We start from the raw sequence: 72,089 nt of genomic DNA, 5'->3' as shown, positions 1-72,089 counted from the left end.
TTCCCAAAATATTTTATCATTTTTAGCTGTAAGTTTCGTTCAGCACTAAAAGCGGAGTTTGATAACAATTTGCTGGGCCGCGCCAGTGTCAATCATCGTCATTTTTATTGTGCTTTTATAAGCTATGATACACTGTATCCCTGTGTATGTCTTACGATTACCTTCAAGTGGCATACATAAGGTTAATGTCAAAATCATAACATTTATTTAGAGACTTTTCTTACCCAATTGACCACTTACTCTGATTTGAAAACAATGTGTTACGTTTGTAAAATGACAATTGTTGGCGTGGGATGAATACGCTGCTGTATTAATTTCTTTAATATCTGATATACGTATACTTTCATTAAATAATAGTTCTTGTTTTACTTTAAATTTATAGTAATTTTAAATGTCAAGATATTCTTAGGCTCGGGTGTTCTATTATTGTTTTCAGGCACTGTCCACGACTTTGTGGGACAACTCTTGTATGGAATTTATTGAAGTTCGATTGCAAATGAAGCTATTATCCTATAAACATTCTCTCGAACTCAGTCCTTGACAAGAATGAGTGTAAAGTTTTTAATCAAAGAAACAACTTACTATTCCTAAAACTTTCCCGTTGTTGCATTATTTTCTTTAATCAGTTATTGAATTCATCGTCTGCTTTTGTACACAACTTACTATTTTCTGACAACTGTATAACTGTATACATGTATGCTCGAAACATCCCAATAAACACTACATTTATTGTTTGCTCAAATGTATAATTAGGGTTTTTGAATTTGAATGGACAAACTTTTGAATTCAAATTCAAAACCAAAATTATTTTGTGATACATAAAATTTGTAATGTCTTAAGGATTGATTTGTTTTTACTTATTTTGTCAAAAATATAATTCATTTAAGCATGCTGCAAAAAAGGGTATTGTTTATATAATATATTGTATTTTGCAAACAAAACAGTAAACTTTTGTTATTTTAAAATTTGTATTTGTGTCAAGAATAACATGGAGTTAAATAATGTAAAGTTTAAGATGACTTTTTAAACATTTTCTTTTATACATTTAATACCTTTATCTCGGAAAAATTATTTCATGTCAAAAACTTTAATGGAGTCATTAAAAGGATGAACACAATAATATTGAAGTTCCTGTGATTCTCCCGGTCTTAATTGTTATTGCACGACAAATCAGACTGCATAGTATTAATCTACCATTGTTGCTAATTGTCATTGATTTTACATGCTGTTTAACGTTGCCTTTTACAATATTTGCCGGTTTCACTAATTTAATAGTGTGTAAAATATTGCATGGCTATCTTGTTTTAAGAGACGCGTTCGTTTAAAATTCATATTTCAAGTTAATTTTATTCGCCATTTCATGTACATGCATGTTACTCTTTTGACCAATGGTTCACATACAGGTTCTTGTTCAGGTGAAAGTTTTGTTACTTGTATTTCATTGGTTTAAGATGTAGGACAAAACATTTTTTTTAGATACAAAAACTGCCAAAAGTACGATTATTATTTTAAGAGGCTCTTGTCTAGGGAATTGTATTGACTTTTAATTCAGTTTTATTGAATTCCAAGTTCTATATTCACAAATGCATAGATAATACAGAAGAAAGGGTAATCAGTAATTACTTCAACTTTTAAAAGCTATTGAAAAGAAAGTTGATTCTTTAAAAGTTATGCATCTACTACATAATCTTAAGCAAAATTAAACAATATTTTAGCTAAAACATTTACACATGTAATAATTCGTGTAAATTTAGTAGTATTTACATATACTTAGGGTACATGTAAAACGAATTTATAAATCTTGTAAATAGAGAAATGGTCTAACCCATTTTTTGACTGTTGGTCTATGATCATTAATTTTAATGCAATGCTTTTTCAATGTACCAATTTTTTCATGTTCTTTTAATGAACTCGTTCAATCGACAAATATTCAATTAATATATTATGAAATTTCCGAGCCTCTAGTTGGAATATAAATATAAAAACGCAACATGTCATTTATATATTTCTTTTCTTTTTTCTTTTTCTCTTTATCACAACATTCACGATATTTCTTAAAATTCAAACGCTTTAGTCACTAGTATATTTATCTCTTTGTAAAAATCGTTGTTTCAGACTGGTTATATTATATTTCCAAGAAACTTTCATAACCTTGATTAATTGAAAAGTCGTTCCCATCCAGTACAAAAGTAAAAAGGATTGGTATACCAATTGTATAACCCATCTTCCCCTGCGTTCTTACTGTAATTTAATGAACTACCAAACAACAGGTAGCATGTATAAACAGTTCATAGCTAGGAAATATGGCAAATCTGACGAGAAAAACATCAAAGATCCGTTTTTAAACGATAAGCCTGTCAAGGATAAAGAATAGTAAAGATATTTTTTCTTTTCTTATAGCTCATTTACTAAGTAAACGAATAAATAATTCAAAGGCATACATATAACAAAGACTTTGAAAGAAATTATTTCCGAACTGTTAGTTTCAACCTTTATCAAGTTTGACAAAATTTAAGACAATGACGAACAATTTTAATGACCTTATAGAGTCTGCAGTGTATTTCTGATTAATATAAAGTTAATACCATTGTGTTCCCTTACTAGATAGACAAATGGTTAAAAGGTCGAACGAATGATAGGAACAAGTTTATGTTTAATATGTAATTGCATAATTTCTTCTTATAAATATCCTTGAGGCAAAGGTATCATGTTTTTAATTTGACCTCGTGTGTGTCAATAAGTTATAAATATCTTATCCTCGGTTATCCTTGCAGTCAACCGTTCCTTTCTCTAGCGTACAATGTGCATCCAAAATTATACTTTTGTGGATACTTAATAAGTAGGTAACATACGAATCCGTCATTGAAAGCCAGGACAATCATCGGAGGGAGAATTTTTTTTGTATACCATGCTTGTTTGAGTGTCTTGAACTTCATTCCAACTGATTGTGTCTCAGATGCTTTCTTATGTTACTCGTTATACAACGAGACCATGCATGGCTATTGTGAATCAGAATGGAGGTCAACAACGATTCTGAAAGGCAAACGAAAAACAAAGGTTAATAATTACCACCAATCGATTTGAAGATTCTGCACGTCTTGTGTAATGACTTTTCATACTGCTAATGAAAAAGTAAGTTTTCCACATAATTGACATACTTAAGTCTTTAATGTTCAAGCACTTTTATAAGTAAATGTCAAACCTAAAAGAAATTAGCTGTGTTGACTCGTGACATTAAAAGTTAAAGTGTATGTCATTGAACCTATACTTGTACTTATAACTTTGAATAGTCAAGATTTCCTGTCACATTCAATTATATTTATGTAATTTAAACCATGACTCTGTACCATTTTGTCTCAATCTTCTTAGTTTTCCATTTAGCCAAGTTAACTTTTAATCGTAGAATTATATTATCAATTTATGAGCTGTTAAAGGATGCATAGAAACTTAATGTATTGCATATCAATTTCGTTGACGGAATTGTTTAAGAGATTAGCATTAAACTGCACAAGCAAGAGATTCTGACGATGAAACAAAAACATCAAAGCAAAATAAAAACAACCACAACAGTAATTAATAAAAGTAATATACGGGGATCTAAGCTGATAATACGGGTGTTCATAAGAATGCAACTTACAGAGTTAAATTTTTATCTTGATATCTTACAGAGAATCTTTATTCACAATAAGGTACTCTAATTTTGCCTGTACACAAAATTTAAATTTTCAAATCCTTACGAGTCAAGTACCTTTTCATCGCCCTCAAATAAGTCTAAAGGCACTCCGACAGCGTTTCGAAAATTATAGACCATTTTATCACTGTAATAACTAACCTTCTGCTCAATATCTTTCAATCTGTAAAAAATAAGATAGGAAGCTTGGAAAGAAATCTGATAATATATGCAATACCATTGCATAAAATAGTGATTTTGTTTTTTCAACATTTTGCGCAGTTTGGCTTCAGCTATTATTTTCAAACCTACATTTATCTCTTTGCAGCTTTCGATATAATCTTTTGTATGTTTAAAACAGCAGTTATATAATGTAAAAATGGTATAAGCACATGAAACGGTACATGACATTTTAATAATGTAATACATCAGGAAGTTTGAGAACAAGTTTTGTGTATATTGTTTGTTGTTTGTTTCATTTTTTACGCCTTTTCCCAACAGTATTTGAGTCATATAGGCGGGTAGTTTCCTAACCATCGTTCGGTCCTGAAAAGTTACACCAGCACCAGACTACCTTCGTTCGTGCTAAACTACCAAAGCATCTCCCGGGTATCGAACCCACGCCAGAGAGGTAACTGGATTAGAAATCATCGGTTCTAACCCCTCGACCACAGAGGCAGTTTTGTGTATATTGTGTTGATCCTTATTATAATAATAAATGTACAATAAGCGAATAAGACCAAAAGAAAAGTTGTGGTTTTTTTTAGATAAAGTGTTATGCATGTACAATTGTCCATGAAGTATTGATGGCCATAATCAAAGATACCATGAAAAAAATAAAGTGTAGACTTTGGTTCAGGTTTAAATTCAGCATAATGCCACCTAAAATATCTTAATCTTATTTCAATAAACTGGACGGAAGAAAGCGATATGGGCCTTATAATACATAGCATATAGTGTCTCAGAGTATGTGTCATGCACAAGATGCGTGATATATGGAGTGCTAAATTCTGACAGAAGTGACCAAAAAGGAACATCTCAAAGTGCTAATTAAGTGTGAAAAATGTATAGTAAATTAAACAGTATAGACAAGAGTGTTAATAAACAAGGTATTCGTGTTGATCTTATTGAAAAGAAAATGTACATGAAATAAATCCGAAACTAAATAATTACGTTCATGAAAATCATAGCATGTGTGTAACAAAGTATCAACTATGGAAAACGCTCCAATAAATACGCTTATAATAATAATTTCTAAAAAAGTGAGTGGAAATAGACGGGCATTGATTGAAAAGCAGGAACGTATTGCACACAGAGCGACTATTCTAAGAACGATCAAGCAAAAAAGAGAAGAAGAAAATGAAAGTGTATATCTGGATGAAACTAGATTGATACTTAAGCATTATGCCTCTCATCAGTAAATACCATTAGAACCAGCAACATACAGAAAATCATCCACAAATAAAGGTCAAAGATTTGTCATTTATGTTTGGAGCAAGCAAAGAGGTTTTGCCTTGTCCAGTCGAGAAGTAACGATGGCCGAGATTACCATTCTGAAATGAACTCAAGAATATTTACCACATGGATCAAGGAACGTAAACCTGCTTTCAACGCAAATAAAACAGAAGTAATAAATAATGTTAACTTATAATGTACACTAGTAGTGGGCACCAAAGCATGAACATCAGTAACAAAAAAGATGACATGCCTAAATGGCTTAGACAAAAAAAATCTAGTTTTGATATAAAATGGACTATTTAAACTAAAATTGTATGTCGTTATTCAAAATTTTATCGAAAATTCGTTCTTCATTTCCCACTAACAAGTTGAAAATACGTTTTGTCTAGACTTGCAATCCGAAACATTGCCATTGAACGAGCAAAAGTGTCTTGAGTCTAGGTTATTTTTTACGGGATGGCCATTGTTTGGAAGTCGTTCGACCTGATGCCTACCAGAGTAAAAACAAGAAATGCATCTTATAACTGTGCTTTATAATATCAAATAATGTCTGAAAAATCACACTTTTCAAAGAACATTTAAATTCTTATTCCCTGAGTATCAGGAGTTTAAATATAATGGCAACTTTCAGTACTTCTATGATTCCGCATATCCGGTCAGGTTTGCACAAAGTGTATGATAAACAGCTATAACTCCATCGTCATATAATTTACTTCATGTATATGTAGATCAATTAAAAAATGTTATCTTTTGGGGCGTATACTACATTGTATTTTTTAGACTTTAATTTTATGCATTCATTTTGAAACATCCCTTGTTATTAAAATGAAATAAAAATACTTAGATACAAATAAAAAGCCGACATGGCCGATTAGTTTTAGTAGATTACCTTATTGGACTGGAAGACCTTATTCAAAGACTGCTGTAAGGGACCAGTCGTTACTTTACACTCATTGCTTAGTACTGGTTGGTCCCAGGAAATGAATTCGAGAGGATGTTTAAAAGCGTATAACTTTCTCCGCAATGGAAGTAAATTAAATGTAAAGTTGTAGAAACGAAAAAAAAAAAAAAAAAAAAAAAAAAAAAAAAAGAAAAAAAAAAAATACCAACAAACTTAAAAGTTGAAACGTTATGGCCTCATCCGTGTACATTCAATAATCCATAAGACGGTCAATAGATCTAACTAAGAGGCTTGTTTTGCATAGAGGAACAACTGAGGTATTTTTCTAGTGAATCAGTTAAGTCGCCAATATTTGTAAAGACATGGAACAGTGCAATGAATGAGATGCATCGTGGCGATAGTATTAAGTTGACAAAACAATAGTGTTTCCTGATATTTCTTTGATGCACGCATTTCATTTTGCGGGTGAATCGATATAACCAGAATTTACCAATGTGGTTATTGATAGGATGCGTATTAGTAAACTAGTTCTCGCTCGTAATTATTAGCCGATTCTGTGACAGTTGCCATTAATGCTTGTCAAGAAATACATTGCCTTTGGGGTTTAAGAAGTAAGATGAAAATAACATGCTCATTATGTTCAATTAGCAGGAAAATAATTGTGAATGAAGTCTTCTGTCAAAAAGCGCCCCATTAATTCATTTATTTGACATAATTGTTTTGTGTTGTGATACCGGAGTTTTAATTATGTATAGTTTTACATTTATATCAAGATATGAAAGTATAACTTTAGTTGGCAGGCTTTTGCGGTCAGAGAGAATATAATCATTCTTACAGAAAATTTGTTGAAAAAAAAAAAGGAATTTACGTTATTTACAAAAGAATCTTGTGATCATATAGTCATTATTAACATAAGTACTTTTAGATGATGCTTTGGTGGTAATTGTAAATTGGACAGTTTAACAAACTGACGTTGAATGACAAAATACCATAGTTTGCAAAACTCATTTCATTTTTAGTTCATTGTCATTTAACATTATTGGTTACATTGTCTGTCTAAGGTCTTGTACACGTGTCTATTCTTTATCATTTACCATAAAAATCACAAATACATTCACGAACATAGATTATATAAAGCGTAACTATAAATATTACAGCATTACGAAGAATTAAAAATACTTTCGCCCATAAGTATAACTAAGGTCTTAACATTTCACAAATGGTTAATTATGCTCAACACATTATCATTAACCTAACATAGCTATATCTCATCAGTTTTTATTAAATAATCTACCAAACTATGTCCGCTTTATAAATTCTATTTTAACCTTGTATTTGAAGGGGCGACCGTGTAAGAATGGTTCAAGGTCATTGATTTGCCTTTCCAAGTAGATGCAGATTGATCGAATCCAGCCAGGACATTGGATTCATATGAAAAAGATGTTTCTCCAACTTACGGATTGTCATTGGTTCTACTCATGTGACCTTCCTTGTCTGAAATAATGCACAGGGGACACCAGATGTTTTCTTCCAACGGTAGAGCTGAAAAACGGTCATACCACATTCACAGTTTTGGTACGACGTAAACCATCCTGTCTTTCCCCACCTTCACCCCACAAAAAAGAAGGGGGGGGGGGGGAAGAAAAAGGTAAAACATTAAAAACATAAAAGAACAAAACACCACCACAAACAACAAAAAATAAACTTTATTTGAAGGTCTTTTTCTCAAAGGTTAAGTAGTGGATTCTGCATCAGAATCAATCACGAAGTGTGATCAACTTTACTTAATATAAATGTTCTCAGCGAGAATAACAGCTGGTAAGAAAATACAATTAAACAAGTTTATTTATAACTACATTTTCTATAAAAAGACACTTTTTATACGTAAAATATGGAACACAGCTATAGCCTCAGGTGTTCCTTTTGTTTTAAATTGTTATATCCTTTTATCGTAATGAGTTTTCCATCGACTTAAAAATTACTCAAAACAATATTCCCAAATCAATCGGGAATGGTTAAGAAAAAGAGTTATTTATATTTTATTCAGTTTAAATTTTCATTGTAACTATTTTTATTAATCAGACATTGACAAAAATCACTCACATTTTCATTCTGTGAAGAACATACATAAAGTTGTTAAAAGTGCTTCATTTCTAATTTGTTGCTTGTAAAGAATATAATTTTATGAACTCTGTCGGACAGAGGTTTGCATAAAATGCTAGTTAGTCTGATTTTTTTCATGACAGAAATATCACAAATATAAAGAACATACGCCGATAACTAGTCGTAAAACATTATACAATGATATTTGCGGTAACGTTATGCAACGTTTTTGTATAAATATTACATAAAGTATGACGTTTATGAACTATTGCTTTATTATTTCAAACAATATAACTTATTCAACTAACACAAAAAGTAACAAAATTGCTATGATAACTAAGCACCAAAAGCTGTATATCAAAAATCCATTACATACGCATTATATAGAATCCTTTCATTAATTTGCATCAGCTGGAAATGAAAAATAGCTTTTGCAAATAATAAAGACGACGATCAAGTCAGACGCGTTACGTAATTGGAAATTTAATAAATATATAAATAAATAAATGAATGATGAATGAATGAATGAATGAATGAATGAATCAAACAATCAATTAATCAATCAATCAATGAATAAAATATTTTTAGACATAAATACGCCAAAACGTACATGTTGTGACTTTGAATTCGTGCAAGTTTGAGATATTTTAGAATACTGTAGTACATTTTTATTGAGTTCAATGTTCTAAATTCAAAGTTTTATAGATATCACAGAAGAAAGGGAAATAGTACTGTTTCAAATTTTAAAAGCTATAGAAGAAGCGTAAGGTTGATCTACTACATAAATTTAAGCAGACTTTAATGATATCTTTAACTTAAATTATTACGTATGTAATAATTTGTGTAATTTCGGTATTTTCATGTCTTAAAGCTTCTTGTACAAGCCATATATACATATTGTGATTAATGTTATGGTTTTATACATTTACTCGTTTTGGCCTATGATAATTAGTTGCAATTCTATTTCAAAGTACAAATATTTTCATGTTCTTTTAACGAATTCGTTCAATCGACAAATGTTCAAATAATTATGTACAATTTATGCCCTGCTGTTGTAACATTATGTAAAAAAAAGCTGTCACTAATGCAACAAGTCAATTTTGTTTGACTTTTTCTCTATATCTCAGCATTCACAGTCGTCTTCCTTAAAATTCAAACGCTGTAGTCACTAGTATATCTATCCCTTTATAAAAACTAAGTTTCAAAATGGTAAGATTATATTTCCAAGAAGATTTCAGCACCTAGATTTATTGATTGAGGAAAGTCGTTCCCATCCATTACAAAAGTAAAAAGAATTGGTATACCAATTAAAAATATCCTGCTTTCTTTCTGTAATTTAATGAACTATCAAACAACAGGAAGCATGTATATACAGTTCATTGCTAGGAAATATAGCAAATCTGACGAGAAAAACATCAAAGATCCCCGTTTAAACGATACGTCTGTCAATGATAAAGAATGTTAAAGATATATTTTCCTTTTCTTATAGCTAAACTTCTAACGAATACATAATTCAAAGGAACACATATAAGAAAGACTTTAAGATCTTTCAGTTTGAATAAAGAGATGGCACCTGTCATCCTTAAAACTGTAGGGAAACACGATTTACCACACGCTTTCTCTGTCGGAGGCAGCATACATATTATTTTCTCACTACTCTACAGGCAAGATATTCTTATGGCTAACAACAAATTTTTTCTACATTTTTGACATACTAGTCTTTAATATAAAAGGACTTTTGTAAGTAAATATCAAATTAAAAAAAAAAAAGATTTGTGTTGACTCATGACATTGGAGTTGAAGTTTATATAATTGTACATGTATTGTACTTATAACTATCTGTAAATAGTCTAAAATACACGACATGTGTTCTCTAAAAAAATGATTCTGTTTGTACCGTTTTATATCTCAATTTCTTTGTTTATCTTTTGGTAAAGTTTACTTTAATCAGAGAATGTAGTTCATCAGTTTATGAGCTGCTAAAGGATGCAAAGTGTTATTTAATGTTTTGTGGGTCAATTGCGTTGACAGAATTGTTAAACGCATTAGAGTCAAACTGCACGAGCCAAAGATGTTCGTTCTTGAAAAAGAATCGAAAACATCAAATTTAAAGAAAAACATCAACAACCACAATAGAAATTAATAAAAGTAAAATTAGGGAAAAATCCAAACTTACAGTACGGTTGTTTCATAAAAATGCAAACTTACTAAATTGATAATTAACATGGAATCGTTATTCACAATAAAGTGCTCTAATTTTTGCCTATACACACATTTCTAATTTTCAAATTCGTTTTAAAGTACGTTTTAATCGTCCTCATGTGGTACATATTCTTAAAGCGCTCTGAATGGGTTACAAGCTATATACCATTTGAACTCAATAAAGACTAACTTTTTGCTTAGTATCTCTCAATCTGTAAAGAATTTTGGTAGAAAGCTTAAAAAAGTTGATTCTGTGTGCAAGATCATCGCTTCAACATTTCCGAGTTTTGGCTTCAGCTATTCTTTTGAAACCTGCCTTTAATTCTTTTCAGTTTTCGATATAATCTTGGGCTTGAGCTTTGGAACAGTTATATATTGTAAAAATATTAAAACATTTGAAACAGCACATGCCATTTTACTAATGTTAATGTTATACAATAGGAACTTGGAGAACATGCTTTGAGAATACATTATATTATGTTGATCTTGATTCTTATAATAACAATTTATGTATAGAACATGTAAGCGGTGATCGTTTTCTGTTCAGGCCAAAAACTGTCTTACGTGTATAATTGTCTCTAAAGTATTGATATCCATAATTAAAGATACGATATTTTTTATGTAGTGCGTTAAGGTGTAAATTTAGAATAATATGCCGCCTAACATATATATAACTTTATTGAAAAGCAATTTCATTTTTGAAAGTTATACTTTTTTTCAATCAAAAAAGAAACCGAAAAAGGCCATATTATGCAATGGAATAGAGTTTCTTAGAGGGCGTATCATGCACTAGATATATACAACAACATGCTAGATTGAGTACTAAATTCTAACAGAAACGATCTAAAGGGAACATCTAAAACCTCTATTGAAGTGTATGAATCTAAAAGCAAATTATATGGTTTTGAAAGTGTTTATTAAACGATGTGTGAACTAACACGATTTGTGAATAATAAGATTTGCCTTCAATAAAATGAAATATTTTTATCCAGTTCCAAAATATAAAGCAAAACGTTAGTTTTTAAAGGGATCAAATGGTCTATAAGACGATTAATCTTATTTATGGAGAAAATGTATATAGATATAAATCACACGGGACTAGGTGTTTTATCTAATGCTCGTCCTTCATTTCCCACTAACAAGTGGAAAATAAGTTTTGTCTAGACTTGTGTTACGGAGCATCATCATTGAACAAGGATATGTTTGCCATACATTTAACTCGACACCTATAAAGAAAGTTTATGCTCAAGTGTTGTTAAACATTCTCACAAAAATATTTAGTAATGACATTTCTTCATTTCGGAGGAATTACTTTGAAAAAAAGTAAAATAAAGGATATAGTATTCAGTATAAGACCTCCCGAGCACAGGGCGTTCTTAGACATAAGGGTTGCCCATATATGCAAACCTATTCAAGCTAATCCACATAGGTTTCAGCACAAAATATTATGTTCGGAAAATACTTCTTGTCGCAAACATAATAGCTGTTAAGCATATTTGATCCATGTCACTTCAGATCATGCATGTAGTATACGACGAGAACAAATTGTATTTGCTTCCAAATGAAATAAACCAGTGCCGATGATATGCCTCAGAGACAACCTAACTGACGTGATGGCTATCGCGCAACTATTTATAAACAATTTATTTTGATATGATATCCTTTTGGGGCTTACACTATATGGGTCTTGTTTAGACTTTAATTTTATGCATTAATTTTGAAACACCCCTTTTAACTTAAATGAAAAAGTAATTAAATAAAAAGATAAAAAAGGCGACATGGCTGAGTGGTTATCTCATCAGACTTAAAATTCAAAGACTGCTGAGTCCACGTTGTTCAAATCCCGTAAGGGACCAGTCGTTACTTTACACTCATTGCTTAGTACTGATTGGTTCCTGTAACGGATTCGAGAGTATATTTTAAAGCGTATAAATTTCTCCACAATTGAAAGAAATTAGATTTTGTAGAAACGAAAAATAAAAAAAGAAAGGCAACAAACAAACAAAAATAACAATAAACTTAAAAGTTGAAACGTTATGATTTCATCCTTGCCCATTCCATTTAAAATGTTCTGTCATCCGTAAGACGGTCGATAGATCTAATTAGGGGTCTAATTGTGCATAGAGGAACAACTGAGGTATTTTTCCAGTGAAGCAGTTAAGTCGCCAAAATTTGTTAAGACATGGAAAAGTGCAATGAATTAGATGCATCGTGTCGATGGTACTTAGTTGACAAAACAATAGTATTTCCTGATATTTCTTTGATGCACGATTTTTTTTGCGGGTGAATCGATACACAAGACCAGATTATACCAATGTGGTTATTGATAGGATGCGTATTAGTAAAATAGTTCTCGCTCGTAATTATTAGCCGATTCTGTGACAGTTGCCATTAATACTTGTCAAGAAATACATTGCCTTTGGGATTTAAGAAGTAAGATGAAAATAACATGCTCATTATGTTCAATTAGCAGGAAAATAATTGTGAATGAAGTATTCTGTCAAAAACGCCCCATTAATTCATTTATTTGACATAATTGTTTTTGTGTTGTGATACAGGAGTTTAAATTATGTATTGTTTTACATTTATATCAAGATATGAAAGTATAACTTTAGTTGGCAGCCTTTTGCGATCAGAGAGAATATAATCATTCTTATAGAAAATGTGTTGAAAAAAAATGGAATTTACAATATTTACAAAAGAATCTTGTTATCATATAGTCATTGTTAAAATAAGTACTTTTAGATGATGCTTTGATGGTAATTGTTAATTGAACAGTTAAACAAACTGACGTTGTATGACAAAATACCATAGTTTGCAAAACTTATTTCATTTTTAGTCGTCATTGAATATGATTGGTTACATTGTCTGTCTAATGTCTGGTACACGTGTCTATCCTTTATCATTTACCATAAAAATCACAAATACATTCACGAAAACAAATTATATAAAGCGTAACTATAAATATTACAGAATTACGAAGAATTAAAAATACTTTCGCCCATAAGTATAACTAAGGCCTTAACATTTCACAAATGGCTAATTATGCTCAACACATTATCATTAACATAGCATAGCTATATCTCATCAGTTTTTAATAAAAAATCTACCAAACTATGCCCGCTTTATAAATTGTATTTAGCCTTGTATTTGAAGGGGCGACCGTGTAAGAATGGTTCAAGGTCGTTGACTTGCCTTTGCAAGCAGATGCAGAATGATCGAAACCAGCCAGTGACATTGAAATATATGAAACAGATGTTTAGCCAACTTAAAGAACGCCGTTGGTTCTACTCAGGTGACCCTCCGTGTCTGAAATAATGCACAGGGGACACCAGATGTTTTCTTCCAACGGTAAAGCTGGAAAACGGTCATACCACATTCACAGTTTTGGCACGACGTAAACCATCCTGTCTTTCCCCCCCCCCCCCCCCCTCCGAAAGAAAAAATAAGAACAAAAAGGTAAAAGAAAAACAAACAAAAACATAAAAGAACAACAAAATCACCAAAAAACAACAACAACAACAACAAAACATCATTTAACTTGAAGGTATTTTTGTCAAAGGTTAAGTAGTGAATTCTGCATCAGAATCAATCACGAAGTGTGATCAGCTTTACTTAATATAAATCTGTTCTCAGCGAGAATAACAGCTGGACAGAAAATACAATTAAACAAGTTTATTTATAACTACGTTTTCTATAAAAAGAAACATTTTTACATAAAACATGGAACACAGCTTTGGTCCCAGGTGTTCCTTCAGAAAGACAGGCTTTGTTTTAAATTGTTTTATCCTTTTACCATAATCAGTGTTCCAGAAAAAAGTAGATCGACGTTAAATTTACCAAAAACATATATTCCCAAACCAATCGGGAATGGTTAAGAAAAAGAGTTATTAACATTTTATTCAGTATTAATTTTCATTGTATTTTTATTAATCAGACATTGACAAAAATCACTCACATTAACATAGTACATAAGGTTGTTAAAAGTGTTTTTTTTTTTCTTATTTATTGTTTGTAAAGTATATAATTTTATGAAATCTGTCGGATAGCGGTATGCATAAAATGCGATTTAGTCTGATTTTTTTTTCATGACAGAAATATCAGAAATATCACAAATATAAAGAACATACGCCGATAACTAGTCATAAAACATTATACAATGATATTTGCGGTAACGTTATGCAACGTTTTTGTATGAATATTACATAAAGTATGACGTTAATGAACTATTGCTTTATTATTTTCCAACAATATAACTTATTCAACTAACAAAAAAAGTAACAAAATTGCTATGATAACTAAGCACCACAAGCTGTATATCAAAAATCCATTACATACGCATTATATAGAATCCTTTCATTAATTTGCATCTGCTGGAAATGAAAAATAGCTATTACAAATAATCAAAACGACGATCAAGTCAGACGCGTTACGTAATTGGAGATTTAATAAATAAATTAATTAATAAATATATAATTGAATAAACGAATGAATGAATGAATGAATGAATGAATGAATAAATGGATGGATGGGTGGATGGATTAATTAATTAATTAATTAATTAATTAATAAGCAAATAGATAAGTTAGTTAATCAATTAATTAATTAATTAATTAATAAGATAGCAAATGAATAAAAATAAATAAATAAATAATAAATAAATAAATAAAATAAATAAATGAATGAATAATAGCTTACGTCAAATGCCTGTTTAGCTTTTAAAGGTTGATTCACCTGGTGATGAACCTCATATTAATTACGAGAATAATGTAGTTACTAATCTTGTTATAATCAAACGTGCATGCTTATTAGTTAAACATTAAAATCATAACAACTCCAATCATTATAAAAAGATGACCAGAGTTAGTATTAAACTCCCCCGTCCCTCTCCGAAACCCTTCTAACATACCCCTATCCTTTCTTCCATGAAATCGGCACGTTAATACACTTGTTTGGCCCTGAATTCGAACTTGCGTGCAATAGGTCTTTAGATCGTTATTACTGACAACTGTACACATATTGATATAAATAGTATTTTGTACGTTTATAAAAATGTTTTATGAACTGCTAACGAATTGAAAAACATATCATCTCTGGCTTAATTATTTTTAAGGGGGATTATTCCTCACAACTTCAAACTTATAGTCAGGTGTGTTTCTTCCCTTTATACGTATGTTCACATTTCGCTTACATATTATACAAGTCACGGTGCTTTCTAATTTACAATAATAAACATTCCAGATTTATTTGAGATAAGTTCAAGACAAGATAAAATACTGTGCCGCCTAATTAATTACTTTGTTTTAAGCTTTTTTTGATATCCAATTATGAGCTATAAGGGAACAACATCCCTTTGTTCTTTTCGCAAAAAAAGAGCACGTGCACAGCGTTTGAGCATCTCCCCACGATTTTTAACCTTCATTAGCAATAACATAGTGTTTATTCTTAAAACACACGCTTTCAATAATGGCCCATTTACTTTATGAGTTTTATGTTACCGATGTTGTTATACAGAACGCTCGAAATAAACAAGTACAAAATGCATACAGCCAGAAACAGAGCACAATGTGTGTTCTTTTTTTATCAGAATTATTAGTGTAGCATTCATTGTGAACAAAAACGTCATTGATAAAATCATTGATAAAGTTCATGCAAGTTTTACAATTAATTATGACACCAAAGTTAACTTGAAAAAAATTTTATACACAAAAGAAGTCGCTATTCTTAAGAATTCAGAGTAATGCCAAGAATAATTGTAGATAGTTGTGAACAAGAGTTAGCTCCCCGCAAATTACATTGTATCGTCAGAAACTGTGGCGCGCTTATTACTTATCATTTTTATTTGTTTGGGTCGAATAATGGTAGCGAAATTTCAGAGTCTAATGTTGTTAATTGCAAATGCCGAAAGTAGTCCACTTTTTTGAAGCGGTTACTTCCCTTTTGTATGTACACTAAAGCCGAAAAATTCAGGGAAGATCACTGCGTAAAGATGGTCAAAGACAGGCGCATCAATTTTCAAGCAAAGTAATTCCCGAATGGTCGAAGATTTCTAATATTGTTTTATTGTATTTTCTGATCGAAAATAACTAAATACAAAGCGGACATTCAATCTCTGACACAGAAGTTTACGACAAACCTAACAACAAGTAGTTCTCAAAACAGCTTAAAACTAGCGATTTAAAAGAAAGAAATATTTTATTTTGTTACAAGTATCCAACAAATTACAACGCATTTAAAGTTAAACAATAGCGTTGGCTTATAGAATTGTCAATAAATGCACAATCACAAATTACGCGGATGAATATGATTTTATCAATGAAAATACTATTTTTAGCCATGTCGATTACCGAATACTACACAAACCGAGTAGTGGAATATATAGATTCTACATGTCGGACTGTTTGGGCGAGAGGATTTTCGCTAAAATATTTACTTCAATTTTAAACAACAGGTTTACCCTGAACAAAATACCTCGAAATTAATAAGGATTACAAACCCGAACTGCAATGGAAGTTCTAAATTTAGAATGACTTGATATTATTCAGAAAATTTGTGTATAAAATTCTGGAAACAAAGTGATCCCTCGGAAGCATTAATCACAACAAAATAACATAAGAATTGCAGACTCGGTTTGATTGAGTCTGTACATGAGGGATAATGAATAAGTGCAACATCCCTCACGCCCCCTAGCACCGGCATGAGCGGTACTCAATTCTCAACACTTTATAGTGCTGGCATCAATGATCCCGAAGGACCAGAAAATATAACAACACTGAAGTGAAGTACGGGGCAACTTTTTACGGCTGCCACACAGCACTTGACACCTGCTGTTGTGAAGTACAAAATTCTGGAAACAAAGTGATCCCTCGGAAGCATTAATCACAACAAAATAACATAAGAATTGCAGACTCGGTTTGATTGAGTCTGTACATGAGGGATAATGAATAAGTGCAACATCCCTCACGCCCCCTAGCACCGGCATGAGCGGTACTCAATTCTCAACACTTTATAGTGCTGGCATCAATGATCCCGAAGGACCAGAAAATATAACAACACTGAAGTGAAGTACGGGGCAACTTTTTACGGCTGCCACACAGCACTTGACACCTGCTGTTATAACTTCTCCGTGGTACAGTGGTAACGCGCTCGCTTAGTGAGTGAGAGGTCTCGAGTTCGAATCCCAGTCGAGGAAACTTTTTTTTTGGTTAAATTCTTTTTTTTAAGTGTTTTTGTTAAGGAAGTAGCCATGCTATGCAAGGATAAAGTGTGGCTATCGTAAAAATAGAACCTAAATGATTTTTATGCAACTCTAGTTATGCAGAATTCCGTATGTATCAAACTCTGGTGCCTTACAAAATGAATTATAATACATAAAAATAAACTTATACAGGAAAATGCATACAGATATACAGTACGATTTAGATTGCAAAGATCAGAAAATACCACAGAACTTGCAGCCCTTTGATTCTTTATAAATATACATGCTTATAGTAAGCTCCAGGATTATTTACATCTGTGTTAAACAACAGCCGTTACAAGCCCTAATTTAGAATAATATGGTTTTCTTCAGGCCGTTCACATATAAATTCACCGTGACTGAAGGGTTTTCGGGCTCGCTTAGGAAGCGAGAGGTCTGGACTTCAAAACCCAGTAAAGGTAACTCATTTTTTTAAATTGTTAAAGTCAAATAAACATTGGATTGAATATCAGTGTTGCAATTAGTCTTATAGCCAATTTACTACAATTAAAACGCTGGAAAGCATTGGTGGCACTATACATATAATCTCACAACCTGCACCTTTCTTACATTCTGAGACCCAAACAAATTCAGCGCCTTCTGTGCTTTGATTATGATTGCCTTGGAGACTGCTTATCTTCCACCAATAATTTTAATGATTTTTGTCATACTTATCACTATTTGCGTTCTCGAGCTCTTCAGATCTATTTCTTACTTGTATTATCTATCGTAATAAAATTTGACCTGTACTCATTTCTTTGTCTAATTATGACACCGATGTCATAATTCACTCTTTTCATCATAAATCCTTCTTATCAGGCATATTTTGACAGATTTATATGACCCTAGTATCGCAAATGTTACCAAATATCCAGTAAGGTAAATATTTGAGGATAGAATGAGATGTCAGAATGAAGCCGGCTAATATTTGATGTCACTTGCAGTGAGGAATATCACGTAAACTTTCGGCAAAGAACTTGATGGTGAAGACCCATCATGCCTAACAAATGTATTGTTTTTATTTCATTTCTCAAAAGATTTTTTTTTCTTTTGTGGAGTCCTGTTATAGTTTCCAAAAAGTTACACATTGGTCGATGACATGAACCATCGTTTGCTTTTGCTGCTTTTTAGCAATAATTATGTGTACAGTGATCATGATTTAGTATTTTGTAAAGTGCATAAGATTCAAAATACTACTTTGTTTACATTGTGCTTACTTTATTACAAATAATTCCATATGTTATAATGCTACTTTCTTCAGGTGATAAGCATCTTACTTTGTTGTAAAACCATTATAAAAACAAATATAAAACTCATGTTTGCCCTTTTTAAAGAGTTAAACAATTATTTGTTTCTGAAGAATAATGTGCCTTTAGATACATATATAAGTACTGCACTGTTGATAAAGAAAAGCTAAATCTATGAAATGATATATGCATTCTCCTTATCTTTATCTCGTTTTTCGACAGAATGAATAGTACCAGCTAGAGGTACGATTTACGTATTAGTTTCTATAAGATAGACACTGATTGCGAATAAATTTGTATACTGTATCTGCAGTCAAAATCAAAGTACAACACAAGAACAATTGTCTGTTAAGATAATACAATTTGTAGTTTCGTTGAAAACTTAAAGTTATTCTCATTTTCATGACTCAAAACGTGGTGGTAACTCTACGATGCCCGTAAAATGTTAAACTTTACAAGAATTGTAGAGCTGTTAAATTTCAGTTATTTTCATCTGACATTTTGATGTTCGTGTTTGGTATTTAATTCTGATAAGTGGAAATACTAAAACAAAAAATTAGATTAAATAAAACAAGCTATACATAGAGTTAATTGGCGCTAACTGTCTTAATTACTTTATATGTGTCTCTACAAACTAAATTTAGTACACTGGGGCAATTAAACTACTTTTAATCGAGAGAGTATTGACAAAGGAAATGTATTTCCAATGGACGAAACCTTGAGAAATAAATAAATGTAATTACTACAAACATTATACAGCTTCCCTAATGTGTATAGCGTTATTTCCATTGACTTACAATTTTAGTTAAAATACATGTACTATGAATTCGGCACCATTTTCTCTGAGGAAAATAAGGAAATTAGCTGATAGCGTATACAACTTCTATTAAGATATGCGATGGTAGACATAATTGTAGCGATGTTTGTAAATAATTTAGTTACTCATGAATAGCAAATACTACATGTACCTCTATAGATATTGACTAATTTGCAAGTAAACATTGAAAACGCACTAAAGTTTCGTGTTTAGGGACTTTTGCTATAGAAAAATTTAAATATTTGGAAGGAACCGGTAATACCCAATTTATGCTTTAAAAAATCCTGATATTTTATTCTTAGATCACGGTTGCTCGAAAAAATGGTGCTTTTGTCGAAAATATATTCACTTGATATATCTATATACAAAAAGAAAAAAAATGTCTGTCCAGAAAAACGTACATGGCACGCGGAAATTCCTCGGACAGTGTATTTAAATGAGGGTTTGGGCCTGATATTTCTGTGCAGTAGAACGTCCAAACTTATAAAATTTACTGTATCATAAGGTCAGAGGTTTTTTTTGTTGTTGTTTTTTGTATTTTAAGTACGTAGCCTTCATTTTATCATGAGGTATTACTCATGAGATAATTTCCTTTATGAATGCGTCGGAATCAGTCAAATGTTTTTGATTTCACTGTTGTCTCGAGATTATTGTGTGTTTCGTATATTACTTCAGTTTATATACAGAAAGAAAGAAATCGCAAGTCCAAAAACGACCTTGCCACACGGAAATCACCTTGTCATCTTTCTTGAGTTATAGCTATGCGCCTTATATTTCTGGAAAGAAGAACTACCAAACTTGTACAAAACAGAATCCGCATTGAAATCATGCACAAATTGTTTTTATCGGTTGTCTTGAGAATATTGTGCTTTTTACGAAAATTTCAGTTTATATACAGAAACAGCAAATCGCCGGTCCACAAAACTACCATGTCATGCGGCTTATCATCGTGGGTTGTGAGAGTTTTAATATATTCTCTGAAGATGCAACTGTGTGTTTAATTGCGTTGAGAATCCACATTAAAGGCCTATCATCGTGGGTTGAGTGAGATTTACTCTACTCTCTGAGGCTGCCACCGTGGGATTTTTCTTTGCGCTAATATCCCCATAAAGCCCCATCACCGTGTGTTGTGTGAGCTTTACACTATTCTCAGAGGCTGCCACCGTGGGTTTTTCTTTGCGCTAAGAACCCCCTAAAAGTCACCGTGGGTTGTGTCAGCTTTACACTATTCTCCGGGACTGTCACCGTGGGTTACTAACTAATAGAATGTTAACTTTAAATCTAAATCAGAGCAATGGTGTTAAAACAATTGGCACAAGAAACAGGTATTTTTTACGAAAATTCATATACTTTATATACAGAAATAAATCCAGAAAAGGGCCAAGCTACATTCCATATCTCCAGGGTTTGAGTTTTGTGTCTTATATTGCTGTAAATAAGAACCGGTTTATAATATATTTTGTAATCCCCTACCGAATCAAACAAATGGTATTTTAACAGGTTGCAGCAGAAATTGGTATTTATGCAAAGATTTTTACACTTTGTATACAGAAAGAAAAAAAACATCGGTTCTAAAAAACCACCATGCAACACGGAAACCTCTAGGCAATTTCTTTGGTTAGAACTGTGTACATGTATTTGCTTTAAGAAAGAACCTTCTAACTGATGTTTTTTTTTTACTAACTGCTTGCTTTTATAACTCTTTTGAATAACTAATTGTCGATAGTGGATAAAGGGACGTGTGTTTAGGCTCTTGAAATCATTAATATCTGCAACAATTCATTCGAAGCGATAAAGGCGTTTCTTCTTGCGCAGTAAAATCTGCATTTAAATGTATTTCTATATTGATATTGCTTGTTGCCTATATTTGACTGTAAAATTTAAGTGGTACAAAATTACAAGCAGTTAACCAAGTTATGACAGTTGTATATGTCTGCTGGTACAAAGCAGAACTGTAGTACAATTGCAAATATGTTTTAAGAGGATTAAATCTTTAGCTTTAAACAGTTATTTGCGAATGACAGAATGATATACTTGCTTGCCATTAAGTTCTGATAAAAAAGTCCAAATACTGACACAAATTAGATTAAATTAAACAAGCTATATATTGAGTAACAATGTGTTAACTTTCTTAAATACTTTATAATTGTCTCTACTAAACTGAGGCAATATAATCAACTTTAATAATGAGGGTATTTACGGAGAGGAACTATGTTTTGTTGTTGTTGTTTTTTCCGTTTACCATGATCAACTTCAGTCATGATTTCGGTACAGTATCTCTTTTAAGATATTGATGAGGATAATGAACCTTTAGAAACACAAAAGTCGTCTTCAATATATTTATTATAAATAAAAGATGCTGTAAAACATATCAGTTGATTTATTAACCGAATAGCTCGTTTCTGTCATAGATTTGCAAGATTTGCACAACTTTGCGTTTCTTTTGCGCTACATAATTATATTCACATTTTTCCGTCACATGCTACATATGTACACGGTGAATGTTAACTTAATCATATAACTTCTCTCAGTGATTTTTGTATGTCAAATTTTTGTAAAAAGTATTAAACAAAAGTATACCGACATTTTAAATGATTTAGCTACACGCGATTAATAAATGCCACTTTTCATTAAATACAGAGCAAGAATATTGTTTCTCATTTGGGTGATCATCCTAAAAAAATATGCTTAAGAATATATTCGACCTATGGCGCTCTAGACACGAGGGACAAAAAATGTATCGTCATCAATAAACGTTGATTACATAGCAATCAGACAGAGGTAATTCTAATGACAAAATATTCTATCTAGATGCATCTGCTAAATGGTAGGTAAATACCACTTTACGCCTAATCATGGAGACTATTGATTTAATATTTATCTCTTATCTATAGTCTCCTCGCTCCTATTTAAGCTAAACTGTCTACATAGCAGCTGTGTTGCCAAAAAATGAGCTATATTGAATTGAATAAATAAGAATGCATTTACATGTTATTACTTAATTAGTGTTTTGGAAATGTAAACATGAACATCGCCGTCAAACCAGTCAGTTAAGTTTTTACATAAATAGTTCATATAAATGGCGATGCACACTGTGAAATGTTTTTTTGCCAATAAAATTTTGTATCTTGAATATTACTACAGTAACTGCTTATAATTTGCACAACAAGAAATTGATGATAGAGATACTATAGATTATTGCTATATTATACTATATGATTATTATAATAATTTAATATTTATCATGATTATGATGATTATTGTATTGTTTTGTATAATTATGATGATTATAATGATTATAACGATGATTGTTATAATATGTATGTTGATTATTATCATGACTGTCATTGCAGTTATGATAATTATGACACTAACGGCGACGTTATGACGAAAACAAAAATACAATGAATATTTTGGATTATGATTAAACAACTAAATAATGGGTGTATTGATAAAATTATGGTGGCAGTAATGGTGTTGGTAGTGATAATATTGTTACAGCTTTCCCTGCTGCCAGTGATGACAAATTTATGATTATATTGACAACGACGATAACGACAAAATGCGCACCAATTTGTAATTAATTTTTATATAACACTTTGATTTGTTTAGACAATGTACCGATGATGACGTCGTACAATTATCCAGAATGTAGACTTTAAACTATTATATGAAATACCTTTCTTATGAAAAAAAAAGATATTCATGCGGTAGGTGCATCAAAAAAGCCTTTTTGACTGCAGTAACATGACAAAACAAGATTCACAACGACTAAAATTGCACTATCAATTAGCAAATAACATTACAACATGTACGTATATAAGTAAGCCTGATCTACAATGCCTTTCACTGTTGAGTTAATAGACATAAGGTAGTTTTTATATTTTTATAATATCCATTTCAATTTTAATTTAAAATCGTTGAATTCTGGACTTCGTTTGATTATTATAAAGTGTTTTCGATGCAACTATTGCTTTCTTAAGACGATATTATAAATGAAAGTTTAAAGGCTTATGCTACAGTAACACGGACATAGACAAACTGAAAACTTATATAAGAATATGTTTTACCTTTTGATTAATTTATTATAATAGAAACATTGTAAACGAAAACTTGGTACTAATATGATGTGTGTAATTAGCAATGAGAATTAATGTTTGAGCTCAAGGAAACCAAGACTTGCTCCTGACGAACTTGAACCAATGTAGCCAGCAATCCTAAGATTACTAGCCCGACGCATTTGGTCGATTAATTTTTATTTATTTTTTTGTAAATGTGACAATTGTAAACAGCACTGCATATATATCTTGATGGAACCAAAATGGAAATGAAGAATCCAGACTGAGTATAGAACCAAGACAGGCTGAACTTCCGTCCAGTCTGATAAGGCTCAATAGTGTTGAAGGATACATTGTAGTTCCAAGAATGAAAGCTTGAAAAGTTCATTTTACAAATTCAGCAAGTTAAGGATTAGGCTAACCAATTTGTACAGTTTTACCAGTGCCATCTCGGTCGTCTGCTTTAGTTTAATCTCGTTTTTTTATTTAAACTTCCGGCAGATCATATTTACCTTTCCTATTACAGGCAGAATAATTTGGCAAAAATGTCCCCAGGTTAATATTTGCAAACAAGGTGTGAAATTATCTCCCATATCAAATGCATATAAAACGTTTGTTTTGCAAAAATGAAAAAAATCTATTATATACATAAAAATGAAAAGAAGAATTAGATTTAAACTCAAGATTTTCCTAAAAATTATATATGAGCATTTTGACATTTTAAAGAAAATTAAAAAAGACGAAAACTGATAACCCGCTTGGCTTGCATTACTTTAGTTATATTTATATCAAATCAATACATATTAATGAAAATTAGCCTCCTTACAATAATTAGGAAATGGCGTATTTTATAGTCTCCCTTTTAAAGGGGAAGACAGCTCTTTGTCCCTTCCTCATGTGAGAAGGGGAAACCTGTGATGCGTGTTTGTGGTCGCACGGTCACTGTTCTTCCAAAGTGTCCTCGATGCGTGTATGTGGTCGCACGGTCGAAAATCTAACTGAATGACAGCTTCTTTAAACACCAAATTAACAGCTTAGTAGAAATAAATTAGGTTTTTAAACAAAGAAATATTTAGTTTTTTTTCTGACAACGTTTAATTAAACTTCTAATTAGAACTTGCAAAGTCCTTTTTATGATTCTTTCCTAATAAGGAGTTAAAAGTTTTTATAAGTGTCTATTTTATCCTTATATCGTTTGAAAACTCCATATTGACATTTACAGAAGTCGAATTAGTTAACTTTTATTTATCCATATAAGTTGTCAAGTCCTAATAAGGCTATTAAGGTGATCTTACTGCAAAGCATTCCCGCCAAAAATATAATATTGTCTAATATTGTCATTAATCACTCATTTCTGGACAATCTTCGGTATTCCATAACTTTTATCCGTTTATAACCGAAATTTAGTATATAGCGATAAATGATGAGTTAATAATGTAATACCTTCCGAAAAGAATCGATTTACTACGTTACTTTCCGATGTAAATTTTTTTGGCGGGAAAGCATAACAGTAACACTATTGTCCAACAACATTGACCTGGCACTCTTGCATTTGACCCTGTAGTCGGTATATTAATGGATAGTAGTAAGTCTATAGGAATAATAATATTGTACTTATTTGCATAATATAAAAATATATATCACACAAGTTTACAATAAACCTGTTGTAAGCAGTAAATTTTAGACTTCTGTCATCAATGGCGCTTGAAAAACGGTGTGATTTTGTACATGTATGTAACGAAATAAAACATAACACAGTGTAAAGAAAACTGGAAAGTCTTCTAAGTTGGTGGGACATAAATCCAACAACAACAACAACAACAAAAAGAGAAAATAGCTTGAAACAAACATTGCTTTGAAACAAATAGTTAAATAAGTAATGGATATTCCCGCTCTCTGAATCACAATCCTTGACAATAAAAAACAACATATACAAGGAGTGTAGGGATGTTGAGATATCCGGTGATAGTAAAAGCGTAAGAATAAAAATGCACGTGTAAATTGCCAACGTGCGTAATTGCCACATTGATAATGATATCGTAAATGATTTTGTTTTCTTGAAGAAAGCAGCTCTGTAAAACTGTTAATTGGATATGATAATGAATTCACTTTTTGTAGATCGATAGCATTTAATTTAGCAAATTTAGTTCAGAAAAAATCAAAAGGGAATGATAGGTAAGAACGCTACAAAAGCGATTATATATAAGAGAGCATGCAATATGCACACCTTGGTGACATAATGAAAATAATAATAATGATAAAATCTTTATTGATAGACTGAAGATAACATACAAAGTTTACACAGTGAGAAGTTTACTTATTTTCAGTGCGGCTTTCTGATTTAACAATAACAAAGATAAAAAAAAAATGTAGATCTATACAAAATCTAAAATCTTTTTGTACAAAACAAAAAAGAAAGAAATATTTTTATTAAATGTAAAGATTCGATACTTTTATTCAATCATCCGAATGGCACTGGAAATGTTTAAAAACCTGTTACCTACCTGATTCGGATATATATGAGATAAGAGTAACCATATGCTATATGAACATGAGTAATATTAATTGTAAACTGATTACATTATCAATCCTTAAAAAGGCTCAGAAGTTTTGAAATTAAAATGATCTGTCTTGTCAGCCATTGTTTGTTTCCATTTAAGGTGCCTGTTGATTGTGGTATAATTAATATAAAATTATCGATGAACATTAAATAAGGATTTAAGGGAAATATCGATTGTAATCGCCTCCATGAGCATCGTTAAATTCAGAAATTACTTAATTGACTGAGTAGTGTTCAGACTAATGAATACTCATAGTGCACCTCCTAGTGAAGTCACGCACATAAGAACGCAATTCGGACAAGTTCTGCGAAATAATGTTCGGATTAGCACTTTAAGACTTCTTTCATTGGTAAAACTTCCGGCGTTAAATCCAAAAAAAAAACATATCTATGTTCTATATTCTTGTTTGTATCATAGTTTGGAGACCTTTCTGTTGAAAATGTGTCCGGGTTAAATCGTATAATATACATGCACAGTGCGTTAACTGGAGTACGGGTATTAGTTACCCGCACTCCATAGCATGCCCATTGATTGGCTCATTTTTGCTTTGGTTTACATATTGTGAAGGCAGAGAAAGGGAAAGCGACAGAAATGTCATATTCAGATGTTCGTTCATTGGCTCATTTTTGCCGGGGTTTCATATTGTGACAACAGGGAACGTGCTTTTATGTTTGACTATGATACAAAAGAGAAAGAACACCAAAACATTCGGCAATCTGATTAATACTCGGGGGCTACGCCCCCTCGTACAAATCAGATAGCCTCGTGTTTCGGTGCTCTTTTTACTACATAATACGCTTTCGATTATGAGCAGCTCTATAATTGTCTCCAAAAATTACTTAATTGACTGGGTAATGCTCAATGCAAGGTGAAAGTTCTTGCTACACAGTGCTCATTGGAGCAGAACTATATAAGATTTTATATCTTTCGTTCTAATCCATTTCATCATTGTACATATTGAATGTTTGTATATGATGTACTGTGTATGATTATGAATAAAATATGTTTAAACTAATAAAAGTTTCCGGAACAAATAGCATCCTTCTATTTTACATAAACACATACATGCGTCATTTGTTTATTAAAAAATATATAATACGAATTTGGTCTTATTAGCTGGTGAATATGATGTAAAATAAGAAAATATATTACTAAGGTCCATATTCAGTTTTCGTGATTCATAGGCATTATTTCACAGAAACCAAAAAGAGAAATGTCGGGACCTTGAATAATGCTCGGATTTCTGAAGTGTCCGGATTCTAGCACTTCCAGAATTCGAAACATACACTGTATTTGTTGAAATACCTATGGAAAATATGCTCATTGTACACAAATTCATTTTGAATTAATACGTTCTCAATGTTTTATGAAAATTAGCATAATTATGGTTAATTCTAAATTTTGAACGATTATCCCAAAGTAATTTAAATATTGATAAAAACAATAGAAATGTATAATTTGTAATAGATTGTATAGATTTTATAACATTACACAACGATTGGTCATTTATTTTTTCATTAAAACAAAGTCAGTGACTCAATGGTTATTTACATGTCACGAATATTAACCTTTCTTTCAATTGAGGCTTACCCGGAAAAAGGATTGTGAAACATGCTTTGAAAATAAACATCAATATCTTATGAAACCACGAGTTCAATTCCTCTTACTACTTTTAAAATAAAGATGCTATAATTGGAGAAAACATTTGCCTCTCGAATCCCGCCGAAGACTTTGAATTTTTCATGTTAAGATGCTATCAATGTGGCTTACGGGAACGTTTTTGATTCTACTCAGTTGTCGATGCACAACTAATATAATGCACAGGTGAAACAGAGATCTTTCCATTCCAGTAATGCTAGAAAAATCGACATGTGCGACGTAAAACTCAAACAAAATAAATACAATAAAATATGAAGTCCGTAGAATGAATATGCAAAACATTGCATCGATTGAGGAGTGAGTTGATGTGGTCGGCTTAGTTTTTAACAATTAAAATTATGGACTTAAAAAGTATCTTCTGATAATATCAATACAAGTAGTTGCCTGGCGTGTGAAACATAAGAAGCGTACTTTTGATACACACACTGAAATGGAATGATTCGAGTTTTTTGTGATATTATTTTTTAAATTTTTTTTCATAATGAATTACGATTTTGTAAAAAGATAAAGATTGCAATTTTCGTATTGTTCGTAAGAAAGTAATCGTCTGGTCGCCATTTGACTGATGTAAAAAACGCGCATGCGCAGTACAAACACGCGCAATGTAGATGTATACATTAATAAGTGGTCCATAAAATGTTTACTATCAGCACATTTCTTTTTAGCAATAAGTCGTTAAACTGTTCTAAAATTATCAAGAAAGATCAGTGTCTCAATCTTTAATATTGATAAACGAGTCTTAATAATTCGACAAAATAAATTAAACAAGTTATTCATAGACTGTTGTGGGCGTTAACAATCTAATATCATCTATAAATGAGCCGCGTCACGACAAAACCAACATAATGGGTTTGCGACCAGCATGTTTTTGCGCATCCGTGCAGTCTGATCAGTATCCATGCTGTTCGCTTACAAACCCTATAACAAGTAGAAAAACTGATAGCGAACAGCATGGAACCTGATCAGACTGCGCAGATGCGCAGGCTGGTCTTGATCCATGCTGGTCGCAAACGCATTATGTTAGTTTTGTCGTGACGCGGCTCACAATATGTCAAGAAAACAAATTTTGCTATTACTGATGCAACATAATCTTGTTTACTGAAGCTGATATTTACGAAGACAAATGAGTTCTTTGCACTTCATCTGATGCAGAATTTGTCTCTAAGGACTATTTCCTCAAATCTTACACTGATTTTGATTACTTTTATTCGGATAAACAAGCGTGAAATGCCTCAAATTGCAATATATAACGTAAATAATGCCACTTAAATTCAGGTAAAGTCATTAATCTATTTCTAGTGAACAGGAAAGGTATATAAATCAGTTAAAGCTACGAAAGACCGATGGGGACATTTCAACTTCATAAATTGTCAATTTAATCTTCGAGAATAAACAATTTCGACTCCGTGAATTCACGTTATTTACATACTGAATTCATGATTTCAGCTTCAAGAATACACGATTTCATCTTCACGAATTCACGATTTCAACTTTATGAATTCATGATTTCAGCTTCATGAATTCAAGAATTCATGATTTTAACTTCACGGATCAACGAGTTTATCTTCATGGATTTACGATTTCAATTGCACAATTTTTACTTCGAATTCAAAATCGTGAATTCGTAAAGTGGAAATCGTGAATTCATGAAGTTGAAATCATAAATTTTCGAAGTTGAATTCGTAAAGTTGAAAGCCTGAATTCATTCAAGTTGAAATGCCTCTACCGGTCCTTCGCATCACAGGTAATCGGCGCGTTGATTGGTCACTACCCCGCACCCCCTCCCCCCTCACCCCCACACCCACTCTACAGCCCTCCTACCTCTCAAAACCATGTAAAATACAATATTTTTCATTTGAAACATGTTTTAATATTTGGTTTATGCTTTTAATTCAATAACCTTCATTTCCTACAAAAAATAAAAAATTGATACATATATATTTAGTAAAGGTATGCAACTCGCCGATCAATTTTCAGCACTCATCTTAATATGAACTCCATAACTTCAACATTTTTTCACCAATTTTCAATATTTTGGTACCAAATAATTGTACTGCGTACTTCACGCAGTACTTAAAGGCGTATTTTTGCATATGTTGACCACTTTGTTTTGGCAATTTACGTGGATTGTAAGTTCCTTTTGCATTATGTAAACTACATTCGTTGTCCACTTCGCAATATTTAAACTTTGAGATACAATTTTACAATTTTCATGAAAGTAAGCATAAATATGGTCAGGTTAACAAAACACTTACATTCACCTTTTAAAATACGATAGGAAAATGACCTTTCTGCGTCACAAGGGATGGGGTACGAAGATTCTGGGACTGATGTGCTAATCGGCAGACGTATGTAAAGCTATCGATTGAAATGAAATGAAGATTTATATGAACAAAATGTTAAGGGAAAAATATATACATGTACTACGACTCTTGCTAAAACTTGCCATAAGAAGTTATGGAAATAACAACAACAAAAATGACCGTTTATTTTTTATAAAAACAAAATATGGTATTAGATAGAGCAAGTTATATTTTGAATAATTTTATGATGAGACATTTTTAATGAAATTTAAAAGTGTTTTGTTTGTTTTGATATAATAAAGTTGCAGGAAGGATGTTTGTATTTTATTTGTATTTATTACAAATTGCAATAAAGTATTACAAGAGTGTCAATACAGTCAAGACAGCCTGAGCGACCCATTGATTTCATCGACTTCCTGTCTTATCCGACCTCCCAATGTATTTCCCAATATAAATAATCTAAATTATACGACTCCCTGTCATATGTGTCATGGAATGCAAAAATGGGGTTTCTTGACCAAATTTTTGATTTTCACTTTTTTTAATTTTCTAAATCTATGAAATATCAGAAGTAATTCCTGAAAATTTGAAGGTCGTGTCTTTCTTATTTACAAAGATGTACATAATTTTGTGAGTATGGTGTCCAGTAAGTAATTAAAAAACACATACAAATCTTTAATCTTTGTGATGTTTAAAGGTGCATGAGGAAATCAACTTTTGAAGCTACAATGAATTTTGTGAAAAAATTGTTTTATGTTACAATCGACCTTAATTGTCTGGTCCCAAGTGCTTTGCTTTTTTCTGATTTAAACGAACTGTATGTTTTGTATAAATCTATACTCCGATAAATCGACATTTTCCCATTTTCAATGGAAGATTCAAATAATTTTATCACGAAAAAGAAAGTAAAGTCCTCAATGGAAAGATAAATTATAAACATTTTTATATCATCCAATATAGTGTTTTCGCACCCTTTCGGTCACTTAACAAAAAAGACCTTAATTAAGCACTGTGCCTGCTATTTTACGAACATAAGACCATTGAATTTACAATTATATTTGCCGTAATAGAGGCATAGTTCTAGTCCTGCTAACGTACAAAAGCTATAAAGTTAAGCTATTATTTCATATTATATGTTTTGTACGATTTCTCCTTCGCAACAAACATTTATTCTGCCATCTAATTTCAAGCAGCAACAATAAACCTTTGTACCCTACGAACGCTATAACACTGTAGATGTGAACGGACAATAAAACTTGCATGGCATAAGTATTAAAGTATTCAACATTTAAACACATCCACGCACAAACACCTTTATTGGGTTTCAATGCATACCATTTCAATAACTTTGCTCCTCCTTAAAGTGTATAAAGCTAAATATCTGCTGCAAAAATCATTGTTTGAATTCAAAAAAAGGATACTTCCAAAATGATTGTATGAAATAAACATGGTAGTTAGTTGCCTTAAAAACGAATGACGCATGTACAAATCATTGCTAAAAGGATAGAACCCTAGTAAAAATAGCAAAATAATATTTTGTTTCGGAACATTTTATTCTGTTACATACATTACCGATGTGTATTAAATAACAGAAACATTCCATGTTACAACTTTTTCAGGAATCAACCATGTACTGATGGAGTCAACATCATTTTACAGTTGATAAATGTTATAAAAATATTTCATACGAGATAGATTTTTCAAGCTTCCGTGAAATCCATTTGAAATAATGTTTCATGAAGTAATGTTTCGTAAGTCTTTTAGCCTTCTGTGAACAATTCTTTATTACATTCGACGTTTATTGAAGGCAATTTCCAATTTGAAATTGAATTTGATATCAGACTGAACTTTGCGTTGATAAAATGTGAAGCAGTAAATGTATTTATTGAAATGAATGTAGGGGAACAAATTGAATTGAGTTTTGTAACAAAATATTCTATAGGGACATCATATACAAATTACTTGGAATAGCGGATGAGATAAAATGTTTTAACTTATGTCACGTTGGACGCTCCATAAAATGTTTTGTTACTGGAGAATGAAATGTCGAACGGTATGGACTATGAAATCAAAACTGTATTATTATTTTTGTTTCAAGAATAGAAAAGGGAAAGTCATTCTTACATTTGGATATCATAAGGAAGTACATGTATGGAAAGGGCCGTTGATGATGAAAATGATATGAAAAATGATTATTTAGAAAAAAAATGTTAATAATGATATTGATCATCACTACTGTAACTGCTGCTGCTGCTACTGCTACTGCTACTGCTACTGCTGCCACTACTACTACTACTACTACTACTGTTACTTACTACTACTGACAACTTCTCCCACAACCACCTCCAATACCTCCACTACCTACCCCTACATTATACCTCTACCACTCATTCTCCGTTTTCTCCTCCTTCTTTATTACATGTATTAACATTTCATAATAATAACATGTAATAGTTTTTGTTTTGTTTATCCATCACAACGACCACGGCTACGGCTAATTTTACTCGTACCACCCCTCCTTTTCCTACTCCTACTATATTATATTTTACAAATAATAACAATTAGAATACATGTAATAGTTTTTTCTTTCGTTAATCTATCACAACGTTATATTTCGTTTGTTAAGATACAAAATTTATACTTTTGATCAAAATTCTAATCCTAAAGAGTTTACATAGTTTGACTAATGTTTTTCTTTTCTTTTTTTTTTTTTTTTTTTTTTTTTTCATGCACGATATAGGATAATTCTATGTTAATTAAGGAAATTAGTTCAAGAAAAGCCTTCGTGATAAGGCCAATATGCATGGGAAAACGCAATATTTGTCTAACATCATTAGGGAATGGAAAGAGACGAAATTCCTGGTTTAAAATCACGCTAAAAATCGCAAAATGAACAATGGCCCCTGAAGGCTTCAGTCCGAGGGCATTATCCATTTCAGGGGAGATTATCACTTTAAAGCCCCGCGTGACATGTATTAATGTCTTATTTTTACAGTGATATAATGTCTAAAGCTGCAACCCTTGGGAAATGGTCGCAAAATGCCCGAGTTGCATGTTCGCATTTTTGATCGGCAATGTGTAATTTCTGTATATCCAAAGGCCGGCCTGTTTTCAGATTGACTTCCTGTTAAATTTACAAGGAAGAACTGAATTTATTTAAAAATTTCATTGGTCATTTTAAAATTACAATCTGAAATCTCGGAATCTGATTGTTAATTGTGAAATTAGTAAAAGGATTTTTTTATGAAATGGTATACGCGTCTTATTTTTGATTGATCTAAAGGAGTCTAGAAACGAACTATCTACTTTCGTAAGTTCTTTTACTATCAAGTTAAATTTCAGAAACCCTAGTTCTTTATAACCATGCCTTCTCCTACACATTATAAGTTCTATATTGCCATGCTTCCTGCAGATTATTTTACGCTGTTTTAACGATTTTGACAAACATAAGCGTAACCACAAGATACGTCCACTTTCCCGTTTAAAATGCGAGAAGCACACAAAAATACGAACTTAGCTGGTATAATAGTATATAAAAAGCTAATAGATAACGAAACAACATAATCCAAAGTTTAATATTTCAACTGGAAGCTATTATCTTACAATATCAGCGTCTATCAGTTGTGGATAAGATGATAAGTAGAAAAAACTTAAAACTCAAATTTTTCCAAGAAGTTATATATTATCCTTTTAAAATTTCGTAGCGGACTTAAAAAGAGGCAAACTGAAAACCCGCTTAGTTTGCGTTACTACTGTTGTATATAAACCAATTCAAGACATATCTGTGAAAATAAGCCTCCTTATCAATAACATAAGGCAATGGCATATTTTTTTAGTCGGCCCTTTAATAAAGGGCGGACAACTCTTTGTCCCTCGTAAGAGAAGGGGAATATTGTGATGCGTGTATGTTGTCGCACGGTCATTTTCCTTCAAACATGTCTTCGATGCATGTATGTGGTCGCATGGTCGAAAATCTCTTAAATAATGACAACGTTAACAAAGGCGTTTTGGTCCAGATTTTAATGACCTAATTAAGAAAAATAATATATGATAAGGAGTTCAGAAATAAAACCATATGTAGGAGGAAATTAAAAACACTAAATACAGAACAAAAAAGTTTTTAAAACTTCTTATATGCAATCATGCAAATATCTTTTAGGTCACTCTAACCTATTCTTTTAAAGCCCAACATTCACCTCCCTTTTGAACACTTACGCCATTCGCAATGTTTTCGGGGGAGGTCACTCTAACCAACTTACCTTTTAATGTGCAACATTCACCTCCCTTTGAACCCTTATGACATTTGCAATGTTTTCAAGGGAGGTCACTTAACCGACTTTTTACGCAACAGTTACCTCCCTTTAGAACCCTTACGATTTACAATTTTTCAGGGGAGGTCACTTTAACCGACTCTATTTTGAGCGCAACTGTAATCCTCCTTTTAATTTATCATTTTAAAATAACAATCTAAAATCTCGGAATCTGATTGGCCATTGTAAAATGAGCAAAATAATATGAAGTGATCTGATATGATACTTAATTGATTTTAAGGAGTCAGGAAACGAAATATCTACATTCATAAGTTCTGTTACTTTCAAGTTAAAGATATAATATGCTCAAATTTTAAATAATAAATTTTTATTATTGGTAAAAAGTCTCTTTTGACTTGACACAAAGTTCAAAGTTCTATACACTATATAGGACAATAACAAATAAGGTGGTAACAATATTGATATATAGTGTCATTTAAAAACTGGCAGTTTTTAAAGAAAGGATCAACTTTGCTTGTCCCATAATAGAGAACGCAGCTTCTTATGCATAGTTCATTAATTCTTTTATTCAAATTAGACATATTCAATAAAAAATTCAATAGTTTCAATAAATTTCTGGGACTCAAGGATGACTTTAGTACATTTTTAAATTTCAGATACGTAAGTTCTGTTAAACTATGCCTTCTCTTAAACATTATAAGTTCTATATTGCCATACATCCTACAGATTATTTTACGCTGTTTTAACGATCGAGATATAGATTTTGTCAAAAATTATTGAAAACCATCACTTTCAACTTCGCCCACTTTCCCATTTACACATGCGCATGAAAATAGCGAAAAGCACACAAGAATACGAACCTTTCTGGTATTATCAGTTATATACAAAGTTTATAATTATCATGTATTTTACATATTTATGAAGAATTAATTTAACCGCTAATGATTGAATGGTTTGCTTATCATAAATGCCAAAGTGTTTAAGATAAGAATGCTCTCTTTTGGTACTTTTCCGGATTTTAGATTTCTTTTGTTATTTCCAAAGGTGTTGCAAATCTGTTGGTTCGAGAATTTTGTATCAGCAAAACGTTGTCAATTATAAATTTTCAATTAAAATTTCGATTGGAACAAACTTCGAAAATTTAAATGTTTTTTCTTTGAGTCAAAACGACATTCACAATAATAGAAATAAAAGAATTACATGACGGTAAAATGAACTGAGACGATAAAATTTAATTTTACGGAATCAATTGTTTTGATTGTAGTTTTTATCAACTTTTTCTTTACTTTAAAGGATTTACTTCAGACTTAAGATTTTGTTTCTATTAAAATACTTTGTATTTGCCAACATATGCATATGATTTTAATATTTCAAAAATTTAAACGTAAAATTCAATACTAGACTCAATATCATAATTCTTATGATTCTTTTTCCATGTTTGCTAAGATATGATATGCAAATAAATCAGTTTTAGTTCGGCCGAGTACCTATCTTTAAAGATGCTTCTTGTTTAAGTATTTGTATTTGCTATTGAAATCCTTATGGTTTGAAACTGTGTACATCCATTACACAAACTAAGCAGGTTAAAGGTAAAATAAGATTGCCTTGAATATTTATATATTCAATAAGGATCATTTCTGCATACTTACACAAAATTGCCATTGTTTTGTGGAACTCAATTTCGACAGTTTTACCATTTTAGGAATCTCACCAACAATTATAGAAATGGAGAAACGCTTCGTAAATTGTATTTTAGAGTCAAGATATTAAACTACGTTATTTTTATTTATTTCAGCCTGGGATTAACTTTGTAAAAATCCAAAAAGGCATCAAGAATGTAAAATGTACATGTACACGAAAAACAGAGTTATTTATGGAATTATGATATTCTGTTGATTTAAAGTAACGTTCTGAAATTATTACTAACGGCTTATAAATGACACGTGACATAGTCTTTAAAGAATATTAATAATTCATTAGAAATATATTATTGGAAAAGCATTTTATATGCATTTTGATGATGCATTATTACATTATTTATGTTAATAAATTATTTTGTAAACTGTACCTTTGAACTACGATTTCAGACCCTTTGCTAGATCATTGAATATATATATATTCGTACATGTATGCCTTTGCTAGAAAGAAAAAGTGTTAAATGATTGTTATTAAAACGTTTTTGCATTTTAAACATATTTTGTAAGTATAATAATCTTGCGTCTATTTAATACAAAAGTGAACATAAAAACATACTTTCATATAACTTTATATATTTAATATAAATTCATAAACATGTACATTTAATTATACACTTCAAGATCCTTTAACTCAATATTTATGTTTTTATATCATAATTATAATGCTCAAATGAAGATTTATCATATTCCAAAAAGCATTATTTGTAAAGATATTACCAAATTTACATTTCATGTAAATTAAGAGTGCTAATTAGAAATTTATTATCTATAAAGTCTAAGTCATTTTTTTCAATAAGAAATGAATGCATATATTTTAATTTTAACATATAATGTAGACAAATATTTGCAGTACATAATTTACATATTCTTCGATGTTTGAAAAAATAGTTTTAGAACCATATTTGTTCACAAATATAAAAGTTCACTTAAATGTGGAAATTACCTTAATTACAACATACAGACTCTTTAACACATCAATGTAATCTTAAAGCACACATTTTGTCAGTTTAATGTTTTTTTTTTAAATAATTACATTTTAGGCAAAAGGCACTAAACTAAAAGACAAAAGTTTGTTATCAAGAGGCTGCTAGCTAAAAGAGCAATATTTCTTGGTGGCAGTTAATATCGGACATTGCTGTCTCTCACCGCTGATTTAGAAATCATTATAAAGAATTAGTAGTCGAGCATTTGTTGAGAATTGTAATTACTGGTTCTAATTAATAAAGAGCCGGTAAGGTATACAGACTACCAAAATATGAGCAAAGAGTAATTATATAAAAATAGGCGGTAAAATCTAACCAATCAAACAACTTGTCACTTTTTTATGTATTATAACAAACGATATAGCTAAGCAATGAACATACATTTACAATAAGAATAGTCTCGAAAGAAATATATACATACATGTATTTAATTGAAATAAGATACAAAGTGCATTTTCTTGCCTTGCTGACCGAAACAAAAAGTAAAAATCTTTGAATGGTAAGTTAATGTGTAAACGAGATAATATAAACAAATAATATAGTTAAGCAAAGTAAATGCGCCATACATCTATTATAAAAATTGATATAATTAATAATATATATTTTACTGAAATAAAATACTGTACATAGTAAATATGTCTTTGCTTTGCTGACTGGAACAAAAAGCAAAAATCCTTGAATGGTAAGGTTATATGTAAACGAGATAACGAGTTAAGTTGAAAGCATATTTATTATCTCATTTTTCTTTATCTAATTTTGAAGTATGCCGCTATTCATATTTTTGATGTAGAAACAGACACAACAACTTGAGAACTGAGTACTGACACTGCATCAAACACATCAACGAAGACGCTACTCCGAGGAAAGGACTCGAAAAAGTCGCTAGCTTCAAAAGTTTTACCAACGTTTTCCGAGATTGCAACGAAGTAAACTTTGACGTCTACCGTCTTGTACTCTTTGATGATTTGTTGAAGGGCAGCTATTCCTGCCATATCGATGTAGTGCACCTTCGAAAAGTCAAGAACCAAAGATTTCAATTTCACGTCCATAGGATCTGCAGTATATTTCCCACCATTTTCGAAAGAATTATTCTTTTCTACACCAATGCTTTCCTCATCAACTATCTTGGCCAAATTTTCCAATTTCTGCATTTTCTTCAGGAACTTTTTTGGATTCAAAATTTTTCGAAAGATCTGAAATTTCATTCTCTCAGCCGTTGCAAAGTACAAATTTGTTGGAATTTTAAAGATTTTCACTCCGCTTATTTCCCTTACTTGTGTATTGTCTGTATATTTTATCATGATGTCTTCAGCCTTTGACAGGCCAATCAAATGTCCGGTTGTTAATTGGTCATTTATCACGGTAAGAAATATTGAAATTCCAACCCCAGCAATGATACCGTAGTTCAAGTCAACGAGAATACTAACAGAGTTTGTCACAACCCAAATGATAAAGTCATACTTGTTTATCTTCCAAATTCGTGGTAGGTTTCTGTACTGTAGAAGAAGATCTTTCATGGAAACTATAATCATTGCTGCGAGAACACTTAGTGGTAGTGACACAAATAACTGTCCAATGACAAGAATAACCAACAGGAAAAATACGGAAGTAGCGATGGCATTAAGCGTCGTCCTAGCACCAAGCGAACTCAGAATCATTGTCCTAGGTGGCGCTGTAGCTTGTGGGAAACAATGGAAGAAACCTGACACAAAATTAGCAGCACCGTATGCAATTAGTTCTTGATTATCATCAATTGGTAAACCGTGTTTGTTTGAACAAAGTTTTGCCATTGAAATACTCATAGCTAGTGACAATATCGCCATAACAAAAGCGTCGCTCATGTAATTGCTTGCGTTACTGAAGTCGGGTACAGCTGGACTTGTGAAACCGCTTGGTATTTCACCAACAATTTTTACATCGAATTTATCCTCAAACTTTGCAAAATGTGATATGAATGTCGCAATAACTACCACAATAAGGTCAATTGGAATTGGCATTTTCATCTTTTTATTGAATCGTTCGTTGATGCATATCTTTACAACAAGCAAAACAATCAAACAAATAACTGCTATAATTATTTCAACTACTTTCGTGTCTGCAATTTTACTGAATAAATCTATATACATAAGCACCAGTTTTCCTGCTCCTGCAAAAGTCTTGACCTTAATTCCAAATATCTTAGGCACTTGGCTGGACGCGATGTGGAATGCAGCTGCGGTAGTAAATCCTCCAACAAAGGAAACAGACAAATATGTGGTGACTATCCCAAGTTTAAGAAGTCCCATAGCCATTAAAATTATACCAACAAGCGCACAACACGCCATTGAAGCACCGATTTTAACGTCCATAATCTCGTCTTCAGTAGGACTTGTTCCGTTATTGTCACTTTTAAACGCCGCAGTGAAAGAATCAGCTTCTCTCTCTACCACCGTCTGTGTAAGCAATGCCATTACAGCATTGGTTCCAAACGATATATAAGGCGACGTTCCAAACAATAGATATACAAGCACCGGAAAGAATGTAGAATATAAGCCATGGACTGGTCGCAGAGAAGCAAGAATGCCAAATCCCATTGCTTGAGGAAGGTGCATAAAGCTGACTGTGAGGCCGGACAAAGCATCTCCAAGAATATATTGCTTCAACTTGTACTGACGTATAAATCCAACAACTGGAAGGTAGGATCCAAGAATCTTTCCGACTTTTCTTCTCGAACATGTCATGGATTTCTTGATTTCGTCAAAGACACTAGAATTTTCTCTCCTATCGTTGTATTTTTCAGTGTATGCATCAAGTGTATAGACCTGCCTTTTAAGGGTAATGGTTTTCGTTGGTTCGTCATCCATATTGTCACAAAGGCTGAGTACCAATTGTTCCTGAAAAAAAATGAAATTTTCATATAACTGATAAATAAACGCATGCGTCTAATTCAATGAATAAATAAATACAAAGGCTTTAAAGTATTTTCTTTTAGAAGTCACTGTGCCTTTACAAATTTTACATATTGATTTCATACACATGTGATGCTCAGATAATGAAAAATAAAGTAATGCACTAAATGGTATCTTATTCAATCAAATGCTATTATAATTTTGCCTCTACCAAAGTATTAAGAAAAGTAATGAAAACATATTTTAGCTTTGTTATAAATTTTACAATCGAAATTAATTTCGTTAATAGGCAAATATCATTAATTTGCCTGATTTTACACAATCGTTCAATAAAGAGGCTTTTATTGGTGTCTTGTACTGAAGCATTTAAATTAATATTGTAGCCAAGCGTAAATGGTCAGTATACCGGCACAAAAAAAGAATAACGTGATATTTTTATGTTTAAATAAATATTCTACAATGGAAAATAATCGATTATACAAGTGACCAATGGAAATGTCTGGAAATATCATTCGGAATGTATCGGTAACTTTCAATTCTTAAAAGCGTGGGGCATTCGTTTCATAATTTAGGTAGTTTTTATGTTGTAAAATGATAATTTTTCATTATCAGTTATTGATCAATCACAATTTTAATAACCCAAACTGCTAATTCAACCAAACTAAACTACGAAAACAAATGAGAAAGGTGGATAAAACCTAAGACAAATCAACAACAACTACAACAACAACTAAAGATGAAAAGACATCACTGTAAACTTCCTATCATCCATTGTAATATAATCAAAAAATGTTTTAACTTTTTATGCTTAAACGATGACAAACTGTCAAAATAAACACATTTGATTCGTTTCCATATTTGTTTTCTTTAAAACAAGCACGGATCTCCTTTACTGTGATTTTCCGCTTATTTTGTTATTAAGCACTTTGAAATAATGGTTTTCTTGTTTTCGGCACAATTTATTAATTTTTAATCTACATGCAATCTAAATAATTTTTAGCTTCCAGTATGAAATTTATGAACATTAATTGAAAGGACCTATACTTTATATCTTTTCTTGGTGTAAATTCATTTTTATTTATTTAAAATATTTATAATATATAATAATATTAAATCATTGAATTGTGTGTAACATTCAAATTGATTGAACAGCATTTACAACATTTTTGATTGCTTTATTCGCAAAAGGGGTTCCGTTCTGTTGAACAATTCATGAGCTTTATGATATGACAGTGTTATGCCCTTGAAAGTCTTGAAATTTTCCAAAATGGACTGTTTAGTTTGCTTGTTTGAGTGAAAACTATTCAATGACATTAAAACATTAATTAATTGAAACAAATAAAAAAAGCACTAAGAAATGAATGCCTGACTGAATGATTAAATAAATAAATAAATAAATAAATAAATAAATAAATAAATAAATAAATAAATGAATAAATAAATAAATAAATAAATAAATAAATAAATAAATAAATAAATAAATAAATAAATAAATAAATAAATAAATAAATTAATTAATTAATTAATTAATTAATAAAATCACTCATTAATTTTTAGTTATTTTAGATTACTTAATTTAACAGATTACAGCAAGATATAAAATGTACGCAGCGTTTGCCTTCAACATTTGCAGCAAGTTTAACACAGTGTAAATGTAACATGTAAAAACAAATATTTACTTTGGTATTTTATTTGTGGTATACAATAATCGTTATAGCATATTTGTGTTACAATACGAATCCTGACATATTAAAAGTACAGATTATTGACAAGTTTGTGTTCAATAGAAAAATACCGATAGGTTGTAAAAATTAATATGTCAAGTTCAAAATGATACTTAATGCAATGAAATAATCACAAATCTTGTACTAAAGATTATGTCTTTAAATTATAATAAATGATTAGCAGTATCAGTTACTTGCATTTAATTTAAGTGCGCATGTGTACATTTGAGATAGATAAAACATAAAAAAACAACATAAACTACGTGCAAAGTACCATGCATGAAACATGCATTCTTTAGTTGTCAAATTTCATGAAATTTAGCGATAAAGTTTGACAAAAATACTTACTGTATCAGCTGCCATGTTTGCTTAATCTAATTTTTCGCAAATAGCGGTTTAGAAAAACGAAATATATAATCAAATGTGATTTCCAATTTAACAGTGTCAAAATAAATTTACTGTATCAACATGTACTATCGTGTAATCACTGTACGCTAACTAGGAAGCTGTATTTAGTATACAGCCGGGTTTTCACAGGCAACAATTAAATGTTTAAATTAAATTTCTCAGTTCATATGGCGCGGTTGATTGTAACTTTTAAACAAAATTTCAAAGAAAGAGAACAAAAGTGTGTTATTTTAAACCTAACTTGACATAAATATTTTAAGCTTCTAATATATCACCGAGACACGATTATGTTGAGGATTATTATTGCTCATCTTGCTAAATGTTTTTGCTGCTGATATTAAATTTATTTAAGTAATTTCAATATCGTTATTCAAAATAATAATTCAAAACTTTAAGACGACAACCTAACCGCTTTCTATAATAATTAAAACCACAAACGCACGAAAGAAAACAGATTTTACACAATAACATTGTTCGGGTAGACTATTAATCAAGTGTGTACCTTTAGATACATTGAAAAGTGTTTATTTGTAATTTCTGCAGGCGTACAGATGTTTATCAAATGCATTTGTTTGGAAATTATTTTAAATATTTAAAGATTTAAAGATTTTGTTTTTCCCGCCGAAGGCCGTCTGAAATCAGTTTGTCTTCAAGTAAAATATACAGTGAAGTACTGAATAAAATAACAATTTTTATTGGTCACTTTTAAATAACAAATTGAAATCCGGGAATCTCATTGGCCGTTCTAAAGTAAAAAGGATAGTTCTTGCCATTATAAAATAAAATGTTTAGGATAGTTCTCAAATATAATGTACAGGATAGTTCTTTCTTAAAATCAATTTAATTTTCTGGTTAAATTTCTAAGATATTTAAGTTCTGTTTAACCATACTTCCTCCCACAATTTATTATGTCATTGTTATGTAAGCATTGCTAAAAATTCTATATTTCATTGTATTGAGTGTTTTTTTTCTATAGTCCTAATTTAGGACATACTGCCTCTTTTACCGACAAACGAACACAATCTTTATCTAATGTCTGATTAACAATGATCTTTGTGAACTGAATGTTAAAAATACTAAGCTTTTAAGGAATGTTTAATTACTCTATTTAAGAAATATCAATTACAAGATAATGCATATCTCTATGTAGTCACTAATTCGTTTTGTAAAATAAAATGTCTAATGTATCGTTGGATGACCTGTGCCAGTAACGGCCCATTTTCAGCGACCGTTTTATAAAATGCTGCCGCTTTAAAAAGCTGTGACTTATTGTTTTAACGTGTTTATCCCAGTAAGACTTTTCATTTTAACATATTACCTTGATGCAACCTTGAAAAAATGGCCAGAAAATACATATTGTGTATAAATACACATAGAGTAGTCTAACGCGCCCGTACATGTGTCTTCTTTTCTCGCTATGGATTTCAATTATCCAGACAAAATTGCATGACAAATATTTACATTCATTCAAATAGATCTAAAATAAATAAATAAAATAGACCATACAAACGTTTGGAGAGACTTATAACAATGACATTTTTTTCTTTGGCGTTTGGATTTTACCTAGCTAATCTTGGACTTTTATTAGATACTGTCATCTAAGTGCAGTAAAAGGTTAACTCCTATTAAATTTAATAGGAGTTAAACCGTTACTGCACTAAGGTTACTATATATTTTATTGCAGATTTAGGAAATCATTGTGAAAGATTAGGTTATATAAAAATAAAATGGAAAAAAAATTAATGATGTAGTTCGTCTTTGTTGAACTTTTAACTTAAATTTGATTCTTCAGCTTAAAACTTGTTGTCCAAATTGACCACATATCTCAAACCATTAAGCTGGTATTTACACAACAAGCACAAGTCATATAAAACTAAATATAATATAAATATTGCGCAGTCTATTGTACTATCGAAAATTTAAAAAAAAAATCACATATACTGTAGACGTTTAGGAAGAAACATACTTAAATGATATTAAATTGGTGGCATACAGATTATCTTGCGCGGATGTTTCATAACTTTTCAGCAAGTTGGTATGGTGAAGCAAATGAGTCGAAATAATCATACAAGTTCAATGTCCTCTAAAAGATCACAAAGCCCTTGAGAAATAAAACTGCAGTTATACTCACATTAAGCTAACGTTTGCAAATATGAGGTCACGTATTTACGTTCAGTTGAATAATTCTAAATTATACTTGAATTTCGAACCTGAACATTGCGCATATGTTTTTAATTCATTGATTGTCATGTTTCACACATGTATTAGATAAGCATACATGTTTGAGGCGGTCAAGATCACGTTAATTAAAATATCAAAGTCTATAATAAAAACAAAAAAAAAAAAAAAAAAAAAAAACAAATATGTTTGGAAATATATGAATATATGCACATCCTTCTCACAATGAATATACTTGTTAATCAATTAAATAAAAAGATAAAAAAAACCTTATGTTGTTTTTGTTGTTGTTGTTAAGCGCCTCGTCTTATATAGTTTTTGCAGCTTTGCACTCTCCAGTAAATTTCAATATTGTACTCAACAATGTATAATAATTAATCATATTATCAAATGCAATGAATATGATATGGATAAAGATATTATCAGTTATAGTTGTTTACCTTGTTATATGATATAGGTGACAGCTCCAAATTAAAAGCTAATTTTTAACGCGCAAAAGATACAAAAATAAAGCTAATTCTGTAAGCACTTTTGGCTTTAGTGACAACTGAAAATCAGTCAAACCTTCAACTCACACAGCTGGATGCCTAGTTTATTTTTTTATTAAGAAAATTTCTCTAACGATAAAAAATTGGTGGCAAGTGCTTAACACAAATTTGAATGAACGTTAACCTAAATAATCACTATGATTTCTCATTTAAATTTCTCTTATTTCTCAAAAAATGGTTTATTTTAATGAAATTACAGGAGCCGAAGCTGGTATTACTGCGCAATTTGCGTGCGCAGTTAACTGACTTGAAACTGTAACAGATGATACTTAATAACTGTAATTTTTCATCAAGTGCATGCAGCTGCATTTAAGTCTGAATTTAAAAGAAGATTATCTTAAAGATCAAAGAAAGTGCATGTCAGGGAGGTCATTTCTCGCGTCATGTGTTTTAATACAGGAGGTATTCGATAACAATTATGATAATATGACACATAAAAATCTGTATTATAAATTATAAAAAAAAATTCTCGGATTTATGCCTGTAAGAAAACTCGGTAGGAAGGATTTTATGTTACAAAATTAAAGCCAAAAAAGGCAAAAGGCTTTGTCCGGTTAATGATTAACTAAGACAGAGCTTAAATGTGCAATATAAGTGTCCTTGTTTTTGATATGCTATGCAAAATTCACAATTGCAATGTATTCACCAATGATAATCGATTTAAACTTATTGATCTTTTTTATTTTATTTTATTTTATTTTATTAATATTTATGATTTTTAAAGTTAAAATAATGGTTGTAAAGAATATAAATTATTCCAGTATAAACGTTTTTTTTCCGTATAAACATGAAACATAAAACAATTCCAATATAAATATTCGATTTTTCTCATATAAACATGCGGTATGGTATATATCATATAAACACGGACTATACTTATATAAATATGTAATGCGTCTCATATAAACATGCAATATTTCTCTTAAAAACAGGTTATATATCTCATATAAACATAAAACACTTTTAAGATAAACTATAAATATTGCATTCTACTTATAACCGGTGACAGGGGGCTTAGACGGCAACATACACTTTCAAGTACCGTCTATGAACATACTCAATCAAACATAGCTCGCCACATTCGTCATTTTGGGCGTTCTTTAAGTATTCGTTTTTCTTTATTTTAATGTAATTTTCTCATATAAACAAATAATATTGTTCTTTTCTTATATAATTAAAGAGTTCGTGCACTTACTTTTCTCTTACGATAAATTTCATTGTAAAGAACAAAATCGAGACAGAAATAGTCGGGCATGATAAAAATTTAAATTGGATCAAACACGGATATATACATGTAAAACGTTTTAAAACACTTATCTCATTGATCATTTGTTTTCGGCGTGTTTACGATAATCTAATATATAACTTTGAACAGATATATTTCCTTGCATATTTAATAAATTATTGAGGAAGCTCATACTTCATCCATCCAAAAATAAAATGAGCCGCGTCATGACAAAACCAACGTAATGCGTTTGCGACCAGCATGGATCCAGACAAGCCTGCGCATCCGCGCAGTCTGATCAGGATCCATGCTGTTCGCTTACAAATACTATTACAAGTAGAGAAACTGATAGCGACCAGCATGAATCCTGATCAGACTGCGCGGATGCACAGGCTGGTCTGGATCCATGCTGGTCGCAAACGCATTATGTTGGGTTTGTCGTGACGCGGCTCAAATTTAATGATGTAAATCGTCTTCGTAGAAATGTTGAAAACAAGTTATTTTTGTTGTTTCTATTAATCAAGATATTTAAGAACTATTTTTTCGCATAAAAGCTGGTTCTTTTATGCGAAGCATATTTAGATACTAATATATAGGTGATATGAAGATGAAATTTATTGACCAAGCCGTCCGGATAGCTCAATAGATCGTGCTGGACTGTAAATCGGGGGACCCGGGTTCGATTCCTGGAAGGTGCAGGTCACTTTCGCTGTGATTGATCATGAAATCTTTTCTACGGTCATTCGTCCGTGCATATACTGAATTTATCAGTTGAGTACCAATGAAAATTTACAAACAAAAATTAACTATTGACGTAGACAAATCAAAAAACTTTCATCAAATTAAATATTATGAAATCGTTTTCACATTTTCACACAGATAAAGGACGGATGTTTTGTCACTTTTCAGCAAGTTGATATGGTGAAGCAAATCGATCGAAATAATCAAATTTGCTCATTTTTCTTAATATAATCTCAAAGCCTATGAGAAATAAAACAGCAATAACTCTAAGATTAAAGCTAACCTTTGGGATTATAAGATATTACCATTTTCGTTTATGGGGTCAACTGATGTCAAAAATTCGTATGAATTACATGAATCTATGTTATTTACAAACATCGACTGTTAAAGAAGGTCAAGGATATGTACTCTTAGAAAATAATTACATACGGTAAATACAGACACCCCCCCACCCTCAAGGTGGACTTTCATTGAATATTATAAAATTTTAGTCATCAATTTTGTAAATGAATAACGTAAGAGAAGTTTCTCAATATTTCAACATGGCAGTATTAGTGTTTACATAAACGGTGTGCATATATGGAAAGTAAAACAATTAAGAATATTAATAGAAAAATCATTAGGATAAGATAATTTCAAAACAACAATATCGACATCTGCAATAACAAATGAACTCAAAAGAACAAAAAATAAACAAAACAAAAGAAGAGAAAATGAAAAATACAAAACTAAAACAATCAAATAATCAAAGAAAAGGTTTTAGTCATTCTTTAATATTTATCCTTAATCTATACATAGTAAATATTTTATTGTCAAATACTCTCTTAAGCTATTAACTAGTTTTACGACAACAAATAAAAGGGCTGAAGCAGTAAAATAAATTTACATAAAAACCCGTCCACCTTGAATATATATAAATAAATCCTCGTGAAAACTATGTGCACATTCTCTCACTACTGGAGTTTCATGTTTGGTTAAAATGATCTTTATCTGAATTAAATTACGTTCGTGCGTAAGGAATTTTACGAAGGACGTGTATCGCGGATTTTTTACCCGTAATATAAATTATATTATATTAGAAGACTTTTGTCCGCTTTATGTTTCAATTTAATGGCTATTATCACGTTTTGTGGATGGTGATGCGGCACTTTATAGCGGTACCCCTTTTGTAGATATTGTAGGTAACTGGGTTAAAAAAGTTAAGTAGGTTATACCATGTCGACAGATTTGCACTGACTATCATAGGTACATTTATACTAAACTTATCAGACTAAATTGTCTCTTTAAGATATCTTGTAAAAACTTAACAAATGTATCTCAGACAATACCAATTTTGAAAGGCGAGAGACAAAACAACATTAGACTCAATGTCTGAGATAAATTGTCACGTATAAATTTTCGGCCCTGGATAACTATTCTCTATAAACATGTATAAAATAGTTATGAACTGCAAGAGATGAAACCAGAACCGATAAACGACAACTTTGAAAATGTTGTAGGTTCGGTTTGATTGAGTCTTGTTATGGACGTTATTGGTAGTGCAAGCTACTGTCCCGCCCGTAGCTTAAGCATAATAATCAACTTAAGACTTTAAAGTTTTGAATTTAGAAACATCCTATAATAAGATGTATTAATACGGCGGTTACCATTGAACAAGCAGTGTGACACATGTGACTGTTACCGCATGACCCACTCACCTGGCTAAACATATTTATGTCAACATACATAATTATTCAAACCTAAATAAGATGCATACACGGACTATTTTAATCCCTCGCCCTGATTGTTCGGACAACAGATGCGTGTTGTAAGTGCACGAAAAAGATAGTAACCCTCAATTGAACAACCCCTTAGATAAATCTCAAGCATATGATTCAAATAAAGCAATGTTTGTCTATTTTTGAAACAAACTTGCAACTAATGTTAATTGTTTTATTACCGCAAAAGAAGTGAAATGTCCATAACTGAAATATCCAGCATTCACTTTTCAAGTTTAGTGTCACATTGAAGGTTCCATGATAACCGGCGTATGAACTCATCTGCGGATGTTTCTAAATTCAAAACTTTACCATTTCATGTTTAAATGTTGAATGCTCTTTAAGCCGGTTCTACGGGGGCGCGGGCGGTAACTTGCACTTTCATGTACAGTCCATCAAACCGAGCCTGTAACATTTTCAATTTTGTTGTTTTTGGATTTCTTTTGGGATTCTTTTTTCTCTCTATTTTATATGGTCATATTTTAGTTCTGAATTTCCTGTCACCAAGATAAAATGATTTGTTTTAACCTTCAAATCTATAGTGCTAAATCTGTTACAAATTCCCTCTAATTGAGATATGCACATTTGCAATGAAGCACATTTTACACTGCTTTAAATGAAAGGAATTGTGGGATAAAAGTCGATCATTCAAATGACAGTGTCTCAATTATCATCCCTTCATCTTTTTAGGTTTTGCGTTCTATTTAATAATAAGACTGAGTACATTAATACCAAGACTAAACATTATCAATTTAGTTCAACAATTTATGTGGAAAGTTCATGGTTTTAAAAGATTAGGACGTAACACATTACAAAAATGTCACTTCAATACCAATGAAATTCCATAGCGAGCACTAGAAAAGCATACTCCCTGCAGAGTTAACTTCCCCTGATCAGTACAGTAACAAAGCGTAGATTGGTGATGCGTAGTAGAAGTTTTGTAAAAGAAGGAACAACATGTATCTGCAAAAGCGTATGCTGACATGAATGAGCTTAGGATTACGGCAGGTTGTCTTGGAAACGACAGAGATAGTAGACTGCAAGATTTCGCAAAACCGGTTTCTATGGACTAGCGATAAATCGCTGGCCGAATAAAAAATATATAATTCATTTTATCATAACAAAGCAACATGAATGAAGAATAGCGGAGAAAAATTTACTTAATAGTTTAATCAAGAGCTGTGTACGAAGCATTGCAATTGAGCGGCATATTTTATACCTTTAATGGATTTATAAAAGCAATATTTATTTATAACTTATGTGAAGTTGAACAGCTACAAGAAAGAAAAACACACACAGAGAATAACAACAACAGCAACAAAATAAACAAAACCAGCAACCAAACAGACACACAAATAAACAAAGGAAAAGCTGCAAAACAACACAATTAAACAACAAGAAAAGCCAATTTGTCTTTACTATCATTGATCATCATAATCATTTTGAATTTAGAACAATTTATTTACGCCGTAAGGGTTTCTTTTTAGAACAAGTTATAAAATGTCCGAACAAATTAAGTATCAGTGAACTAAACCCGTATACATTTCAAAAGTCAAAAAAGGGGGCGAGAATGATAATACTTTTGACATTGTTATTAAACTGAAAGCTGAAGACATGCTGATATTATAGTTCAATCTGTAGATAAGGACAGGTGTTTCAAAGGATCAGATGAATATGACGAGGGAGGGGGTATCCTCATAACGAGGCCTACTCTAGGTATTATACGCTGACGAGATTTTGAAAATATACCGTTCTACATTTTATGTATTTTATTATAAACGCAAGTCATTTAATCGTTTAAATGTTCCCCCCTGCACATATTGTTATTAAAAAAGAAAGTAATAAATGTAAGGTATTTTGTTATACCTAACATTATTAATTTTCTTTATAACCTCATGTGACGTCAGAGGTTAACAAGCGGTAATTGTCACATGGCATGGCAACATCACGTTTCTGCCGGCTGATATTACTGTACGGCAATCCTGCGCTTATCGGGTGTTTGGTTTTAGTTCAAGTTGGAGATTTTTATCTTAAATATTAATTTTGTCGGTATAATAAATATAATAGAGTGATAAAATAAATGACAAGATAATGCCAAATATCATTTGTCTGGAATGAACATTTTGTTATATCACCCACTTTATTTATTCTAATAAATTCACTAAAATGCTATTGCCGAATATCTTAATTAGCGCAATATTCTAAATATACATAAAAAGTTATAAACTATCATGTGTTGAAAACCGAAAATGTTCGTTAGGATCACAAAATTGTATTGAATTTTATAGGGCATTTGAATTTCATCCTTATTTAGACTCCCTAGAATAATGATTGTACTGATTTTAATACCATTTCTTATGCATCTGAAATAAGAGTTATACCTTGCGGAAAAAATCGTGCAATATGATGCATATGTATTACTTATTTTACGAGCGTAAACAAGTTATGGATTCCATTCACCATTAAATGCGGATAAACGACATCTGTTTAAACGAGGTTATAATGGAAGACAAGATTTTTTTATATCTTAAAGTATCATATCGTGTTCTATTGAAATAGTCTGTATTTCACGAACAGTAAATATACCGATGTTCCATTTTATTTTCAAGAAAAAAATGACCATTGAAAAAAAAAGAATTGCAACGAAAATATTACTTTTGAGTTTTTGAATTTTCTGTCATTAATTCAGAAGTAAAACATTCATAAATAAGTGATAATTCCACAGTAAAATTATTTTAAAAATATATATATATTTCAAAGCAGTTGATATACTTTTATATTTTAATTAAAACCATGTGTCTTAAATCTGTAATACACTTTTTAGTAATTGGACATAATTTCGGGAATCAGACTAATTAAGTAATTTTTAAAGTGAAATATCATAAAAAGAAATCGATAACAATGTCAAACTTTTATATCATTTTCCTATACACAGTCCTAAAACATGATTATTTAGAAGATGAGCAGTAAACTTAACATTCAAACAAAATATAAAAGTTGACAAACCTCCTTCACATCCATCTGCCTTACACAAAATGATGGAATTCATTTGAGCCGCGTCACGACAAAACCAACATAATACATTTGCGACCAGCATGGATCCGTGCAATCTTATCAGGATCCATGCTGTTCGCTATCAGTTTCTCTACTTGTTATAGGGTTTGTAAGCGAACAGCATGGATCCTGATCAGACTGCGCGGATGCGCAGGCTGGTCTGGATCCACGCTGGTCGCAAACCCATTATGTTGGTTTTGTCGTGACGCGGCTCATTTGATTGCCTTGTATATACTCATATGTTACGACCTACTTATGCTGTCTTATAACGGCTCGGGTGATATAAAATCTTGACAGGTAATATATATCACTCCAAAACCAAAATAATAATTTTATTACCCTTCCCTGCCGAGTTAAGACAATTTTAATATAAATCATCGCTACCTTAAATGAAACGTTGAAATAAGATTCCTTTAGGGTACCCCTTCACCACAACATGACGTCACATAAATACATGACGTATTTTCTTTCGAACCTAACGAATGTAAACGAGAGAAAAGGAGTAGTCTGTTGAACGCACTTTTTTGGAATATCAAGCTTTCACAAGGTCATATTTGTTTTCAATTCTGATGAGAATATGTATCATTACTCTATATTGGTAAATATTTATCATTTCACAGTTAAAAAGTGCTTGTAAATCGCGTAAAATCAAGCTGTACGCGCATCGCCACAGCGCATGTTTTTTACAACTTGGAGTACCTAACGGGGAAATTTATTGTGTATATTACCCGTCTGGCTCGGTAATATCAATTTCTTTCGGGTGACCAATATCCAAACAAAAAGGAGGAACAAATCTGGATAAACTCATATGTTACGACCTACTTATGCTGTCTTATAAAGTCTTTCTTATTATTGGTAATGGCTTTAAAAATTGTCCCAAGATTACTTAAGCATTTCTTACCGATGTTTTTTTTACCAATAAATGGTAGGTTTTTTTTTTCAATTATTTCGCCATTTGATGAAAATAAGTAGTTTACATGTTTACCATGGATAACCTGATCAAATTACGAGCATGCGACACAGAATGTGTGCAATAGGGCTTATATTATCTTAAAATGTTATCAATGTCAGCCATCAGTAAACGCTTTTTATCACAGGAATGAACGTTTGGCATGGAAAGAAAAATTAATATGAAATCAGCCGACGACAACTAGGTCGTTATGTGGGTCGTTGTAGGTCGGCGAAACAAATTATACTGATGTATTTTCTAAAAGTTTGGAAAGTGTGGCTCTACACGATTTTATAAGAGACAAGTATTGGGACATGACTTTTACATAGTGAAAAATCATTACACATTTGTACTAATATAATAAAACAGTAAAAGTGGAAGGCAAATGGAAAGGAAAATGTTTAAGACACGGTTTGCATGGACCCCTTCTGACGCTGTTACTTAAGAGACACAGCTGACATTAAGGAGCGGCTCTAAACTTTCCAACGTGCGGTCTAAGTTATATACTGCAACGGCCCTCCTGACCTTGGAGTGGGACCTTCCATTAACATAAGCCCTTATTTAGTGATATTTGTACACAAAAAGTTTCAGTGCATTGTAGAACATAATTGCATGGCTCGGGACATTTATATATTACAATGTACATTATAGACACGAATGCAATCAATGTATGAATTAATTAATTATTTTTTTTTATCTAAAAATAAGGATATTTAATACACTTGTTACTAAATATAGAAACAAAATTGCTTATGATTTCAACTGATTATGAGTGTCACGTGACCTATTATGAGTTTGCGGCCCGGGGCCGAGAACTAGTTATCAGCCTGCAGAACATGTGCACGTGCACAAACTGAAACAATGACGTCATATTTTACGTCATCAAACAGTTAACTGTAAAAGTGAAAGTAGGTTGTCAGCACGAATCGCTTTAATTTTATTATGAGAGCTCAATCGTATTTAGGTACAAACACATTTTTTACGAAATAATACGACGAATTCATTCCAAAAAAAAAATGAAAATAAAACTTGCTTCTAGATTCTACTGCTTTGAACACACAAACAGTAAACATCTCTGTACAGAACAGTAGAAGTGTAGACAAGAATTTCAACGAAAGAACTTCAAAGTATTTGTTGTTGTTGTTGTTTTTTGTTTTTGTTTTTTTAATGCTACTAGATTCTATTAGATCAAGTGTATTAAAGACATTAATACACGTCAGAGTAGGGCCGGAAGGTGATAATCGGCCCAGAAATGAATAATGCCCTCGGGCTGAAGCCTTCGGGCCATTATTCATTTTGCGGGCCGATTATCATCTTCCGGCCCTACTCTGCCGTGTATTAATCTCTTATTGTTGTATTATAAATAAGTAAATGAAAACTACTTGTATAATTATGTAGGTTGTTTTGCATAGATTACTTGAGTCGCTAGGCAACCCCCCCCCCCCTCAAAAAAACAAAACAAAAAACAACAACAACAAAAAAAGCCAGCATCTGTAAAGAGAGGTAAATTTGCAGCAGATGCCGGGGTAGATTATCAATTGTTTCTCAAGAATGTATGATTATAGTAAAAAAATGTTCTCACAGCATACTTCAAATGTTCATTCACTTTTCTGGACAGAGGATCTATCTACATAGAAATAGTCCGTCTTGTATAAAGCTTGTATAAAGTGATGATTCAAAGATCGTTTATCAGTCAAAGCTAAATAATTTACACTGTACACATGGAAACTTCTGAATTTCTGACATTAAAAAAAAAGAAAAGAAAAAAAATCATTTATCATGTTTTCACAAAACAATGAACCTATACATGTGTTTATTTATTCGACACAGAACACAATACAGTTAAGAAATACTTCAAACATATTATAATTCGGCAGGTTAAGATAATTTTGAAGAAGTCAGACATTGTGTCGCTTACTTTTAAAGTGTAAACATCTAAAATCTTTTCATCTCCGAAATATAGTTTAGGATTATACAATTACAGATGGTAGTTCATTAGATAAAAGTAAAAGGTTGTTGGAAATAAACATCATTCTTTTTCGATAATTATTTTATTATCTTTATAATTTAGATTTTCAAGACTCCTTTTGATACTGATGCCGAATCAGTAGCATTACCCAATTCAAGAAGAACATGTTTTTGTTGTTGTTTTTGTTGTTTTCCAGAAAGTGTTGAGTTACTCCAAATCATATGTGTTCACTAATCGCTTATTTTTCTTTCAAAATTTTAAGTTCCTTTCACATTGGGATTCGATTTCAATGTATGTCAGGTTGATAAAATTAATGTTAAAAAAATGAGTAGGAATGTGTACTAAAAACGAAAAATAAATACCCTTTCTTTTCTTTTAGATGAGTTTTTTTAACAACAGATTGGTTGACCTTTTTTCTATATATTCTGTTAAAATAAACTACAATCAATTATTATATTTTTGGTAAAAACTTTTTAAATCCCTCTAGATTAATGAAATGAAATTTTCATTTTGAAATATAAAGGTACACCTGTACACTTACTGTATCGCTTAAAAAGATATTCGTCTCATCATGTCTGATTAAATAACCTAATAAAAACTTTAAAAGTCAAATATACTTAATATAATATATCAAAATTGCATAGCTGCTTCTTTATAACAAACACAAATGTTTTGCTGCCAACTTCTCGTTGATAAATAAAAAAATTAAATAAATAAATAAATAAATAAAATAACACACTAACAATTTCTTAGGAGGCAATCATTTTCAATGACATAAATTGCGTTTTATTTTAAATATTTTACCACTTGAAATAGCTTTTTATTAATTCATAGTTTTTATCTTTAAGTAAAACAACCTCATGCTTTAGCTTAAACCATCTTAAATATCATTACTTTGTTATTTTCAAGGTTTTGTAGATCATTTTATCATTGCAAGCAGACAGTAAAACGTATGATTTTATTGCGTTTAAAGAAATAAGAAATTGCACTAGATAAAACGCCCTTTGATAGTGACAAAGACATTGGATGAGCTTTGCATAATTTTGTTTCCTAGGGAATCCATCTCAAACTGTACTTATTGTAATACCCTTTATGAGAACGGCAAACATTTTGTATGACTATGACATTTTTTCTACCCTGCCTCGGTTATCTAGGTTATTGCCCCAGCGCGATGTTTTTGGTATTTTAAGATTTTAACGAGACTAAAAGGCATAAATAATCAGTTATAAAGAATCTAGTTCAGTGAAATGAGACATAATATAATACATTTTTAGCTTTTAATGACTTTAATAAAGCGTACGGAATAATGACTGAAATACATAAAAAGAGCAGTTTCATGTTTCAATGTGAAATACTTATAAAATACGGGCTGTGTTATATAAAATATTATGTAATAGATAAAAGATACAGTAGAAGAATGATGAAACAGAAATTGAATGCTGTAATACAGTTAAACCTCGATATAGCAACACCGTTGTGAGATAGAGAGTTTAGTTCTTGCTTAGACAAGTTGCTGTAGAGTGTTAAAAATATAATAAAGTCTTACTTCGGGTTGAGTAATTATTCTTACTGGAAAAAGGATTTTCTATCCAAAGGGGCGCTCTGTATACTTTAAAAATGAAGAAAAATAAAATTATTAAAGAATGCCCAAAACGGCGAAATTAAAAATGTTGCAGGGTCGTTTTGACAGTACTGGAAGTGCAAGCTATTGTCCCTGTACTCTAGCACCGCTTAAGCAGAATTCAACATTTAAACATGGTAATGCTAACATTTTGATTTTAGAATCATCCGCACATGTGTTCATACGACGGTCATCTTGGGACTTTCAATGAAAAGTGTCATTCCATGAAAAGAGGCGTATGGTCCGCAAATAAAAGAAAGTGCATGCCCTGAACAAGAAAACAAGGGGCGAAACTAAATAAAATGGAATTTTGAAAGACGAATGTTAGTGCTATATACAACACTGCATAAACTTAAGGCTATGTATCATTTTTTTGACATAATGAATGGACCAAACATATATGGATAACATCATTTCAAGCATTATGATTAAATAAGTAGACCAAAATTATTTACAGTGATCTAAGTAAGAATGAATCAATACTGTTTAATTCCTGTTCCTTATAACTAGAATAAATAGTATATTTATTAATTCAGCTCAAACTAATCAAAGTCAATATTAAACTAAACATAAACCCGAAAGCTGCTATTTAACATAAGTTTTGTCACTATTCTGTACAAAACATTATCAACTTTTAACGTCTAAAAAACTTAATGTGCAACATTTGTATAACGGTCCTTTATAGAGCAAATACATATTGACAACGGCAACCTAACTTCTAAAAATAAGAATTCAAAATAAATTTAATATCACTTTAGCAATACCTTCAAGCAACAACGAAAATAGTTCTTTCTAAGTGTTGCTTGAAAGTTTATTGTAATAGTTATTGAAAAAACAAATGCAACTGAAATAAAGGTAAAATCTAGCAAATATTTTAATAATTATGTTGCAAATTTATTTGTTGGCTTTATTTATTACATCATAAACTTGTTAAGATCAAGATAAATATTAAAATAGAAAGCTATTTGTAAGGGTCAAAACTTTTCTACGTTTTAGAAAAAATTCATATAGGCAAAATGCTCAAATAAAATAATTTTTTATTTAAAAAATATTAGTCGTTTGTTCACTTGAAGAAGCATAAAGAAACATAATGAGCAAAAGGTTTAAAAAAATAAGTAAATATGTAGCATTGAACGTGAAATTAACATACAATCTTAGGAAAAAGTCCTAAACCAAAAATGCATAAAAGCCACTCAAGTAAAAGAAAAAAATTGGTACATGTGTATAACAAAACGTCACATTATAATCAGATTGGTTTTAAATAAATAAACGCTCGTTTACGGATTAAAGTGACATTATGTTTATGGTTTTACTATCAAGTTGAGAAAAAGAAAACACTAATGTATTGCAAAATATTGACTTTTCTAATAACAAATAACTACTAACATTTAAGATAAGATATTAAAACTGCCTTAAATATAAAAAGACTGCACCACTCTTTTTATAAACCGGATATTACCGATAAATTTCGAAAGATATTTAAAGATATTTATGTTGGGCACGGTGGTTATTAGTTATTCAAGTGACGTTTATTATGAAATTGATAACGATATGAACAACTGTAAAGTTATTTTGAATGTTACGTTTACTCATGAATGAGTATAATGTAACTTTAATGAAACGGTTTTAAATTTAAATATTACAGGAAAATTGTATTACTTTTGTGTAAGTAAGCAAACAGTGTTACTCAAATTAATAAGCAATATAATAAGTATAAACCAATATAGTAATTCGAAATAATAGCTTTAAAGAACAATTCAAATACGCAGGTAGTCTTTGCAAATATGTTTTTTTTTCTAAAAGCCAGCTTGCATATTATGCAAAAGAAATAGTAGTAACAGAAATAATTATACAATTGTCAAATAACAGTGAATAGAATTCATTTGTGCAAAAAAGCCCTTTTTACTAAAAGCCACACTTGTAAATTATGTAACAGAAATAAACAAAATACAAAAATAAAATTTGTAAATATACAAACAATTATGGTTATCAAATAACAATGAAATAATTCAATAGGGCAAGCAGTGTTTGTAAATAATTTAATGTTTCTTTCTGAAGACCAACTTGCAAATTATGTAAAAGAAATACTAATAACAGAAAGAAAAGAATGTTGTCCAATTGAAGAGAAATAATTCAACAATGCAAGCAGTGTTTGTAAATTGAATAATGTTTCTTTTTGACAGCCAATTTGCAAACTATGTAAAAGAAATACTAGTAACAGAAGAAAACAAACAATTGTTGTCAAATAACAGTGAAAGAATACAACTATGCAAGCAGTCTTTGCAAATAAACCCTTCTTACTAAAAGCCACACTTGCAAATTATGTAACAGAAATACACAAGCAATGGTTATCAAATTAAAATGAAATAATTCAATAGTGCAAGCAGTGTTTGTAAATTGAATAATGTTCTTCCCGAAAGCAAACTTGCACATTATTTAACAAGCAGCAGAAATAAACATTTCTGAATGTCAAATAGCGATTAAAGTCATCTTAGTGGGCAATGGTCTGCAAAAAGATAAATTGTATGTTTAACCAGTACGCCTTAAAAAATTCAAAAGCTAAAATATAAAAATAATGAAAAACATGTTAATAATGTTAAGAGAAACAAGTGTTCATTTATAATTTTTGTAATATAAACAAGCAGTGATTAGCAAATTTAAAATAACAAAATATATTTTACATACCTCCTCCTTTACATCCATCCGCCTTACGCAAAATGATGATAGTATGTTACCAAATGCGCTTGATTATTTCATTGGTCCATATATAAGGACTCACTGATGCTTGCCTTACAAAGCCCGATTACTTGTTATGAATAATAAAGATTTTCGCTTTTATTTTGCATAAATTATTAAACCATTTTGATACATTTAAAGTACCGATGCTGTGCAAAATGTATTTCAGACATGGCCCTAGGTGCATCATGTTGCTTTTGTTTTTCAATTAATTTGTAATTATTTCTTATAAGACTTTAACATACCAGCTTTTACAAATGATGCAAAAAGTTCATAAACCTGAAAAATTTAGGATTAATAAATGATTGATTTATATTTAGAATTTATCGTATAAGTACCTAATCTCACACCCAACCTATTCTCAAACCTTTCATTCATGTGCTGTTATTATTTTACTAGAAGTGACTATGATGTCCTGAACTTTTGTGCATAAAAGCTTAGTTTGTGACAGACATGTATGCTGATGTCAAATGAAAACAGTGCATAGAAACAAATATTTACATTACATATTTTATAACTTAGCGTGTTTTCATACAAATTGCTATTACCTTTGTAAGTCCCGTTAATACACCATAAACTATTTGTGAAAATGAATATTAGAGACAAAAATATCTCAAAGCAGGTACCTGCATCGTGTATGGTACTTCATTGTCATGTTGCAGTCATATAACAATCACTTCATTGGCTAAACTAAACAGTAGAATTTTAGGGATACTTGAAGGGTTTGAGATTAGGTTCTTTATTTTAAGAGGCCATGTCAGTTTTAAAAAAGAGGGTTGTGCTTTTTCAAGACGGAAATAGGGCTTTTTTAATTGCTGAATTTCAGTCCAATTTTACAGAAATGTTACATAAAGATTAAAGTGTACATATGTTACATGTAAGAATTTTTATAAATATATATTTTTATTTATACTAAAAGACCTCTTGAATGCTTAGAGGTTTGAGAACTGGTTAGTCCACGATAATTAATAAATTACTTTTAAATTAATTATTTGTTTGCCCTTAGTTTTTCATTAGTGTCATTCGATTGATTAATGAAAACATATTGAACATTTCATGTTCATTGTTATACACTATATTGATGTATATGTTTTTGTATTGTACATAAATTATGCATAATTATATATTTCTTTATAACAACTCTAAATGGCATATTTCATGCTGATTACGCAAAAAGTTTACCAGTTGATATAATAAATTACATGTCGTTTTGGTGAACAATTGAGCGTTTTATACTACTTTAAATATTATATGAGGGGTTATAAAACATGGTTTAATAACAAGGCTTTCTAATGTATTGCTGTGTCCTATTAATTCTTTCCTTCTTTTTTTCTTCACGATTACGTTTCACTCATGTATTGCTGTGTCCTATTAATTCTTTCCTTCTTTTTTTCTTCACGATTACGTTTCACTCATTTCTAGTTATCTCCGTTTTGAAAACTTAAAGTCCTTACTGACCTGTTTCGTGTGATATAATAAATGGATGATATAATCCGTGCTTATCCATTCATCATAAATTTGAAATGAATTGATTCGTGTTTTTATCACTCATTGTATAAAACAGTGTAAAAACGAAATCACTGTAGTATACTAACACCACCTTTGTGTTATTTGGTGTGAATTCAAAAAATACGTAACTTCAGTTTATTGTATCATTTATTGCCAGTTTATGCAATTCAATGCGTTGTATTAAGTCTATACGAATTTATTTTAGTTCGATTGTGATTGAATATATCAGTTTATTGAAACTCTCACGAATCCGAACCTGGAACCAACAAGAACTAAAAGTTTCTTGCTCAAGGAAAGAACGGCTTTCCCCTGACGGCGTTTAAAACCACGCGGTTAGCAATCCTTAGATTACAAGTCAAACGCGTTTACAACTTGGCCACGCCGATACGAAAAAAATAGCTTTTTGGAGTTTTTGCTGTTTTTTTTTGTTTGTTTGGTTTTGTTTTTGTTTTTTTTATCTGCGAGCATGCGGACCAGATTTGTATTACAGGCATTGGATTTTAATTTGCAATGTTATGATAAGTACCGGCAATTCAAAGTACAATAACAATATAATGTTACATCACCAACGCGATACTGTCACGAAAGTTTACCACAAAGATTTATGTTTAAATAAATTTATACACTGTTAACAAACTGTTTTTCTTCTTTTGTATCTCATAGCTTACATATGGATATACCAGATATTCTTCAATATATCTTTTTTCACAAAACTTGCATGTGCAAATACCAGTTAGCCCCGATTTTGGACGGGTCATAAAATGTAGGAACATATCATCAGAAAATTAACTGAAATTTAAGTGTAAGAGTTTAAACTTTTTTAAGTTCTTTTAGAACTTTCTGATCGTAGACGATTTATCTTTAAAGTGACTTTATAGTACTTAATATATAACTAATTTTTACTACAATCTCATATCAAATAACTTTGTGTCTGTCATTAAAATCATTTGTCTTCCTTTAAGATATCAAAATACAGAATATTGTGTACTAAAATTAAGTAACCCTACTGAGTTTAACATAAAACCGTTGAATACTCAACTATCATTTATTTGATACAGGTACATTTCGTCATATCATCTATTTGATACAGGTAGATTTCATAAACCATAAAAACTTCATAATGAAAAACTCCATAAGCCAACACTTACACATTATCATTTTGTCATGTACAAGCCTTTTTAAGGTTAAAGTGACATTTACCGACCTAGATAATAATAAATGAAGATATATAGTTATAATAAAATAATGTATTTTACTAAGGATAGAAAAGTGTGACAAACTGCATTACAAACAAGAATACCTGTATAAATGATAAGTAAAAGTTAATATATACGGTCAGAAAATGGGCCCTAATAATCAAATTACGTATTTTGAAATTTATAGCCTTCATATTGTTCTTCTTGACACATACACAAGTATACTAAGTTTAACATAAAATCGTTGAATAGTCATAATATTGATATTTTTCATGTAGGCACAAACACCGTTAACAAATAAACGTACAGGTACTTCAATGTGTTTGCAAAGCTCTCCTTATTACAAAATAAATACAAGACAACAATTATACAATTTATTATGAACGAATTTATCTGTTGCATACATGTATTGACATCAAAATATATTCTTTTATAATTAATGCAATTGTGAATATCAAAAATAATTTTTTTTAAATCAATGTACAGTAAAACCTGTTACAGGACGTCCATCTGTAAAGCAATAACCTTTGTATAGCAAAAGTAGCAATCTGCCTAAATTTAGACTTCACAATTTCACAAACTTCCAAGAGTAACAACTCTCATCAACTCAAAACGATGTTTTGTACTGCCGATGTTGCACTATGTAAGAATTATTACAAAAATCATTTCTCAAAATGAACTAAAATGAATCTAGTTTTATATTCAATCTACTAAATTCAATAAAATTAAACAAAAGATGTATTTATTTTCTAGACGCAATCAGTTGTATTATGTGATTACCTATTTTTCATTACAGTGTTCTATTTGTAATAATTATCATAGACAAGTCATATTTCTTTTTAAGAATACTGGATTTGCTAGGTTCAGCAAAAAAAATAAGTTCAGTCTACATTTTTACCATGTACCAATTTTAGATAAAGCCTGGTTTATATCATACATATCGAATTACAAACATACGACAAACAAGGCTTACAATATCTTCAAATAGACTCAACTTAATTCGGATGTAAAACGATTCTGATCACGATAGGAATAAACAAGAAAGTTGCGACAGTATCGTATTATAGCGTTGCTTTGGGTGTATTTTTTGAACATCTATTTTGTAAGAATTTAAACACTGATAAAGAACACTATTACATGTAACTGAAACAGGTTTGATTGCCTTTCGATAGGGATTCAAATGGAGAAAATTATTTTTTAGGTTACGGTAGTATTTCATGCTTTAAATGGTCGTTAAAAGATTTAAGCTGATGTAATAAGCTAATGGTAATTCAAAGTATTAGTTGTTTAATGTAATATAACAGTTAAAGTGTAAAACTCAATAACCGCAAAGACTGCAAAACGGAAGATATTTAAGACTTAAATATTTAAGTATGATCTCAAACTGCAGTAATAATGCAATATATGGCCTAGCCCTATTTGCACCGTCTTATGCAGAACTTTAGAATTTAAAACAAACTGAGATGTGTTTAATTGGCCGCACACATACTGTAACACATTTGCATTTTAATGTTTAACCATATAAATATTGGCAACCACAAAGTAGTTTTCCCTTTGAAGTTTGCTGCTATAAGATGCTTGAGTTCACCATATAACGCCTTTTATCTCTTAAAACTAAATTTAATTGCAAAATTATAAGCTTTGTTACCTGCATATTTTTTTATTATTACATCACTTTGATAGTGTACTATGTAAACCTTTAGATTAAAGAATGTCAAATTTTGAAGAAGAAAAAAGAAAAGAAAACGAAAGTCATGAGAAAATAGAATATATATTATATTGAATAGCGATTGAGTTTTATAAACGTAATGATATTCGACTCTTTCAAAAGTACATTTATTCAAATAAATGCTGCGTGGATGAAGCTTATTTCATTATACGCTTTAAGCCGAATCCATCAAATGAATTTTGTTATGTTATTATTAATAACAAACGATGTTTGATAGTTTGATGATTTTATAAATGTCAACAAATCTAAAACCAGATGCGTAGTAATATGGTCATCTGTAAAGACAAGTATATTTGCAACATCGCAACGGATACAGTTGTCGAAGATTATTTGATTATTGTAGTCAAATAGTTCACAACGCAATCTTCTACTGTGTATTCAGTTTCCTGAAAAAAGCGTATACACAGCAAAGAGTAATTGTTTTCCAAGAATGTATGATAAGAGCCAAATAGTTTACATCCTATTATTCTATTTTACTGTCATGAAAGGAGTATCAGTCTAAATCTACATTTCCGCTTTGCGAGCAGACTGTTGATTAGATTTTGTTCTTGAAAATGACAAATTTCCGGACATAGACGTTGAACATGTTGTTCACATTTTTTAAAGTGAACCCTAACTTGTTCAACTGAAATATTTATATGATACAACTTCACTGACGGTAAAAGACACATAATTACTAACTATACATTATTGTTTTATTTAATTTATTTATTTATGTAATTAATGTGTGCATAAAATATATGATCAAATCAAGAAAGGTGGTTACTTTTTGCTCACAACACACAATGTAAACAGGGTAACAAATAATTTCATAACCTTATTGCACCAAAACATTTTATCCCGTAAGATTAGTTATGATTAAATAGTGTCTTTTTTAATGATCACTATTCTATCATGACTTTAACATGAAGTAAACGATTGATTAATATGATTTATTTGGTGTTCATTTAACTAATCGAGTGATATTTATCAATATATTTGTCTATACATGTATCAGACCAAAGCACTCAGTATTCAGACTATAGGGAAAACAATGCCTTTATTCAATCAATTACAGCTTGTCACCTCGTAATGTAATAGAAATTTTCCGAACGACAAAATACAGCTTCTAAATTAGTTTACAAACATTCGCTTATTTGTTTGATATTATGACAACTTTAACACTTTTTTGGGTTCATAACACGATTCACCAAGCCGCCTTTGATTATAGATGACCAGAAATTAACTATTTCCTTGCAAGTGATCGACTACTTATTCAACAAGAATTCTGAAACACATCGGTTAGATATAAACGACTTATTAGACCCAATATATGAGATCAACTGCCACGTTGAAAAAACACCTCTCCCGAAGATAGAACCAGCGACCCGTAGACTACTTATTTAAATGAATGTTTTCCCTTTTGAATTTATCCGGCAGATGTATGTGTATGCCTATATCATTTTGTCTTGAGATTAATTTGAAATCCTAGTTTTGTACATCTAGTATTTTTTACTAACTATTGTATTACGTGCTGATTCTTATCATATTCTTGCACTTTATATACAGGACAAGGAAGACAGGAGAAGTTAAATTGAAAAGAAATAATTTTAGAAGTACATATTATAAAACAACATGTCAATCGTCATTTTACACATAGTTTGAAAATTATTATTTTTGTTTTGCAGTTGCCAATATTTTTTAGTCTTTTAAAGGGGAGCGGTGGCCTAGTGGTTAAGGTGTCTGCTTTTCAACCCAGAGATCATGGCTTCGAGCCCTACTCGGGTCACGACCATGTATCTTCATATGACACCAGTACTGGTTGGTTCCAGGAAGCAGACTCGAAAGTGATTAATATAAGTTGCAATCGAGCTTAAATAAATATGTTTAAACCAAAGAAGAACGCTGAGACAGTAGCTAAATAAAAAAAATGTTCCATGATACTTCCTTAATTTGACACTGTAGTGTCGCAATCAATTTTGTCTTATACTTAATATTTGTTTGCTGTAGACACATCACGGATAGACTAGAAACATCAAATATTCGATTATATAAATAGACTGCCAAATATGAGAAATTAGAACGACTGCCGGTGATATTAGCCAGAAAGAAAATCTCGTATTATGCCTCAGTTTTCTAAATGATGTAAGACAGATATTGCTTTTCCCCAATGCATATTGACCGCATCAAGGAAGCTTAGCTAACAACCAATTTCCTGAATTTGCATAGATGTATTTTCTATCCTGTAGAATAGAAAGATTTGAAAATGAACAGGATATTTCAATAAAACGAAAGCCGTAGATTTTTTTTTTACAACAAATCAAGAGATTATATATAAGTTAGTACAAACTAATCATGAAAATGCAATACAATAAACTATGAGAAAACGAGGTTCACTCAATCTTTTACGGAACGTAAAATCCCATGTTGCGGATTACAAATCCATTTAATTATCTGATGTCATATAGTCTATTGGCCTTTTGTGCAACATTTCACTTACATTAAATATTGCATTTTTTGTGTAGTTTACTTATCTAGTAACAACAAATTGTTGTAAGCTATTTTCCAAAAAGCAAAGGTTTGCTTGCATAGACCTTTTCCTTTCTAAACATAAAATGATTATGGCTGACTAATTCTCAGTTTTTATCTTAAAATTCCCTAAAGTTTGTAATGAACTGTCAAAAGACAAATCAAATGAATGCAGGGCATGTCAAGTCAATACATTGAGCAGCTTTAAACTAGGTATGATAATTTTGTGCTATTAATCGATCAATACATTTCTTACACGAGGATCCAAAAATGTTTATTGTTAAGTTTAAAAAAATTGATTCCCTGATACCTTACTTCTTATTCAAGAAAGTGATCGCCAACGCCAGAGTGAATAACGGCGTTTTTTACCGTTGACAGAGTTTGAATGTTTCGTGTAATGTGTTGGCTCATCGATAATTTGTTTAAAATTAAATTGTTGAGTGATGTTATTTTGGGCCATGTTACGAAGAAAGCTGGATATCAAAACCGCAGATATCAAGTTTCTGTTCTGTATTCTGAATAATTAAATGCACAAAAGAAAGATTGTTTTAAACATGATTAAGTTCCGATTGAATAGATGTCATAGATTAAATTTTGTACAAGTGTTAAATAAAAATGATTGCAATAATATTTAAGAAAAGCTATAGTTGTACCCCCACTATAGGGTCAGTATTTAGATTTACCCTTGTCCGTCTATCCGTTCTCATATTGTGTCGCTTGTAGCTCAAAAAGTACCTAGAGTCATAAAATTCCTTTTAAGGAATATTGGTCAGCTTGTGTAGTTGTGCACCCATGTGTGTGCGTGTGAATTTATACTGAATTTGTAGAGTAATTGTCCTTGACTAAGTACAAATTTGCAATGTTTAAATTGTGTTGCGCGTTGCTCAAAAAGTATTTGACCTTGAGCCATGAAACGTTACAAGAATGTTGATCAGGATGTTAAGTTGTGGATCATGGATTTTTCTTGTGGATTAATTCTGTTTTGTCAAAGTTATTGCCCTTGACTTAGTAAAAGTCTTCAATTTTCATTTAGTGTCGTGCGTGTCTCAAAAAGTATTTGACTCTAAAGTCATGAAACCTACAGAAATGTTGGTCGGCATATGTAAATGTTCACCTGGGTGTTTGATTGTAGATTTAAACAGTATTTGTAGATCAATTGGCCTTAGAAAGAACCGTTCCAAAATGTTGTGCTATGTGTACCTTCATTGCTTGAGTTAGAATCAACTCACTTTACAGGAATGATGATCAACGTCTCTCTGAAGCTGTGTACCTTGGGTTTTGCGTGTTGATATTTTTACGGTTTTTGTTAGTGTTATTGCCCTTGACCCAGTATAAATTTGCAAATTTCAACTTGTTCATGCATAGCTTAAAACTATTTGACCTGTAGTCCTGAATATTTACAAGAATGTCGGTAAACATGTGTAATTATTCGCATTGGGGTTTACTTGTGAATTTATTCAGTATTTGCGGAGTTTTTGCGCTTGACTAAGGATAAATTTGCAATTTTCAAAAAGTTTTCCAGGTTACAACTTGTGTCGCGTGTAGCCCAAAACCTAGAGTCAGTATATTGACAAAACAGTGGACCGTGAGGGCTACCGTGTCCTATGGCCACATTTCTAGTTTTTGCGTTTCTCTAATCTGTATAAAGTAAGGAGGTCGTCTGCTAACGGAGTGAATTGACACAAAACATCATCGATACAACCAGTTACATTACCAGACATACAGATATATTTTGTTAACATATCTAAATACCTGCTAAAACATGATGTATATAATTTGATTTTTAAAAGGATGATAGTGTCAATAATTGCATTTGTATTTATCACGTAACTGTAAAAAGAATACAAAATATTTAGCAGCATGATAGTAATTCATATCAAAAATTTGTTCGACACAAAATCAAACCGATTATCAAGTATTCATAAGAAATACGAGAAAAAAGAATTCGATGACATAATATAGTTCAAGTGTGATTTATTATGTACTTTATGTATTTACGTTCTTAATAAATTCAGTACATTAACATATTAAAAACATATAAAAGTTATTAGTTTGGAGATACATCTATAAATTGTGTCTAATTGAACACATGTATTAAAGATAATTATAAAGGGAGTTGCACATAAATTCAGTGCAGCAACATATTAAAAATGTTATGTTTGGTACGAAACAGGTACATAAAATTTTATTAAAAACGGGAGAGACGGAGATGCACATTAACTATCAATAAACCATGCGCGATACCCAAATGCGCATTAAATGTACTTTAAATTTAAATGTTTTTTTTGTTACGCTATAACGTTTACAAGGGTAATATGCATAAAAAACCTGTAAAAGAAAATATGTAAGTATTTACTATGGAATATATAAATTAATAAAAATGCTTTACAGAACGATACGTGCTTCAGGCAAAATTACCAGTAATATAGCTTCAATCAGCACATTGAGTAGCAATTTCGCTACTTAAGATACAGCTGTGATTTTACAAGAAATTAGTGAATTACTTACGGGATAAGATAAATTTAGCTTAATAGTTCAAAGTTATTGTTTTGGATTCATTTTAAGTAGATCAACAATGAACTTTGACATACATGAACAGGGAAGTACATGCTACATGTTTATCAGAGCGATTATGTACTATGAGTATAATCATGTCCATAACTGAGTTATGTTTATTATCAAACATATATGCTTCCATTTTATAAGTAAACACCTATGTTATTTGCAGCAATACAGATGGAAAAAGACGAATTGAAATGATAAATCGTTTATGACAAAGAATGATTATTGAAAGATAAAAAAATAACCACATTGTAAAAAACCCTTTATAATGCAAAACTGTCTATGTCAGAATCAATCAAACGTTACATTGCATAGAAGGTCGTGAACTGTTCCATTAAATGTTTACAAAACATCGTGTGAATATTAATTGTATTATCTTTAACGTGTACTATTCCGTCAGACGACCAAGCTCTGACAATTTTCTTTCAGTTAACCATTTGTCTTGCGTGATAGTAACTCAGATCTATATTTGGCGAGGTTCTTAGTGGCCGTATGATTTCAGCATACCCCTCTTTTTGTAAAACGTATTACGTGATCGGCAAGAAACATGTTTCACTATGATATATCGGGGCTTACTGTTGGGTTTCTTCTTTCCTTCTCTATGTTAAATAGCAATGGCATTTATAGGGGCGAAAGATTTAGCATTTATAGAAATGACTTCAATGTCGGTACTTTTACCGTTCTTTGATGAGACCAGACATTCTCACGTTGTCACGCCTACTATTCCGCTCAGCTGCATCACAGCGAAACTCAAAGATGTCAACTCGATGCATAAGGTCGTTATTGTCTGAACAAAGGGCATCAGTCTGAGCTTTGAGTGTGTTTGCGTTCCCTCTAGTTTCCTTTTTCTTTTTAAGCTGACTCAACAGTAGATTTCAACATTGACGTAAGTTTAGCGTGAATAGAGTCTTTTTAGGCGAGTGCAATAGTTTTTATGGCAGCATCATCAGTAGGTTATTCAGATAGTGATTCAGATTGTGATAAAGAATCCATCGTGAGTTAAGAGTGTGTGTAAAAATCTGAGGAAAATTAAATTGTACGATTCTTCTTTCTAATGAATAAATCATAGGTGAAAAGAAATTTCGTTTCTTACTTTTACAGGCGTGGAGGTCAAGTCACACATAAAATATGACATAACGGAAGATAACAGTATAAGTAAATTTTATACACCACTTTCTAACGCTTCGTATCTGTTGATCACAACGAAATACAACGAAAGGACACACCAAAGACGTTCGGAAAGGCAAGTATTTACGAGTATATCATGTATATGTTGTTGTTTTTTTTTTGTTGTTTTTCTTTCTTTCTTTTTCAATAATACCGTATGCAATAAACTACCCATCTTTTCAATGAAATAACTTAAAATAATTATCCCATTTAGTCTTATTAAAACTTTATATTTTTTATCATAGCGTTAAAACAACAACTGACAGTCATTTTACCGGAAATATATTTATTATTTTAAATATTACGTAGAAGAAAAAAGCTTTATTCATTTACTAACTTATATTATTTTTATAAACATTTTGTTTTTCTTAAAGGCAAACAACTCCCTCTCTCAGTTAATCAACACATTAACTTTTCCATTTATTAGCAGTCTATAAACTATAATTTAACAACTGAGTAAAAAAAATATTTAATTTGCTTAATGCAATTCTGCGACAATATTCAGTGAAATTATTTTACTACAGGGGTGATTAACACTCCAAATTCATTTTTTTCTTTATTTTCATGTTATGGACATTCCAATATTTGTGATTTATATCCGGTGCAACAAAAAAATATTTTCTTGTCCTTTCTTATAAACGAAATTATGAGCAAGTAGTTTTCGATGAGGAAAGTAAGTAAATGATCCATGGAATTCATCGGTTTCCTTTTTTGCCTAATATATTGTTATAGTTCATGACCCGAAGAATATGATATTTTATCATTTCGCAATCAATCTTTAAGACGAACATTATTTCGACACATTCTTTTGTGCGCATTTTCCGTTTCAGCTACAAGAAGAGAAGATGTACAGTAATTATCTAGTTGGAAGTGACACGATTGTTTTCTGTCAGTGACATCCTAATTATAATAAGAATATATTTCCTAAAATAGAAAATTGTATCAGCTACCGCAAAAAGGACCACATTATGAATACATACTTGAACTTACAAAAGTGCAATTATATGATATTTTTTATCTCGAACAATCTTATTGAGGCGTAATTATTTTGTCATGTCAATTTATCGATCTCTTTTTGTGGATCAATTTAAATTTGCAAACTTGCAGATGCATAAGCATTTTAAAAATCAAGTTTTCGAAGAATATATCAGTATCATATGTATATAAGTTCATGAATAGCATGGTATTTTGTATGTTTAATGAATTATATTACATAAATATCAACATTTCAATCCCTAGAAGTGACAAAACAAAGACTATATCTTGATGGACATGTTATAGCTAATCAAACGTAGATCTATATAAAAAAAGTTTATATTACTATTTTTATAATACTCCTATCTCTGATATGGGTCTTTTCAGTTTAATATATATAATTCTTTAAATACTCTAGGAACGAGAAATGTGTATTTCAAGAGCAAAATTCGAATTTGTGTTACGTTTTTGCAAATATTTACATTTTTGTGACTGCATGGTTAAATTAAAACATTAAGAAGATACAAATTATTTATTTAAAGGAAAGGTCTTTGGAAATTTTTAACTCATTGGCTTTTTTGATTTACTAGGGACCCCCCCTTTCCCTTTGCGAATCCTTTAAACCATTTGGACACTTTTCAGAATTTCAATGCAAAGTTGATTATTTCAGTTTCTTTAAGAATGGTTTAGGAAGTTAGAAAAAAATCAGTTTTAAAACGAAATTATTTAGAACATTTCTCATTTATAAAACTTAAAACAATACATTAAATGATAATATAATTATAATTACATATTACATAGAACAATTTTCAGAGTCGGAATTGTTTGTATTTGTTAAACAATTGTATAATGTTATGCATTCTTTGTCGTGGGGTAATGCGTGGAACTGACAAGTAATTTCCCCAAAAATACTTTGTTTTAACGATTATTATCAACTCAATGGGAAGAGTTTGCCACGATATTATTGACAGTTCACTATCAATTAACTTTCAATTGTTTGTTTCGAATTATGTTTCAATTAAATGCTTTTCCGTCCGTTTTAGATCATCTCTTTTTATAGAAAAAAAGTAATTGCATGATCTTTTAAAAAGTAAATGTGTTATGCATGAATTGTATCATGCTATGCTCAATGGCAGTCTGTCTATCGCTGAAACATATATTTGTACATATCTAAATGCTTTAGAATTATCATGATTTGAAATAAATATTTTCAAATGCACAAGCTTAACTTTTTGCATATCATACTGTGTATTTTCTTCTTGCCCTGAATTAACATCAAACAATTTCATTTTAGGTCATTGACATTTTTACTTTGTTTTTCTTTCTGCGATGTATTTTCAATTTGCCTCAGAAAAGTTTGACTTGCAATAATCATCAGCGATCGACCTTGTTTCATTTGAATGTAACAGCTCATTTGGCATTTGTTCGGCTTATTGAGGTTAAACACTCTACTTACCATTGCTGATTGCTGCTAGAAA

At 30.9% G+C, this 72,089-nt stretch overlaps 1 protein-coding gene across 4 annotated transcripts; it reads right to left on the bottom strand.

Moving 5' to 3' along the window:
- Positions 1-37,374: 37,374 nt before the first annotated feature.
- LOC132750849 (sulfate transporter-like) lies at positions 37,375-59,054 on the bottom strand. Of its 4 annotated transcripts, none has more exons than XM_060740902.1 (2): positions 58,915-59,054; positions 37,375-40,040 (listed from the first exon to the last, which is right to left on the bottom strand). In XM_060740902.1, the coding sequence occupies exons 1-2, from the start codon at positions 58,930-58,932 to the stop codon at positions 37,941-37,943; spliced, it is 2,118 nt and encodes a 705-aa protein (XP_060596885.1). In that variant the 5' UTR covers positions 58,933-59,054; the 3' UTR covers positions 37,375-37,940. The 4 variants fall into 4 exon arrangements, with proteins under 4 accessions (XP_060596885.1, XP_060596886.1, XP_060596887.1 ...); XM_060740903.1 differs by lacking the exon at positions 58,915-59,054 and adding an exon at positions 42,128-42,248; XM_060740904.1 differs by lacking the exon at positions 58,915-59,054 and adding an exon at positions 47,782-47,894 and having other exon boundaries at positions 37,376-40,040.
- Positions 59,055-72,089: the final 13,035 nt, after the last annotated feature.

Source organism: Ruditapes philippinarum, unplaced genomic scaffold, assembly GCF_026571515.1.
Source record: "Ruditapes philippinarum isolate M1 unplaced genomic scaffold, ASM2657151v2 ctg5590_1_1_1_1, whole genome shotgun sequence".
Classification (NCBI taxonomy): Eukaryota; Metazoa; Mollusca; class Bivalvia; order Venerida; family Veneridae; genus Ruditapes; species Ruditapes philippinarum.
The sequence above is the reverse complement of the archived record's forward strand: the minus strand, read 5'-3'. Positions and strand labels throughout refer to the sequence as shown.